The sequence below is a fragment of the Callorhinus ursinus genome, unplaced genomic scaffold (assembly GCF_003265705.2).
Source record: "Callorhinus ursinus isolate GAN/ISIS: 27379988/994484 unplaced genomic scaffold, GSC_fseal_2.0 scaffold1, whole genome shotgun sequence".
Lineage (NCBI taxonomy): Eukaryota > Metazoa > Chordata > Mammalia > Carnivora > Otariidae > Callorhinus > Callorhinus ursinus.
In genome coordinates this window covers 3,348,939-3,420,429 of record NW_027397063.1, presented here as the reverse complement: position 1 = coordinate 3,420,429, position 71,491 = coordinate 3,348,939, and the positions used below count along the sequence as shown (strand labels likewise).

The window sequence follows — 71,491 nt, the reverse complement described above, 5'->3', positions numbered from 1 at the left end:
TAAGTTCAGAAACTTTTATGTCTCCCTTTTAATTGGCAGCAGTTCCTCATTTTTCTTTGTCTTCCATGGTATTGACGTTGAAGTTTAGAAGCCATTTTGTGAACGCCCCTACCCAGTCCGGGTTTGTTTCCTTATGATTAGATTCACACTATGTGTTTTTGGTGGGTATACGGCAGAAGCAGTAATATGTCCTCAGAGCTTCACACTGGGAGGTGTGTGATGTTGTGTTGTCCCATTATTGTTGACACTAACTTTGATACTTGATTAAGATAGTGTCTGCCAGGTTTCTCCCCTGTCAAGTTACTGATTTTCCTTTTGCTAATAAGTAATTTGTGGGGAAATAATTGGAGATTATGTAAATAACTTAACTCCTCATTGAGCTTGAACTCCTGATTTCAGTGTACATAGGTAGTCCTTGCCTGAGCAGTTATTACTATGATGATTCAGAACAGTGATTTTGTTTTTGTTTTTGTTTTGTTTTGCTATACTAAAATGAAGAGTTTCCCTCTTTCCCCATTTTTCAGTATGAACTCATTTACTGGGTTATAATCCATTAATGTCATTATTTTGCTCAAATGTTTCCAGATTTAGCCAGTGACACTCTGCAGGCCAGTTTCTGTGTCCTTCATGACACATTTCCATCACACACACTTCCTTATTTCCCAGAACAGTGAGGTGTTTTCATGGTTACCTTGTGCTTTCCCTGCCCCCATCAGGATCAGGCACTTAGTAGGGAATGGGATTTAGAAACCAGGGTCTGGGTGTGCTCATTCTCACAGGGGTAAACATGCCTTTTCCTGGCTCTTTTCAGTATACCGAGGTAGGAAATTCATACATACCTACTGATGCCTCCCAGTTCTAAACGAGCACTAGAGGGTTCTTTTTAGCTTTCCCCCATTCTATGTATCTCCCTTCTCCAAGTGCAAGAAATCGGATAATATTGACACATTAACTCATTTTTTTCCAGTTCTACAAATCCTTAGAATTAAAGTTTTTGCATGTCAGTAAGTATCTTTAAAAAGTGTTGCCGAATCTGGAGTTGTAGATTGGGAACTGTTTTTCTTCAGAGATTTGTAAGCATAAGACCATTTTTTTCCTAGCTTCTAGGCTCAGTGTTCTGAAATTTCATTATTAATATGCCTTGAAAGTTTTCATTCATTGTCCTGGCCCTCAATGGGCTCTTTCAATTTGACAGTCCCATGTCTTTCATTTCTAGGATTATGATTCTCCCTGTTTTCTCCTTTCTGGAACCCCTTTTGTTCAACTCTTGGACTACATGTAATGGTCTGGTTAATTTCATACAGTCTTTTGTTTTTTAATTATCTTAATTGTCTTTGTCTTTTTGCTCTTTCTAAGGGTGTTTCTAAACTTTATTTTCCAACCCTTCTGTTGAAAAAGAATTTCTCAGATATTTAATTTTTCAGGGCTCCTTTGTTCCCTGAATCTTTCTTTTTTTTATCATCTCGTTGAGGGGATGCTGTCTCTCCCCATCTCTGAAGATACTGTTTTCTCCTCCTGCAGTGTTTGTTTACTCCAGTTATTCCCGTGTTGGGCTCTCATGTCAAAGGCTTTTCTCAAATGTATGCTGATCTTTGGCTGTGGGCTTACATCGAACAGGATGGACTACCGAACGTGTGGGTGGAGCTCGTCAGCTTCATTGTTTGGCCTTGGTGGCCTGGCTGTTGGATTACTCCTGAGGTATCTTTTGAACAGGTCAGATTCCCCAAAGAGTATTCTTTGAGTCCTTGACTGAAGGATAAAAGGCCTTGGGCCATTATTCTGGGAGCTAAGTGGGGAAAGAGCACAGGGGTCTCTTTCTGTATGCATTTTTTTCTCAATCTCTTTTTGGTATGACACCCCCACTTACAGCTGTGTGTTTCTTCCAATCCAGAGGTTTCTCTGTGTTTTGTCCACTCCAGAGAATAAACTTCCAAACATGCATCTAAGGATCCAATTATCCTTACACTTTGGACAAGCCTTATTTTAATCTCTCACTTGACCTCCACTTTCAGAGGTGTACCCAGTGTAGCCAGTTCTCGGATCTTTTGAGGAGTTCAGCAGTGTTAAGTTAGTGTGGTTGATTCTCGGTTTTCCACATTGCTGCTTTCTTCCATCCACTTGCCTTCTTCTAAAATTGAATTGCTGTTTTCCCATCTTCCTCATTCTTGCAGAATTGTACCTTTAAAAAAAAAATCCCTTTACTATAGTTCTAGTAGGTTTTCAGGAGGGAGCATAATTAGATGCTTGTGTTGAATCTTCCAACATCCTGGGAAGTCTTGGTATCCCCTCTTCACTTAGCATTTGAAAGTTGAAATTTCAGAGCCTATCGCCCATTTCTGCCCTTCCTAAAAAGAACATGTTGCCAACCAGAAGCACAGTTGGAGTTTTAAAATTCTGCTTATCTCTGTAAGTGCAAAGCTAATGATTGTTTACATTTTGAAGGGGCCTGAGAAATGCATATTTCATTCTTCTGTATAATGCATAAAGCCCACCTATCAAAACATTCTTTTTGCTTGTGAAATTGAACATACACGGTGCATGGGACATGAACAGGTGTACAGCTTAGTGAATATGGTTAGTTACTGTTATTTGCAGTAGTTACGTTCTGTAAAGTTGCCTCTAACACTGGATCAGTGAATATTGAGTCATTGCCCTTTGAGGAAGTACATGGGTAGGTTCCTGTGAGCCTCTGGCTGGTCACCACATTTTAATGAACTAATCGATACATAACCTCATTTTTTTCCTCATAAAGACATATTAAATATGTATTTTTGATTTGAAATCATTGAGCTCAAAGCCTATAATAGCATCCTAACTCATGCCCTCTAATACATTTTTTTCCCATAAGGCATAGCACATCCTTCTTGCACTTAGGGACACTAAGACAGCACTTCACCTCACTCAGGGGCATTTTATTTTTTTATTTTTTTTAAAGATTTTTATTAGAGAGAGAATGAGAGAGAGCACGAGAGGGAAGAGGATCAGAGGGAGAAGCAGACTCCCTGCTGAGCAGGGAGCCCGATGTGTGGGACTCGATCCCGGGACTCCAGGATCATGACCTGAGCCGAAGGCAGTCGCCCAACCAACTGAGCCACCCAGGGGCCCTCTCAGGGGCATTTTAAACAGCACCAACAAAAAGCACAAAAATGTGGAAAAACATGGCACTATGTAGGCTGCAAAAAAGGCACCTGCTTTACCATGGGAGATCTGAAACAAGGCAGAGCCTTGGTTGTTGGACCTCAGCTGGGAATGTGTGTATTGCGTGGCAGATTTTCCATGAGTCTCCACACATGCATGTCCTCAAATGACTGTGAAAGTGGTGGGAGTGTTGATTTGGGGGTGACAAACAAAATTGAGCTAGTAGGTGAACTGGCATGTATGCGTTCCCCAAATGATGGGGGTCAGCTGTATGTGTGAAGCAAACACCCATGTAACTACCACCCACAGGAGCTAGAACTTTTATCAGTCCCCTCTCCTAGAATGTGCATTTTGCTTTCAGAAAGTTCTGCTTTTAAAGGGGTTTCTTACCTCCAGTCTGCTGTTTTAATTTGATAGTTCGGGTTCTGCCTCTGCAGTGTTCACCTTTTCTTCTCTTTGAGTATTTGAAGATAAATATACTCTTAAGTCTCAAAATCAGGCTTCATCTTCTCCATTCATTGGGTATGCAGTGCAGGACTTGGGTTTCAGACCCTTTTCCTGTCAGTCTTATTTTTTTCTGGACAACTTTGAGGCAGCTGATACCTCTTTTTATATGTGGCCTCCGAGTTGAATACAGTACTCCAGGGTACACACTGAGGTTAGACTGTAGGGATGGGAAGTAAACACAGCAAAAGAGGACTGCCATTTCCTTACCTTCACTCTCCAGCCGTAACGTGAAATTTCATTGTCATACCCTCTCGCAGACTCTCTGTATAATCCTGTTGACTCTACATAGTGCATAGAGACAGCATGACTTGCTGACTCAGTTTCTGGAAATTTTCAAAGCTTTTCAAAGTGTGAGTTTGGATGTGTAATATTCCCTCTATACTCTAGGAGTAGAATGTCCAGTGATTCTTGATTATGTTCCAAGAATCTTGAGAAGTTTGGAGGCACCTTTATGAGCCTGGCTGTATCTTTTACCTGTTTATTCCTCGTTCCTTGACTGTGCATCTGTTCTTAACCAACAGGATGTGCTTTAGCTTTATTAATGCATCTCTGTCTTTTGAAAACAAAATGGTGCTGTTTTCCTCTTGCAGTTGAAGATCTGATTTCTCCTTGAATTTTATGACTTGGCTTAACCTCTTCCTTTTCAGTGAATTAAGTGCAGTTAGCAACTTTCATCTCTCATCTTTCCATTTATTCTTTGACTTACGTATTCATTTATTGAACACGTTCTGTGTGCCAAGTTCTTTGCGTCTCCAGCACCTACTAAAGATGAGTAAGATGCAACCTTGAAGAAGCTTATTAAGGAAGGGTAGGCACTCCTACATAATTACACTTGGAAGATGTGTGTGGAGTGAGAGGGATAACACATGGGATCACAGACGAAAGGCACAGTTCTCCTCGGAAGCAGCTGAATCTTGAAGGATGTTTTTATTCCTCTAATTCCACTGTGCTTTTAAACCCTGTTCCTCCCTGCTCTTCGGAGGAGTGTGATCCCTCAAGTGCCTTCTCTCGTCACTTGAATTAAGCACCACTGCAGCGGCCTGGTCGGTGGACACACTGTTGGTCTTTTGTTCAGTAGGATGTGCAAATCTGACTCTTGCCAAAGCCCAGGTTTCTGCGTCTATCGATGCGTACTTTAAAAATAATTTCTTTGAACCCAGTCAACGAGCACATTTTTGCTAAAACCATACACTGATGTTTAGAAGATTCACAGGATATAAACATGATTTTTTTATAACCCTTTTATCTCCACTCACTCAATCTTTTGCCAGTTCTTAGCTCCCCTAGTCTCCATGTCATTGTGGTGCTGCCCTCCTACTCTCTAAAGAAGCTGAACTGTAAGCCGAAGGCAGGGAACTGAAATGTGCATGAAGGAGAGCAATCAACAAGACAGGTAGCTTGATGATGTATACCTGATTCCTGCTCTCACTATGAGTTTCATGAGCTTTGGCATTTCATTTACTTGCTGCCATAGTAACCAGGACTCCTGCCAGTCTTCCTGTCTCCCATCTTTTATTCATCTGTACGTGCATCTGGAGGGGGGATGGGGAAGATAGAAGTGGAAATCTCCCAGTAAAAGGGTGTGGATTTTGGAATGTCTAAAGAATAGCAAGCATGGATATCTTAATTTTGGCATTGTTTCCAGCTGTTGAAGTAGTATTAACCACAAGTAGTCACCTGTTGGGGTTGTCATTTCTCCATTTCACATTCAGGGAGACATTATTACTGTGAAAGAAGCGGAGCTTTTATGTTTATTAGAGTTGTAGGAGATCACTGCTGAAAATTCTGTATAAACTACAGTTCAGGGCGCCTGGGTGGCTCAGTCGTTAAGCGTCTGCCTTCGGCTCAGGTCATGATCCCAGGGTCCTGGGATTGAGTCCCGTATCGGGCTCCCTGCTCAGCGGGAAGCCTGCTTCTCCTCCCACTCCTCCTGCTTGTGTTTCTGCTCTCGCTATCTCTCTCTCTGTCAAATAAATAAATAAAAAATCTTAAAAAAAAAAAACTATACAGTTCAGCCTGAATCACTCATTTTTGAGATGATGAGAAGCCAGCCAACTTCATACTAGAATGTGGTTCTTACCTCTGTCTGCACCTGGAGCGCTAGTGCCCAGGATTCTTAAATTCCCAAGCCACTTGAATCAAAGTATCTGAGGTGAGACATAGACCTCTCGTTTTTAAAGTTCCTCAGATGATTCCAGTGTACTCTAGAGGAATGCCTTGGTGATGCTGCCCTTTTCCTTTGATTTACCCAAATCGTGAAAGGGATAGTTGATTGTATGCAATTAGGCCTCCAGATTTGGCCTTAAATAACATCTGATTGATAGTCCATGACTTGAGACCTGGGAAACAAGTGGATTATTTAAGGAACAAAACTGCATTATAGTTGAACTACACAGAATTGCTCTTAACCTAGGCCCATAAGTAACTGGCAACTAGTAAATTCATGTAAAGTTGGATCTCACATAATCATGACTTTGTTTTTGCTCTGTGAGTTAGTTCTTTAAATTTATTCATTTCTAACCTTTTGATACCAAGGCTCGTATCGATGTCTTCCTGTGGGCTAGCTGCAGGGGTCCCTTGGATGCCTACTGCATTTTGCAGCTGAAGTTACTTCACTGGTCATCCTGCTGCCTTTACACTGGCAAATTCAGCCATGCTATGAAGTGTAACTCCCTTCTCTGCCTTATTATTTGCCCTTTGTTACTGGCTCACGTTAATCTGTGTGGAACTCAGGAGTCATTGGACTCTTGCTCCTGGTTTTTTTTTCTTCCATTCTTCTCTGGGTTCTTTTTATTTTCATCACATGCCTCAAAGAATACATTTTTATGTCTGATTTCCCAGTTTTCAAGAATTCCAGTTCTGGCTACATGGCTCTAGAATATTGTCAAATTCCTTAGATGCTTCTCATCCCCTTGATTTCATTGACCACTGTGTTCTCGGGGCCAGCCGCAGCCTTGTCCTGTCCCATCTCCTCGGTTAGCTCTGATTCTAGAACCAGTGATCTTGAGGCCCCTGACGTACAGATTTCCAGTTTTTCTCTGATTTCCAAGACATGGAGCAGCCAGCGTAACAGCTCATGATGTTGGAAATACAGCTTGCAAGACTCTCAGTAACCACTGAGCTATTCATCGGTACCTCTGATTATTACTAAAAATCTATATGGATGTGGAGTCAGCAAATGAATTCTGAATGTTTGAGGCATAGGTTTAAGACTTCGACACAGTATTCGCAAATTATGGCATCCATTGTAAGATAGCAAACAGTTGGCATAGATTCAGGGGAAAAAATCCATTTATGTATTATTTTAAATTTAAATTCAGTTAATTAACATATAATGTATTATTGGTTTCAGAGGTAGAGGTCAGTGATTACTCAGTCTTAGTGCTAATTATATGACATGCCCTCCTTAATGTCCATCACCCAGTTTCCCCATCCACCAACCCCCCTCCCCTCCAGCAGCCCTCAGTTTGTTTCCTATGATCAAGAGTCTCTTATGGTTTGTCTCCCTCTCTGATTTCGTCTTGTTTTATTTTTTCCTCAGAAGAAATCCTTTTAAAAATAAAAAAAAAAACTGAATTTTTCTCAATGGAAGTTTGCTTCTAGAACACCTTTTATTGCTCATTGTGAAAAATCAGATGATAAAGCAAAGTGTAAAAAAAAAGAAACAAACCAGGATAGTCCTCTCATCTTAATGCTAGGGCAAAATAGTAACATTTTGCTGTATATTCATCCAGACCTTTTCTCCATGTATGTATACATAAGTACTTTTTTTTCTTTTAAAAAAATATGGATTGACCTTACATGCCTATTTTTAATTTGTGAAAATATTTTTGTGTCTTATATAAGGATCACCATCCCTTTTCTAAATGGTGATATCATACTGGTTCATTCAGTAAAAATAATTTAGTGAACCAGTCTTCTGTTAATGGACAACTGCCTTTCTATTCACTGTGCTAATAACTTTATGGTGAGACTTTTCAAAACTAAGTTCTTGTGCATGGGTATGGCAGTTTTCTCAGAGTAAATTCTTAGAAGTGGCTATGGGATTGAAGGTATATTTGAAACTCCCATATCCTGCCATTTGCCCTCAAGAAAGTTTACATTTTTACCAGTAGTGTAGGTGAGGGTTTGAGGAAACTGAACTCAACGTGCTAAGCAAAAAAATTGCCTTGAGTGGACAAAAGCGATGGCTTCCGTGTGTACCAAACACAGTGCCCGTGTTGATTCTGCCCCGAATACAAATTCCGTCCGAATCTTCCTGTTCTTCTGTCTTGCTGTTAGTCCAGAGCTGCCCTGAGAGAGCGCCCTAACCGACCCTCTTCCCGCCGCCAAAGGAGGTATTCCGCTGTTGGGGTCCGCCTGCAGTCTGCCCTCCCTAGCCCACCAGTCACAAATAGCTGCTCCGTTGGAGTTCTTTTTGCTTCGGTCTCGTCTGTGTTTAACTTCCTTTTTAATTCATTTACCTACATGTGTCTGTCTTCATGTCTATATCACAGACTTTTAAAGGGCTGGGACTTTGTGTTTCAATCCCTGTGGCTATCCTTTCGGAGGTGGATCTCACCGTAAGCAACCCAGAAATACTTGGCTTGAAGAGGCCTTGAGGAGAATGTTTCCAGATAAAATTAGGTGGAGCCTTAAAGAAATGGTCAGTGTCTATACTTAATCCCCCCAAATGGCAGTTTCATCAGGTTCAGCCTGTATTTCTGGTACCCACAGAATGTGGTATGCACATTCAGTGTTTTCTTCCTCCTTTTCCGGACATCAGGAGCGAGCTTCCTCTTTACAACCGATTTGTCTCGTTAACATTATTTTAAAATTGTTCCCCAGTAAAGATTTCTAGGTGGCCTCATAAAGATGATCATATAAATTAAATACCATATTCATGGGTGCTTTTCACTTGCTCTATATTTTAGCCACTTTTGGGGCTCTGTAACTTTGTTAAATGGTCACATGATATGTCTGAACTGTGAATGTACAGTTTTAAAATCATTTTGAAAATTTGAGGTACTTTTTGCAGAGCACATGACAGTTGCTTATAAAAACGTTTTTCAGTGCATTCTCGTATTTGTTACTTTCCTGGTACACTGTAGGGATGTTGGTTCCCTTTTCTTTTCCCATCCTTCCCCACTTTTGACAGCCTGTTAAGTCTTTATTCAGTAGTTAGTCCATATTTGTTATAAGTGGTCTTGTAAATATGATTCATGGGCAAAGTGGTAGAGCAGTGCAGTTCTACTTCTAGAAGCATTTTCTATCTTTAACCTTTGAAAAAGCCTATAAAATTTACTATTCTGGTCACTTAACCGATCAGTTATACAGTGTATAATAGTACGTATTATGTAGTCATGTTTGAACATGCATTTATGTAGCTTTACTTTTTTTTTTAGTGTTCTAGGTTTGTCTGTACTGAATCTTAAACTAATTTTTAGAATAGCTTCTGTGCTTACTAGTTTTTAATCCTTAATTACCTAGAGGACTGCAACTCTTGATTCAAATTGTGGGGCAAAAGAGGGGGGGTTCTCCGAACATAAAAATATTTTATAAAACCATTCCCGTGGAACCATTTTCAGGGTTGGCCTTTGCAGATGTCGTGAGGCAGGGCTTGCACTTGACACATTTTTGAGGTAGATGGTGGTCCCGTGTGTTCTTCCAAGGTCTGTTAGTGACAGAACTGCCCTTAAAGCCTGTTCTGCTGTTGAAAGGTGCTCACAGATTTTCTTTTTCAATTGCTGTCAGAATCTCAGTGCAGAATTTCAAGGACATTTTTTTAAGGAGATAAATCCCCGAATTAAGATGCAGCAGAGAATGAGAAAGGCTCTCACATTTACATTTTCCCAGGTTTGGGGAGTTTTCTGACCTGGCTCCGCCTTTCATAAATCCTCCCTGCTCCCGGGAATTGCACACCTCTTTGTTAAGTGAGAAAGGCGAGGTGTAGGTAGGTGCTGCGTGCTGTTCAATGTGCATTCCACGTGCCTTTTATTTCCTGCTGGGCTGTGAGGGTGTGGTAGTGAAAACCGAGTGCATCTGAGGGCCACCGGCTTTAAAATCTTAATCATTGCCGGAGAATCTAATTTACAAGATAATTTTGTTGACAAGCTTCTCATTAGATAAAACATTGCTTATTGACCAGTGGTATTTATAGTACTACCGTGACTTGTTAGCCTAAGTAACCTTACTGAAGGGGGATTTTATTTTGCCGGCAAGCAGAGATATCCTTCCTTTTATTTTTCCTATCAGTTTACTCTCATCTTTATTGTAGAAACTTTGTCCATGAGAATCTCTAGAACTGCAGTTTTCAAAATGTAGCCTGAGCAGCCTGGGCTTCCTAGGGCCGCTCTCAGGAAACTGTTACAAAAGCAGTAGTGGGTAAAAGAGCCGGTGCCTTAATACAAATCCAGGCAACAGAACCAAACCTTACTGGGCGTCAGTGTGTTCTTCACCACTGTGCAATTGTAGTTTTTTTTTAAAAAACCCAGTTTCACTTCAGAATGTCCTTCAGAATGATGGGTGGTGCCAGAATAGTATTGGAATTTAATCTTGGCAAGGGCCTTAGAATTAGCCAGTCCAGCTTCCCACCCAATGCAAAAGACTGATTCAGTGGTCATCCTGTATCTTTGCACTTCTGGTGATGGGAGGGAGGCTCACTGCTTCACATGGTGGGAGCCCATCTCGTTGATATAGCTGGAATTTTCAGAAATGTGTGGTTTACCTATTGAGGCCCTGTTTCTCTATAATTTTTACCCTTTGATTCCTGTCTAAACCTCAGGGTCTGATCAAAATATGACATCTGTTTTTTTCAGAGTAGCCCTGCAAATATATGAAGTTTTGGGTTTTCCCTGAGTCTTCTTTTGCAGCCTGAATACCAGTAGTTTTAGTAATTAATAATAATATGACCAAAATTGGTTATTTTGTCCAGTGTGAATTTTTTTAAAGTATTGTTTAATATAAGCTTTTTGGATAGTACTTTATCTTATTAGGAAATAATTAAAAGAGTCTTAAGTTTAATATTCATATTTGTATATATACTTGGACTTGCTATCTGAAATACATGGATGTTTAGTTTCACTTCTATTAGGTGAATTCTGGATTCTTTTAAACTACAGTATTAGTATTCACAGCATTTTGGCACTACATGAAATAAATAGAAAAACACTAGTATTGTCATTTTGCTTGCTTCACTATTGCGGTTACTAAGTGACAGTGAGCTATGTTGTTTTTGGAAAGAGGCTTCAAATTGTAGTCGAGATGGGAGGAGACTTAGGGTTCCTCAAGAAAAAGGGAGTGAGTAAGCAAGCAAAGGAGGTGGAATTGATACATTAATTTACTTATTTAACCACTGTTTCTAGTGCCTGCCCCCTTGTATGTGGGGTGTTTTAGACTTTGGGAGTACAGATGAGTCCATGACGGACAAAAGTCCTTGCTCTCTTGCAACTTATATTCTAGTGATGAAAGAACATTTACACATTGCCACAAGTGCGGTGTAGAAATAACAGGAATGGTGAGTCCCTGGGGTGGGCGGGGCACTTGTGGGTGATGAGGAGCACAGAAGAAAAGAGAGGGAGACCACTTGCAAACTTTGTATGTCCCTAGGATATTTTGAGAATTACAATATAAATGTTTGTGGGAAGCTTGTAGAGGCAGGAAATTTGTTGGGAACTGCTGATTCCGCACATGAGAATACTGAGGCACAGGTTTAAAAATGGATAAATTTTAACAATTCACCCAGGGCTGTAACTCATTTGTGAATGAGCTGGGACTGGAATCCAGTTTTCCTAGTTCCCGTTCACATTCATTCATTGTTTCTTTTCCATGGTTTTTTTCAAGTGAACGTTTTTAGCCCCTCAGTCTGTGCCTTGCCAAAATAGTGTTTCATTGCCATATGGTGGATTGGAGGAAAGTCTTAAGGAGCTGCTTTCAGATGGGATGGGAGAAGCCTATGAGAAGCACACACAACCTTTCTTAGAATAGTTGGAATTAAATGGTTCAGAGACCTTGTGAATGAGCAAGATCATTTACTTCCTATAAACCATATGTTCTTAAAAATTGAACATTGTACTGGGTTGGATTGAGGAGAACATTTTGCTTTGAAGCCTAAGAATTTTATTTTAATAGAGCTATAGGTTTCACCAGATGAGGAAAATTGAAGTTGGCACCCTGGGTTGATTAGGAGATGAGGAACTTGGTGGTTGGAAGGGTGAATCTGTACTCACTTCTGTGAATCCTATGGTGATGTGAACAGCCAGGCTGATGTTGTTCAGTTAGGTTGGTGCCATGTGTGTCTACCTGATAACCCATCCCAGGGGACATTCTCTAACTGCATACCTCAGTGGCCCAGGCTCATGGTTTTTATTTGTGGTTCATTTTAGGGTTAGTGGATTGAGGCCTCGGCAGCATTCCTCAGTACATTGCAATGTAGAGCAGAGGTTGGCCGGACAGTAAATAACTTAGGCTTTGCAGGATATACAGTTTCTGATATCATTACAGATCTACCTTTAGCACGAAAGCAGCCATGGGCACTATGTAAATGCATGAGCTAGCTGTGTTCCAATAAAACTTTATTTGCACAAACAGGTATTGAGGCAGATGGCTCACGAGCCCTTGTTTGCTAGACTCCTGCTGTAGAATGGTGAGGTAAGGTAATGGGACAAGTTGAGCTCTCCTAATAAACAAGAAATTTTTTTTTTTGGTTGTTAAAGATTTTATTTATCTGAGAGAGAGAGAGAGAGTGCACACAAGCAAAGGGAGGGGCAGAGAGAGAGAGGGAGAAGCAGACTCCCCCACTGGGCAGGGAGCTCGACATGGGGGGGGGGGCTCTATCCCAGGACCCTGAGATGATGACCTGAGTCGAAGGCAGACACTTAACCAACTGAGCCCCAACGTGGCAGCCCCAGATGCCCCAACAAGAAATATTTTTGCTCCTCCACATCTTTATTTTAAAACTTTTGGGTTCTGTGAAATTACCATGAAATGAATGTGGCCATTGCAGCAGTCTACAATTTGACCTTGACATACTAAAGTCAAACAAAATGTATTGATATTTTCCTAGAGTTACATTCTTGTTAGGTAGCTTTATCCTTTTTTTGGACAGAAGAAAATTTTTTATTTCAGAAGCTCTTCAGAGGGAGTTGCTCCATGTTTCATACTGTAAGCACTTCATTTGGAATTTAAACAAGACAGGGAGTTACTGAGATGCTCCTTTTTAATCAGGCAAAACTGAAATTAGGGGCGCCTGGATGGCTCAGTCGTTGGGTGTCTGCCTTCGGCTCAGGTCATGATCCTAGGGGCCTGGGATCGAGCCCTGCATCGGGCTCCCTGCTCTGCAGGGAGCCTGCTTCTCCCTCTCCCACTCCCCCTGCTTGTGTTCCCTCTCTTGCTGTGTCTCTCTCTGTCAAATAAATAAAATCTTTTAAGAACAAAAAACAAAAAAAACTGAAATTAAAATTTATGATTTGGGTAGCTAATCAGAAGACTGTAATCCATCAAAGTTTGGGTTTTTAAAAAACCTTACCCTCATCTTTATTTGGAAAAACTATTTGTCTGCCTTATCATAAGTTAATTGGTACAACACCAGGTCAAAAAATGACATTGTTAATGAAATGAAATATTACCCTGCTGTTACTAATGAGGCTTCTGCAGAAATATGGAAGTGTCTGTGAATTAATGAAATGTGAGAAGAATTTAGTTCCATGTTGATTAGAACTCTACAAAAATACGTTTGTATAAAATTGTAAGGAGAAATTGCCATAGACTTTTTACCTGGTTAGTGTTAATGTGAAGTGATTTGGGCCCCTGTTTTTATTGTAGGTAGGAAATGTCTGTTTTCTCATAAAGCTGGTTAAATACATAAGTACAATTTTCAGTAGGAATTTAAAAAATTCCTAATGAGCTGCAGTGTGAGATGAAAGTAAAAATTTTATTTCTCAACCTTAAACTAATACTTAGTGCATTCACAGCATTTTAACAGAATTTGGGTCAGAAAGAAAATTTATAGGAATGGTGGATTTTCTTTGGTTACTGGAGTGCACGCTTAAAATGAATCTCCATTATTCTTTTCACTTGATCGGAAATGAGCCACCGGAAGGTAGCCTTAAGTTCACTCCTGCACTTGGTCATCTCTTTGCCTGCATCCCTTCAATTATGTCTTTGAGGAGAACTGTCCCTTTTGCTTGCCGAGGTGTCCTGTGGCATCCTCTGCCTGTCCCCCGATTTTTTCCGCCAGTGTTACTTCCCTTGCACCAGGCTCTTCCATTTACTAGCTGCCATGTCCTCTCAGAGTCCTGGCATCTCTCAGAGGCCCCAATTTCCAAATCGGTAAACCTTCTTTGCTCTTTTTTTTTTTTTTCCCCCAGTGAAGATTAAATATATAACAATAAAACACTAGACCAGTAGTGGGCTCACAGCAGTTACACGATAAATCAGACTTGCCATTGTTGTTATTTAAAACATCTTACATTTTGTCCTCTTGACTGATTCATTCCCCTTTAACTACTAACCTGTTCGCGTTCTCTGCCTCCTAAGACATTCTGCTCAAACTTGTTTGCCCCTCAGGCTCTCGTGCTTTTTCTTTCCCTCCATTGCTGTCACGCCTCTACCACGGAAAGTGGCCATCTAGCTTCTAGCCCCATCCTGCTGTGTGACCCATACAGCCCCCATACTGTGGCATTTGCTTTTTCATCCTCTACCCTGTCATTCTGGAGTCTGCGTCTTCCCCGGGTTTCTGTGACAAGGTGGGCCTGATTTTCCTTGTACTGCTTGACTACCTTTTCTGTTTGCTTCTCTGACTTCAGGTTCCCTTGTCAGCCCCCACATGGTTGTGTTCCCTAAGGTTCTGTTGCTTTCTTCTCCCCCTGCACCCTCCCTCCACAGTTGTCCCTGTTCCTGGGCTTCAGACAGCCCTCCTGTGCAGGTGATTCTTAAATGGGTAATTCTAACCCGCCCTGTTATTTTGAGCTTAAGCTTTACATCCTGAGAGGTCAGCCTTGAGGAGCTGTGGGCAACTCCAACTCAGCATGGCAAATTCATCTTTTTATTGTTCCCGACCAGCTTCTGCAGATTTCCCTGTAGCTGTTAGTAACAATACCATTTTCCCAGCCTCCATATTTTGGGGCCCCTCCTTTGCCACATCTCTGCCTCGTTCTCATTCTCCACGTTACCTTAGCTGCATCTTCTCAGGTTTACCCTGTAAAATATCTTCGCTTCCAGAGTTCTTTTGTATGTACGTATGTAAAGAGAGAGATCTGGAAAGAAGTTCACCAGAGTGTTTAAAGTCTGATCTCTGGGTGGTGGGATTTTATACTGTTTGAATTTTGTTTTCTTAACAGGTACTTAGTATTTATGTGCTTGCACCCCGCCTTTTACCTCTCAGCCCTCCTGTGTCCGGATCATGACCCAGTGGAACTCCTCCTCGTCGTTTCCTCGGTGCACTCATACTTTCTTGCCTTTGTTCCTTTACTCAGAGCTTGTTTCATCGGTTCTTTGCATCTCCCTTTGTCACTCTTCAGGGCTCCTCTCAGATAAACTTTTCTTTAATGCATTCATTTTCCCAACTGAATGTGCCTTCCTTCACAAGCTCTCCGGTCTCTGTGTCACTTCCTTTGTTCTGCCCTCTGGTCTTCTGAGGTGGCTTTTTATGTTAACTCCTTTATTAGATTGTAAGCTCCAAGAGAGCAGAGCTTGGGTCTTTACTCATCCTTTCCCCCTTTTGGTTATAATTTCCCTATTTTTCTTTGGGCACAACCCCTTTTCCCACTGGCCATGGTTCTGGTGGGATGGTCAGTCCAAGTGTCCTGCCAAGAGGATGGGATGCTCTTCCCCTGGAATTTGGATTTTGAGTCATGGGATACAAGGACTGACAGTGATTGGCGTGGATTCATCCTGGCCAAGGTGCTCTGAAGAAGCCATTTCTTAGTTCCTGCTTCCCAGATCCCTGCAGCTGCTCTGGTTCCTGAACGCTCCGCGGCCTGGTTCTTCAGATTGTCCTTCGTATCTGTGAGCTATCTCGTATCCTTACACTAAATGTCTCTCTCTTTAAATTTTAAGTTAGCTAGACAGTTTCTGTTGCTTTTTTCCCCTGCCAATAGAGCTGTTATGATTGGAACTGACCAGACTTAATTGTTCTAGTTCTTATATTGATTCTGATATGTTTTTTTCTTCTCTTTAAAAATGAAAACAAAAAAACAGCCAGAGACTGCTGCTGCCTTGAAACGTACGGTAGAAGCCCTGATGGACAGAGGGGCGATAGTGAGGAACTTGGAGAATCTGGGTGACCGAACACTGCCTTATAAGATTTCCGCCCACAGTCAGCGGCACAGTAGAGGAGGGTAAGTTTCTTCATGAACCTCGAGAAATGTCTTTGATAGGCTGTAAAGAATACTGTTTAGTTCATCTTAGAAACGATTTTAATTTCTCAGTAGATCTCTGTTGCGCCAGGTGGTGTGTGGGTACATACTCTAGCGGTGGTGTGATTTAAATGGGCTCCAGTAAAGCTGGCCCATAATAAACCATAATCAGAGTACAAAAACAAGTCATGTGAGGAGCAACAGGTGTGTAAGCTTTTGATTGCAGGAAACTTCTTTTTTTTTTTTTAAAGATTTTATTTATTTATTTGAGAGAGCACGAGAGGGGGGAGGTCAGAGGGTGAGGCAGGCTCCCTGCTGAGCGGGGAACCTAATGCAGGACTCGATCCTGGGACTCCAGGATCATGACCTGAGCTGAAGGCAGTCGCTCAACCAACTGAGCCACCCAGGTGTCCTGCGGGAAACTTTTCTTGTCAACCTAAGCACAGTTTTCCCCTGACATTTCTTCAGCTTTGCCTTTAAAATGCCTCAGTGAGCAATGTGCTGTTCACATACTCAGTGCATCCTTTGTAAATAATGTGGGTTGCAGGTAACAAGCAAAAGGTACTTTGAGTAATGTTGTGTAACCAGCACCTGACCCACAATAGAGAAATGGTTTTATGTACTCCAGACAATAATCACAATCCTCTGTTACGAAATTTTTTCTCACAAAAGTATATAGCACTTTCCTCAAACATATTGAAGATTTGACTCTGTGGTAATAACTATCCCTGTAGAAATTCTTTGATACCAGTTTGCTTGTTGAGTTGATCTGAAGCTTCTCTGCCCCCCGGTGATATTATTTTTACCCTCATGATTTCTGGTTTGGAGGAGAAATCTTCTGATACTGTTGAGTTTCCTAGAAGTAGTAGTGATAGAGAAGATGGAAATGAGTTTTTAGTAGTGGGAAAGTCCGGGTGTTGAAGACTCCATTCTCCTTCCGGTACTTGCCAGCAGCGTGGCCTTCACCCAGTCTTTAGCTGCTCCGATTCCTGCTTCTTTGGATACTGAACTTAGGTGGCCATCCTCCCACCCACGTTGTCGTGGGGATCAGATGAGGTCATCTCTCGGTGTGCTCTCCGGACAGTGCGGAGCGTGGATGGTGCCGCTTTCACCCACGCGGAGCTGGGGTCTTGCGCCAGTGCTGCCCGCGGGAGAGGTCTGCGTGCGGTCACGCCTCACACTGAGGCGTTCTTCCTGCATTTAAGCCTCTGCCGAGGTGCGGCACATACTGCACATTTCATCTTTTGATTGCTTCACCTTGTTTTGTGCTGGTGTTCAGCTTCTTGAGAACACCTCTGAAGAGAGTGCCCGCGGCGTTGCTAGGCAACATGAAATGCATAGTGGCGATTCCTCTGCCACAGTCGTAACAGAGAGGGATGGAGATTGTGTGTGTAACATTTTTTTTTTAACTTAACCACAAAGGGGTTTCATTTTAACAGCAAGGCTATGAGTCCTTTTGCCTTTTTGTTTAGAGAGGAGCGTATAAAATTCAGCTAAGGGTTGTTAGCCAGGTTCTCGGTTGGAAAGCACTGAACAGGGAGGGAAGCCTGTTCCCTCATTCATGTGCTTTCAGGGATGTGCACTAGGAGTGCTTTCTTCTGTCCCCTTTCCAAGTAGAATTTGTTGAGGGTTGGTGTGACCAGCATTCTAGAATTTGCACTTCTCACAAGTGCTTGGGTATTGCTGATCCTGCTGTCCGAGGACCACACTTTGAGAACCGCTGTATTAACTCCTTAGTTGTCAGGCCTCTGTGTGCAGTGCTGGGGTTGGGTGGTGCTGTTTTTCTTTTGTGGATGGAGTAAATTCAGATCCTGGAAGAACTCCCCTGGAACTAAGCCTGAACTGCTGACTTAGCCCCACGTTCCGGATTCCTGACAAGGTGCATGTGCCCCACCAAGGACTCTTGCTGTCACTTCGTTCATTTACACTTAATGATTTTATCTCTGGTTCTGTTACTCTCAGACTCCTCAGCAAAGGAGGAGCAACATTTGTAGAGTGTAATATATGTGTGTATTGTATATAGACACAGAACCTCCCTCCCAGTTGGGGAGGTTCATGGTTTAAGCTTGTTTTTCTGGTACTAATCAGTGTCTTGTATTTATTTGTTTAAGGTAGTGTTTTCCAAAGCGTGGTCTCTGAAATACTAGTTATACAGTTATGCTCCACCAAAAAATGGTGTGTGTGTGTGTGAGAGAGAGAGAGAGAGAGAGAGGGAGAGTGCAAGCATTTAGGTGTGGGATCCCTTCTAGAGATGCGCAGCATACGTGAGTGTAATAATGGTGAGAAGCCATGCAGTAAGTTGCCTTCATTTATCAACTTTATTTGACTGTTACCTTTTATTTTTGTAACACTCATTAATACTCTTCACAGTGACTTTTGGTAAAAGTGGAGATGAGGGGCTAATGTATTTTGGAGTTACCGGGGTAAAGATTTAAACTTGAGTGGTGTGTCATATGTCTGTAGTGTGGAACTTAAGGATAGTCTGATACTCTCTTGACTTCCACCAGTCCTCCCCTCGGGTCACTACCCCCAGTGATGTTTGTACCAGGCTTTTTGTTCATTTGGTAAGGTCCATGTGTGCGTTGCACATAGCCACATAGGGTGTTACAAACATGTATTAAGTAGATTATGTGCCAGGATTATGTGCTGGGTGCTGGAAAGGCTCAATTTTTCCAAGTGATTAAGAAGAAATAGTGGACTTGTTTGTTACGAACTTAGCATTTGAAAGTTTTTAACTCTTGGAACATCCCTGGAGGCATGGCATGTATCTCTAATTTTGGTGAGGCGCTGGTTTGAATCCTGAGGTTGGTATGTGAGAGCGAGTTCTTTTAGCTGGCTAACGAGTGAGCCTAGATGCCCTCCGAGAATCCACATCACATTGTGGTACTGTTGGTATTATGTGTTTGTTTCTCTTACATTTTATGGGAGGAAATGTATATCCTGGTGGTATTCCTAGGTCTCGGGATGGTTCTTGTGATTGTTGTGGTTCCTGGTCACAGGGAGTTTTCAGCTGAATCAGGGACTTGCCTGCACATTGCTAACCGAGGCACCAGCCAAAGAGATACAAGGGTGGGGGCCTAGCACAGCAGTGTTCACCTGGCCTGGCTGGCAACCAGTCTCTGCTACAGTTACTTCCCATCTTTTGGGTGATTGTCTCTGTCATTCTCCATCCTCGCCTCCTTCCCCCAAATCCCTACCGCTGGTGCACACGTGCCAGATGGGCCCAAAAGAAAGATGTGTGGGTAGCAAAGCTCATAGGTAAGAGACATACTGCTGCCCTAGGTTACCTGGGGGTCTCCCCAGGGGAGGAGGCAGCACCTGGTATTTATTATTATATCAAGTCTATGACCAAGATATGCCAAAAAATCAAGTACGCTTGTTGTATTCCAAATATTAGTCAAGTTGTCCCCCAGGTGATGTGAATTAGACCAGGAAGGAGTTAACCAGATGCCCCTGTTGCTCTTTGGGCCATGTTGGGGTGGTTGGGAAGTTTGGGTCTTCTGGACCAGATTTCTAGATGGAGGCTCTGGCCTTAATCATCACCTGTTGTCTCCAGCAGTGTCTGGAAACGATTGGAGCCTGACTCAGAGTTGAGGAGGCAGCTGGGGGTAGGTCTTACAAGTTCTGAGATGCATTCTCAGCTCTGGATTTGCTTTGGTCTCCTGGGGGCCCATAGAATTTCTCTACTTAGTACCTTCAGATGCTCACCTTTATCAACTCTGAGCAAGGGAAGGTTGGTGTAGAAGATTCTTACTGTATTCCTCAGAGTCTAAAAGGTGGTGATGTGACATATGCAGAGGGGAGCAGTGGTGGGGTTGCTAAAAAGGGTCAGGCATTTTCTGAGTTGTGGTATCAGGCACCGGCTGCTAGAAGCATTCCGGTGTCAGACGCCAGGGCTGCACACACCAGTGTAAGGCTGTCTTTCCACTAGATGGGGCTGGACTGAGACTGAGCAGGCTTTTGGTGGAGGAGAGAGGACTGTAGAACAGACTGTGGTCCATATTTCAGTGTTGGGCTGGTGCTTGTTTGGAAAAGGATGCCCCCGATGGGCTTTGACCGTTCTTACCAGGTCTGATTTTACTGCAGTGAGATAGGACTTACTCCAGAAGGCGTGTGTAAAGGAACTCTGACGTGGTGAGGGAGGTTTTTCTTGCCTGTTTTGTCCCTTCTTTCTTCGTTCTCATCTGTATTAAAATGTGAATAGGTGCTTATAAGATCTGCTGGCCTACATATAAGATGCCCTTCTATTTACGGGTAAGCAGAATGATAAAAATAACCGGCTCTGTGGTGAATCAGTGGAATTTTACTGACTCGCTCCCCAAATGTGTCTGCAGCTTACTCCAAGAGAGCTGGCACCCTCTCTAGAGGAGATTGATTCTTCTCTGTAGTTTTCCTGTTAGCTAACATTTCCATGTTCTTGTGCTTTCCTGCCAGCATTAAGTCCAGGCCAGCATCCTGGCCCCATTTTTGTGTGAAGGTGCTCCACAACTGGGTTTCAAGGCAGAACTGCTGTGGCCTTGGAGGTTTCTTTTTTAGGGGCAGCATCTCAAGATTTGTAAGGATTCTTCACTAGGTTTAGTGGTTTTAAAAATGTATGAGACACAACAGATATAAAAAGAATAGGGCTTTTCCATGCAGAGGGTTCCTTGGTTTTAAGGTGAAGAATTCACTGTCTCAGTGAAGCCTGAATCCAGCAAGGTTTAACTGAAACAGTCTAGAAACTGGCATTCAGATGGATCTGTTTCCGAGCCTCCGAAAGGCTTGAAGATGCTCCATGGTTTCAAATCCCTCCCATCCCCCTCCTCCACCCCCCACCCTCCGGGAGCCACCGAGTGCTTCAGTGGAAATTTCCACTTGTCTGCTAGGGGGAAGGGGAGGCTGTGAGTGTGCCACTGTGTCTGAGAGAAACAGAAACAAAGAATATAACTCAAATTCAGGCAAGCGCTTTTACAGGAAACTTATAAAGAACAGGGTTAAGACAAAAGTGAAATAAACAACAAATAACGACCTTGAAGTGTAGGAGCACCGCAGGAAGACACACATCTTCCCTCCACAACCTGGGGGCAGGCCGGGGGGTGGTGACAGCTTAGGCAGAAGGCGACTGGGTGAGCCTAGGGGTAGGACCGCAGAGAGGAGGAGCGAAAGGTTAGTGGGAGCTGCTGGTTCCCTTGGCAGGCCAGTGCTGTGGGGGCAGCGTGGCTGGTGGCCTCGTTTTCCAGGGCTGGGCTGTCTGTCCTGGGGAAGCCATTCTCTGGGGCTTCTCAGATCCCCGGGGTTTCAGTCATGGTAGTGGAGAGATTTGGAGTGTTGAGTGTCCTAAGTCGTCAGCTTGAATACCACATGGGCAGGTTCTACCTGTGAAATAGTTCCCTCCGCCTTTTGAGCACTGGACTCTGCAGTAAGAGCTGCATTTGTGTATCGAAGCACTGTTTGTACTTTCTGTCCTTGCCTAGTATCCGCCATCTCTCTGCTTCCGCCTCAGCAGAGTTGGTGCTGCATAAATGTTAGGTGCTCTTCCGTAGGAGAGAGAGAGGCTTGGGTAAAGCTGATTTCTGCCTTGTAGATGCAGTATGATTCTATAATTAGAACCACAGGTGGGTAACCACATCTTTAAATGTAAACACTGCTGGGCTTTGTGTTTAAGGCAGGGGTGACACTGACATCAGCCCTGGCCACCTGACATACACGACCACTTCACAGTGCCACTGAGCGGCACAGGGTTGAGGGGGCTGGGAATGTATGATCTAATTAGACTGTAGCTGGCTAAACTGGGTTTTCCAAAATGGTTTGTCCATTTACTGATTTAATGGTTGATTGGGGAATGGAAAACTAGAGAACTTTTTTTTTTCCTTTTTGAAAAGCCAGCTTTGAAATACGTCAAGGCACACGCAATTGTAGTCATAATTCTCAACTATTCCAGCTTAAATTGTGAGGAAGCAGATAAGAAAGAGTCCACATGTGTTATGACTTTGGTCTTGTTTTTGGTTCTGCCTAGCTTGGTTAGGGTGGACGTGAAGATTGATATTTAATTGTGGTTATTGAATCCTCTCGCTCCTCCCCTCTTAGGGCCAGGCTGATGGTGGGGCAGAAGGCTCTCGGATTCCTCTGGAGACACTGGGACATTCCTCTTTTGCCCCCTTCCCTTGAACAGCCGCTCCTCTGGACTTCAGAATGGCTTCTCCTTCAGGATATAAGGCAGCCTTCAGGATGTAAGGAGTCGAGATCAGGGGAGTTCAAGGTCATTTTTTTCAACCTGACTCCCATTTGTATAGATCTGTTATGGACCTGTGTGGTCACAGGAAAGGGATCCTTACAGGCGTCAGGAGCTGCCCAACCCACTACTCGAAGTAGACTGTTTGTAGGCCTCACTTTCTTCAGGTGCGAAAATGGAAGGGCAGGACTGCACTCTGTACGCTCTCACGTCAGTGTCATTCCTCAGGTCATCCTTCTGCAGTTAGAAAAGCCCAGCAGCTGGGAGTCGGATGTCCATTACTGTCATTTCCACAGTCTCCTGCAGGACTGGGGGACTTGTCTAAATAGTGGGAGCCTGGGTTTCTGCCAGCACAGTAGCCCTGTGACCACTCTCTCCAGCTGGACTAAATGTTCTGGGAGGTCGAGGCCATATGTACCTCCTTTTTAGCCTCTCTTTGAGGTCTGCCCATAATAGATGTTCACTGACCAGTTAAGTTTGTCCACTTATCTGGGGAAGAAAAAAAAAAAAAAAAATATATATATATATACACACACTGGTGGCACCCAGGAATTGATCATGGTCTTTTCTGTACGGGAAAGCCGTAATGGACTATTGACCTGTGTGCTTGGGCCACTAAGGTGGACGGAGATTGAGTTTGTCCTCAATTTCTGCTTGGTTCCCTCATGGTGGGCAGAGACCACTTAATGCCCTAGGAGGAAAGTGGGAGGGTTAAGAGCTTCAGCTTTCAACCAGGAGTGGTGAATACAGTAAGATCTACCCATCTCTGAAGCTACTTGCCCTCTTCTCTATTTTGTTAGTGTTTCATTTTTGTGGAAATTTCCATGGTATGATAAGGAGCATGGGAGTAGAAGCAGCCTTTGCCCACATGAGCCCTAGGCACAGATCGGCAGGGTGATAAGTGTGAAATGACTGTCACAGCTGTAATTGTGGGCACAAACCTATTTGCATTTTGGCCATGCTCTTGTTTAGGTTTGGTTGCTAAAGGGAGTGTCATGAATGGTGGAGGGAAGGCACACTGGGTAAAAGGTAAAGGCTAGAAGCGTTTTTATAGTAACAGGGATCTTCCAGAAGCCAAGTTACAGCCTAATCTTAGGACATCCAGGCCTTTTTCTAGGTAGGACTTCTTCTTATCCTTGAGAAACCTCTAGAATGCTGGCTGCAGATACCAAGAGATGTGGTTGACACAGTGGGGAACTGTGGGGTCTGCAGCCTGGAACCTGCCTTTTACTCTGTGATCTGTAGCAGTTCCCCGGTTCCCTCATAAGCAACACGAAGGGCTTGGACTGCACTGTCTTCACGGCCCTCTCCACCACTTACATTCTGTGATTCTGTAACCCATTGGTCCCAAAGCTATGTGTGGCTTCTATCCCGGAGTCAAAAGACCTGCTTTGTTAGAATCCTGGCCGTGGTCACTTAGTAACTGAGTGACCTTGAGCTAATGACTTAATGGTTATAAAACTTTAAAGGAGGCAATGTGTAGGAGGAGCACTTCACAAACTCCTAGAGCAGCAGTGTTGCTAGGAGAGGGCTCCTGGACCGAAACAACACGCAGCACCATTTCTCTTCTTCCACTTTTCTGAATTGCCACATGGAGTGGCGCGTCCACTTCCCGTTCAGCTTCTTCCTCAGAAGCTGTTTAAAAGATGTGAAAGCGCTTTGAAAACTAGAAAGTTCTATCTATATAAGACACTTTACTTTTAATTCCTGAAATAAGAGGTTTCTGATAGTATCTGGCATCTAGCTTCCATCCTTGGGTATTCTTTTTACCCTTATCACAAAATGGTACCCAAAAACTTTGAGTGTCTTTCTTCGGATGATTTGGTGAGTGCCAGTGTGTAGACAGTGTTGTTTAGGAAGACTGCATGCGAGTTGATTTGTGGGCAGTTGGCAACTGCACACCCACTTTCTCTTAAAAACATATTTAGACACCCAGGCTAGCCCACAAAAATGCCTCTGGTACAGTTGAATGGAAAACGGAACAATGGTTGCCGAACCCCAGATAGGCTATTGAATAACTTGAGTACTTGACTGCTAGGGCAGGCTTAACTGGAGAGCAGGAGACCCCTGTGGACTTTCTGGAGGGAGGGGCGTACTTGGAATACTTCCAGGACTGGCATTGGTGATTGCCTGGGTTATCGAGCACCCAGAGCATGTCAGGCCCATGCTAAGCACGTTCCTGCATGTTACCCTATGTGTAATACATGGCATTTCACCAGCACACTGCCTCAGGCTTTAAGTGTAATAGAAGAGGAAGACTATTTTAGGGAAACTAGACAAAGGGCAAGCTAAGAGGAAGGAGCTATAGAATCAAGTATGGTGGGAATGTTGGTAAACAGAGGGTGGAGGTCATAACTTGTCACTGGTAGTTTGGAAGGACACTTTGATGAATACGGAATGAAAGAACAAATGAATAGAATGGGAAGAAAGCGACGCTGGGGCTATGCTGGGTGAGAGAGTTCCCTGCCCTGGCCACCAGGCGGCCATAGTTATTGCAGGCTGGGGGGAGTTAGATAAAGGGCTGGGGATTGGCAAAGAGAAGGTAATTTAAGATTGATCACACTGACTTTTTAGGCTCTATTGTAGAGCCTTACTCAGGGTAAGTAATCAATAATTAAATTTGAACAAATGGGCAGTTCTTAAGTTGGGTGATTGCAAACCTAGTCCCTTTTATATGAAGTATAAATAAACAAATGGAATTGTGCCTTGGAAAATTTGGCCATTTGGTGTGTAATTTTCAGAGTAAGCCCAAATGGTAATCTCATCAGTGAGCAAACATACAGGTTACTTCCTCAAGAAGTTTGCCTGATGATGGGAGTTTACACCATTTTTTAAAAAAGATTTTATTTATATATTAGAGAGAGAAGGAGCAGGGGGAGGGGCAGAGGGAGAAGCAGACTCCCCGAAGAGCAGGGAGCCCGACGTGGGGCTTGATTCCGGGATCCTGGGACCATGACCTGAGCCTAAGGCAGATGCTTAACCAACTGAGACATCCAGGCGCCCCTACGCCATTTTTTTTTAAAAGATTAATTAATTTATCTTAGAGAGAGTATGAATGGGGAAGGGGCAGAAGGATGAGGGAGAGAGAGAGAATCCCCAAGTATCCTCTTCTGAGTGCCGAGCCTGACACGGAGCTCGATCCCACGACCCTGAGATCATGACCTGAGCCAAAATCAAAGATTTGGACACTTAACTGACCAAGCCACCCAGGCGCCCCAGTTGGCACCATTTTTATTTTATTTCTTGAGAAACTCTGGGAGTCTTCATTATCTGTAATTGCTCCCTCATCACCATCATCCATATCAAATCATTCACCAAGTCCTGCCCATTCAGCTCTTTATGCACCATTATTAAATCAACAGCTTTATAGAGATACAGTTAACAACACAATAAACTGCACATGAAGCATACACTTTAATAAGGTTTGACACATGTATATATACCTGTGAAATCACTACACTCAAGATAATAAATAAATTGGTCACCCCCCAATTTCCCTCCTGTGTCCTGTGATCATTCCCTCCACTTGTTCCTGTCTCTAACAACCAGTGGTCTGCTTTCTTTCCCTGTACATTAGTCTATATTTTATAGAATCTTACTTAAGTAAAATCAGACAGCATCTGCCCTTTTTTATACTAGTTTCTTTCAGTCAGCAAAAGTATTATAAGATTCATATATATCAGTAGCTTATTCCTTTTTATGGCTGAGTAGTATGCTGTTGTATGGACATACCACAGTTTATCAGTTTGCATGTTGATGGATATTTGTGTCGTTTGCAGTTTTGGATTATAAGTAGAGCTGCTGTGAACATTCATAAACAAGTTGTTGTGAGGACTAATGCTTTAATTTTCTTGGATAAATACCTAGGAGTGGCATGGCTTGATCATAATGGCAAGTGTATGTTTAACTTTTAAGAAAATGCCAAAACAGTTGTATCATTTTGCATTTCCACCTCATTAACACTTGGAATGCTCAGTCTTTTTAATTTTAGCCTTCCTAGTAGGTATCTCCGTGTGGTTTCAATTTGCATTTCTCTAATGACTAATGGTATTAAGCATCTTTCTCAGGTGCTTCTTTGCCATAGTATATCGTTGGTGAAATCCCTATTCAAATTTTATGCCCACTTTTAAAAAATTGGGTGTTTTTTTTTTAAATAAATTTTGAGAGTTTTATATATTCTAGAAAGAAGTCCTTTATTAGACATGTGATTTGCAAATCCCAGCCTGTGGTTTGTCTTTTTATTATCTTAACAGTATCTTTCAGAGAACAGTGTTTAATTTTGATGAAGTCTAGTTTATCAAATTTTTGTTTGTGGATTTTACTTTTAGTGCTGTCTAAAGTTTCTTTGCTTAACCCAAGGTCACAAAAGTTTTCTAGCTTTATGTTTTATTATTTAGATCTGTGTTCTGTTTTGAGTTAATTTTTGTATATGATACAAGTATGGACCACAGTTCATTTTTTGCATACAAATAAGGAATTGCTCAGCACCATTTGTTGAAAGACTGTCCTTTCTCTTTTGAATTGCCTTTGCACCTTTGTCAAAAATCAGTTGTGCATATATGTATGGATCTATTTCTGGACTCTATTGATCTGTTTGTGTATCTTTATACAAATACCGTACTGCCTTGATTACCATAACTTTTTAAAAAATTTTTATTGTTATGTTAATCACCATACATTACATCATTAGTTTTTGATGTGGTGTTCCATGATTCATTGTTTGTGCATAACACCCAGTGCTCCACGCAGAATGTGCCCTCTTTAATACCCATCACCAATTACCATAACTTTTTAATGAGTCTTGAAATCAGGTAGTATTAATCCTTCAACTTTATTCTTGATATCAAAGTTGTTTTGGCTGTTGTAGGTCCTTTGAATTTTCCTCTGTAGCTTAGAATCAGTTCATCAATTTCTAACAAAAATGTCTTTTAGGGTTTTGATTAGGATCCTTAGGAATTTATAGATCAATTTTGGAGAATTCATATCTAAACAAATTTGAATCTTCCTACCCATGAACAAGTTATGGGTAGGAAGTTATATCTCCATTTATGCCAGTTTTCTTTAATTTCTTTTAGTAATGTTTTAGGGTTTTTAGTGTACAGGTCTTGCACACCTTTTGTCAGATTTATCCTTAAGTATTTCATATTTAATTTCAAGGTGTGATTATTTGTTGCTAGTATATAGAAATATAGTTGATTTTTGTAGACTGCAACCTTGCTAAACTCACATATTATTTCTAGTATCCTCTTTGTAAATTTCTTAGATTCTCCTATATATACAATCATTTCATCTGTAAATACAGACAGTTCTACTACTTCCTTATCAATCTGGATGCCTTTTCTTTTTTTTCTTGCCTTATTGCGCTGGCAAGAACCTCCAGTAAAATGTTGAATAGAAATGGTGAGAACAGACACCCTTCTTTATGCTCAGTTTCAGGGAAAAGCATTAAGACTTTGACCAGTTGGTATGATGTTAGTTACAGGTTTTGCAGAGATATCCTTTGTACAGTTGAAGTAGTTCCCTTGTAGCTGTACTTTGCTGAGAGTTTGTCAGGAACTGGATATGGAATTTTTTTTAAATGCTTTTTTTTTCCTATTGGAATGATCATATGGTTTTTCTTTTCTTTTTTTCTTTTCATTATGTTCAGTTAGCCAGTATATAGTACATCATTAGTTTTTGATGTAGTGTTCAGTGATTCATTAGTTGTGTATAACACCCAGTGCTCATCACAACATGCGCCCTCCTTAATACCCATATTAGGGTTTTTCTTTTTAGTTTGGTAATATGGTGATTTACATTGATTGATTTCAGATGGTAAACCAGTCTTGTTTTCTTTGATAAACTCTACTTGACCATGATGTATTATTCTTTGCATATATTTTAGTAGTCAATTTGCTAAAACTTTTAGAATTTTTTTTTCATTTATGTTTGTGAGAGATATCAGTTTTTTCTTTTCTTTTAATGTCTGATTTTGGCATCAGGGTAATGCTGGCCTCATAGAACAAATTGGGAAGTGTTGTCCTATTTTCAGTACCAGTTTGTGTCAGAATTGGTGTTTTTCCTCAAATGTTTGGTAGAATTCACTGGTAAAGCCATTTGAGTCTTTGGTTTTCTTTTGGAAAGGTTTTTCACTACACATTTGATTTCTTTAATAGGTATAGGGTTAGCTATTTTTTGAAGGAAGTTTTGGTAGTTTATATTTTTCAAGGAATTTCATCTGAGTTGTCAAATTTATTGTAAAATTTGTTTATAATAGTCTTTTTCCATCCTTTTATTATCTTTAAAATTGTAGCCATTTCACCTCTCTCATTCCTGAATTTGTCTCTTACCCTTTTATACTGATCAGTCTGACTAGAGGTGGATCAATTTTATTGGTCTCAGTGAACTGGTATTTGGTTTCATTGATGGTCTCTCTTATTTTACAGTTTTCTGCCTCAGAGATTTCTGCTCTGATATTTATTCTTTTCTTCCCCCCCCCGCCCCGACCCTGGTCTTACTTTGCGTTTATAATTTGTTCTTTTTTTTTTTTTTTAAAGATTTTATTTATTTATTTGACAGAGACAGCGAGAGAGGGAACATGAACAGGGGGAGTGGGAGAGGGAGAAGCAGGCTTCCCGCTGAGCAGGGAGCCCAATGCGGGGCTCGATCCCAGGACCCTGGGACCATGACCTGAGCCGAAGGCAGATGGTCGAGTCACCCAGGCGCCCTGTTCTTTTTTTTTCTAGGTTCTTAAGGTGGAAGTTTTGAGGCTTTTCTGCTTTTCTTACATAGGTGTTTAGTGCTACAAATTCCCTGCTTTAGTGGCATTCCCCAAACTTTGATTGGTGGTTTTCATTTTCATTCAATTCACATTCCCTTTTGATTTGTTCTTTAACCCATAGACTGTTTAGATGTATGTGTAGTTTCCGCGTATTGGGGGATTTCCCCAAGTGTCTTCGGTGAGATTCGAATCCCTTTAGATTTATTGAGTCTCATTTTATGGCCCAGAATATGGTTGACTTTGGTAAATGTTTTGTTTGCAACTGTGAACAGTGTGTGTCCTGCTCGTTTTGTTTGGAGGGTTCTGTAAATGTTGGTCGGTGGTGGTGCTCACTTTTTCTATATCCTTGCTGATTTTCTGTATACTAGTTTTATCGATTACTGAGAGGAATATTAAAAGTCTCCAACCATAATTGTGGATTTGTTTATTTCTCTTTTCAGTTCTGTTCGTTTTTACTTCCTGTATGATGAAGTTCTGTTGTCAGGTACATGCACATTTAGGATTGTTGTGTCTTCTTGGTGAACTGATCATTATATATTATCTTTTTTTATCCCTGGTAATTTCCTTTGATCTGCAATCCACTTTGATACTACTGTAGCCACTTGAGCTTTCTTTTGATTAGTGTTTTTGCGTGGTGTATGTTTTTCTGTCCTTTCACTTTTAATAATTATTTACTTGAATAACTTTCCCACGAGGCTCAGCTAAGGGTGAATGTTCACCTGGGAAGTTGTTTTATATGTTTTGAACTCTCTTTGTATGGAATTATAAAAAATGTCAGCCCTTTTCTCCTAACTCCCGTGTCAAATCTGTCCATTTTCAGTCTGGTCTCTTCTGCTTTCTGTGAGAATTTCACGTCTCATGCTAACAGTCCTGCAGCCAGATATTTACTGTGGGCCTGGTGCATGTTAGCCTCTGTTCAGGGTGCTGGGGATAGAGCAGCAGAGTCCTGCTGAGAGCGGTTATGTTGTAGTGGCGTGAGGTAGATGATAAGCAAATATGTACTCTGTCTGTGGTGATGAGAGCTCTGGGAAGCAATAAAGCACTGAGTAAGGCCGATGGAGTAACGAGGTTGGGTGGGCAGGCAAGGAGGATGTTGTTTTAGTGTTGCTTTAGGAGATGTGATCAAAGAGGACCTCTGACAAAGTGACATTTGGACCCAGACAGGATGGAAGTGAGGGGTGAGCTCTGTGGAACTCGGGCGAAGAACATTTCTGGCAGAAGGAACAGTGAGCGCAAAGACCTAGGATGGGAATATGCGTGGGGAGGAGAATGTGGCTAGAACAAAGTAAGCGATGTCAGAGGTCATCTCAGCCAGCTGGAACATTGCAGAATTCTGAACTACTGCACTGAAAACTGGCCTTTCACAGCACTGTCGTTCAAACCCAACAGTACAAGGGAGGCTTACGCTTTTAGAATTGAGAGGAGGGGCACGGGCAGGGAGGAGGGCTGCTTCTTCCTTTGTAACGTCATCCAGCTGAGCTGACGAAGTTGTTGATGTGGTAAGAAGAGTGGGCTGGCTGCAGTGCCCTTCTGGGGTAGTCTGCTGTGGGTGGAGGAATGTTCACTTCTTTCCCATACCCCAGATTCCCATGATTTTCCTTCTGTTGTCAGTTTTCGAACATGCAGGATAGTCTTAGACAAGTCCCAGGCCTTTCAGAATCTTTTCCCTTGTTTGTGAAGTGTGGCCGTTGGTATGTACTGTGCCCCTCGGGTGCATTAAGTTACTTGTAAAATCCTTTAGAAAACTAGAAGACTTACCCAATAGATGTTTTCTCAAAAAATAGTTTGAGAAATTTAGCCTTAATAGTACATTCTGTTCCTTAGACCCATGGTCTTACTATACTTTATATACTTCGCACTGTATGTAATGTCACAGTGCTTTTTGCTACCACAAAGTTTGTTAGGATTCAGATTTTCACAAGAGTGTAAGGGGACCGGCCATAGGGAAGAAGGAGGTTGGGCAAACACTTCTGTTTAGCTGGTCAGTTGGTAGTTCCTATGTTGACAAAGTGTGTGTGTGTTTTTTTGTGTGGCCGATCTTACCTGGAGAGGAGTAAAGTGAAAACATTGACCAAAATAGTGGAAGTGTTGTATTTCAGAATGCAGAAATTCACAAATTTTTATTTTATTGCAGGTATTTCTTGGTGGATTTTTATGCACCAGCCACAGCTGTTGAGAGCATAATGGAACATTTGTCTCGAGACATTGATGTGATTAGACCGAATGTTGTAAAACACCCTCTGACCCAGGAAGTAAAAGAGTGTGAGGGGATTGTCCCTGTCCCACTTGAAGAAAAACTATATTCCACGAAGAAGAGGAAGTGAGAAGATTTACCCAATTGTAGCTTTGTATTTAATTCTCTTTCTTTTGAGTACCATGGATTAAAAATTTACAAACTTGACCCTTATATGAGTGTTATAGGTGCCGTTTAATTTTTCTAAGGAATTTCTAGCTCTTGAACTCCCTTGCTGTGAGAAGTTGGGGACTGGCTTGCTTAGAGCCACTTTGTAATCTGACGTGCCAGCACATCATTCTTGATTTCCCTTCATTAATGTAATTTCTTTATCGATGAGGACTTTGCCCTACAACAACACTAACACCATTTTGCAGAGCAAAGCTTATAGAAACTGCCTCGGATTGCAAGCTAGTCATTCAGACTGTATAACCATGCAAAATAAAAATTTAAGAACACTGCATTAACTGAGTAACTTTTGACCAGAATGATAAATGTAATTTCAAAAAAAAAAAAAAACTCGGGGAGGTGTTTTGTCTCTTCACCTACCCCAGCAGCGCGAAGGGCCCGAGGCCCTGCAGCTCTTGGCCGCCCAGAATGCTAGCCGTGGGTGCCCCGACCAAGTGCCGAGACGGGGGAATAGCCGGGGGTGACGGTGGGGCAGGGACGTGTCTCTCCCTCAACTACTGGGCCTTCTGTAAGAGCAATAACTTTTTCTTGTATCTCACAGTTAGCCTGTCAGTGGGTGGGGGGTGTTCTGTGTAGAAGGACACATATGTCCTGTGGCTTGAGCTGTGGCGCCCTGCTTCGTCTCATTCTCCTGCCCTCAGCACCTGCCTCCTCCCCTGTCCCTCTGCCCCAGTGGGCCTCTTTGAGAAAGTAGCCGTCTTTAAATTCTGTTCTTCCTGCCTTCTCCCCCTACCCCGATGAATTGGAAGCCAGTTGCTTTTGAAGTCGGGGTTGCCCGAAGAGCCACCTGGCCCCAGAGCCTGTGGCCAGTGGCATGCTGAGCTCTTAAATCAAAGACTTACAAGAAGGCACATCGCTTTTTTCAGTTTTTTATTAGATACTTACGGACCTACTTTTAAAAAACATGTCCTAGAAATAAAAAGACAAGTTTTGTTTTGAGGCACAAACAAGACAAGTTTTTGTTTTGGCTGGGGAGTGGTTGGTTTGGGGATGTTGTTATACTTTGGAGACTAAGAACCAACTCGTCTTTGCTTGAAATGGGTGTAATTAAGGTTACCATATTTAGCAAATAGAAATGCAGGGTGCCCGGTTAAATTGGAATTTCAGATAAACAATGAAGCATTTTTTTTCCCCATAAGTATCCTCCAAATACTACATGGAACGCACTTAGATCAAAAAATGATGTGGTGTTTATTTGAAATTCAGATGTACCTGGGTGTTCTGGATTTTATGTGGTAACCTTGGTATAATACCTAGCCAGAGACAGGGTTGGCTCTGCTCCCCAAAGCTTCAGGGAAGGGAAGCCAGCATCCTCCGGCATCCTGACTTTTCAACTGACTGCATCGCATTAGGCGAGTTCGAAGAGCATCGGGAGTTAATAGGAGAGAATGCAGCCAGCGTGCTCCAGTTTGCCTCAAACTCTTATTCCCTCGGCCTGCCAGAGAAGTGATCTAGAAACTGACTGTAATTTCATTCCTGGTCAGTTCCAGATAATCTGTTCTATGAGCCTTGATGTACACTGCAGTCTTAGGATCAGTAAGTGCTACCAGCCTTTAAGAAAAGAAAAGTCCATGTGTGGCCTCTGCCCTGGGCTGAGGACCCAGCGTCTCTGGCAGCCGGATGGCTTCTGAGGCACGTAAGGAGGAGACTTTCTCCTGGAACAGTCACTGCATCTCCTCTTCAGTCTCCTCAGAGCTGCTGCATCGGAAGAAATTGACAGGGATCCACCTTCCTGGAGGGGTGCCCTGCACCGGCGTCCAGCAGCAGCCCAGAGACAGAGCTGCTATGCACACGTGGTTGGGGCAGGTACCAACTACTAAGTAGAACCTCTTACGTTATTTTTATAAATTTATAAATTTATACAGTCAGATCATGTTAAAGCAGGAAGGGGCCCAGAGATTTGGCCTCTGCCTCTTATAAATCGTGACAAGCCTGAGACACACATGTACAAGACAGGTGCCCCAGGAACCAGCAGGTGCCCAGCTTCTACCCAACCCAGGGCTTCCTCCCTCTGTCATGCTGCCCATCTCTGAATTCTTGTTGTTTGTTTTTAATTGACGTATAACTGACCTATAATGTTATGTTAGTTTCCGGTGTACAGCGTAGTGTTTTGATACTTTTATACATTACAAATGTACAAAATGATCACTCTGATGGGTCTAGTTACTCACTGGTCACCACCCACGGTTATTACAGTGTTAGTGACTATGTTCCCTCTGCTGTACATTACATTCCAGTGACCGACTGACTTCATAACTGGAAGGTTGTACTTCTTAATCCCCTTCAGCTGCCCGTCCCACGCCCATCCTTCTCTCCAACAACCACCAGTTTGGTCTCTGTGTTGATGAGTCTGTTACTGTTTTGTTTTTTAGATTCCACATAGACGTGAAATCGCGCAATAACTGTCTTTGTCTGAGTTACTTCACTTAGTCCAATACCTTCTAGGTCCATCCATGTTGTTGCAGATGGCAGGATTTCATTCTTTTTCTTGAGAGCCCAGAGAGCACCGAGCTTCAACCTCCTCCAGAGGCAAAATACTATAAAATAAAGTCTCTTTGAAGAGCAGTCGTTCAGTAAAGAGGGTCATTAAAAACTGTAGGCTGGAAATAAAAGGGATAAAGTGGAGGTTATCTGGGAAAATATGCTACTTCCTGCTTCATTAGGAATTTCCTGAAAGCACGGGCTTGTGGCCAGGGCCTGGGAGAGCTCAAACTTCTCCCGGACAGTCGCGTGCACTTGCACTCAGGCGCTGCCCGAAGTAGGTTTTCCCTTAAGGTTGCGGATGTGCAGTCTGCGTGCTGCACACGTTTTCTCGGGGACCTCGTTTCGTCCTTCCAGCAGCCTTGTGAGGAAGCATTGTGTCATCCCTGGTGTTCGGATGAGGAAACAGAGTGATTTGACCTTGACCCCACAACTACAAAATGACAGCTGGGATCTTGAACTGGGGACCCGGATGCCACATGGTCTTTTCCCTTCAGTAAGTGCGCGCTTTCCTTGTCCTGTCAGGTTAAACAAGGCCCCTGGACGTCCGGGGTGAATTCTTACCGTGCAGCTAGTAGCAGTGGTCCTCATGGCCTGAGTGTGGTGCTGGTACGTTCTTTTCCTGCAGTTGCTGGTCCCTGGGAAGTCGACAGCTGTTCTTGAGCCTTCGAGGTCATGCTAGTGTTGAGAATCCTGTGGCACAGTTTCGAGAGTGCTAGGAAGGAGGCTGGCTAAGTAGGGCAGCCACGCAGTGTGCCACTTGCCCTCCTCGGAAGCTCCAAAATGAAGCCACGGTCTCTTCTCTCTGAGCTGCTGCTGCCTAGCTGGACCCTCAGCCACTTCGGGGCCCTTGCCCCCCCCCCCCCCCCCCCGACTACCTGGTGTTGGAGCAGGGCATGTGTGGAGGTCATTTCCAGACTGTGTATTTGCTGTCAGAGCCACGAGTGTCGGCTCCTGCCCCGGCTGGTGGTGGCCTAAGGCGCTGTTTGGTGGTCTGCTCCTGCAGTGGGTGTCTCAGAGCAAGGTGCTGGAAGCAGAGCAGTCAACAAAGGCAGCCCAGGGAGGGGAGTCCTGCAGAGGAGGCGCGGGATGATGCCAGTGGACGATGCCCCTGTCTCGTGGGCTAGTAGGGGAGAAGGCGGGAAAGTGTGTGTGGTGCCCAGGGAGGGGAGTCCTGCAGAGGAGGTGCGGGTGAGCTGAAGCCTGGAGGGTGCGCCCGCCCTGCACACGCAGCTGCCCTGACACCCTGAGCGGGAGAGCAGAGAGTGCAGGTGCTGAGGGGGCCCTGGCAAAGAATCCAGTGCGAACTGGGAGACAAGACCCGCCAGGGATAAACGTGGAGGGTCGGAGTCTGCGAAGCGCCCTGAGCTGCAGAAGCACGGGAGGCCAGGTCCCAAGGGGAAGCAAGGATTCCAGAGCATTCCTTTTGGGCTCCCTTCCTCGAAAAGACGCATCTTCCTTGGGTTTGTTACCTTGACTACTTGTGGCTCACTTTGGACAGGAGCGAGCTTCTGGAAGTACTTTGTTTCTCACATGGGGTGGGCTCAGGAGGGAGGTGGGGAGTGAGATGGAGTTTGTGGGCCCAAGGAGCCGGGCTCAGGTGTGTTTCAGAAGCCGCTTCCGGAGACGTTGACAAGTCATGGAAGCATCCAGCAGGTGTCTGAATCAGGAGGTGACTTAAGTCCCGTGCCATGGAATGTCAGTAAGGTAGGACTGTGAGGCCCAGGTGAGCCTCTTAGGCTTTTGCTGGAAGACCACATTTGTGTTGATTGAGGTGAAATATTTGATTGAAAGATTAGGAGGATTGAAAGTGTGAGCTGGGCTTCCCTACTTCTAGTCGAGTCCAGAAGAGTCTTTCTACCCCAACGCAGCTGGGGGATACTTTCAGCAAGAGCTCAATATGAACGGTATTCCTTTGCTCTCCTTACAACTCCGTGAGTATTATACCCATTCTGCAGATGGGGGTACCCAAGGCTTAGAGAAAATAAGCGACTCGTCCAAGGCTGCAACGGGAGGAGTTGGATTGGCTCTTTGAAAGCCCACTTTTGGCTCACAGCATCCTTCCACAGGTCGGTGCCTACCATCCCTGCAGAGTAGGCCATTCTCCGAGGGGCTGCTTCCAAGCAACGTCCTGCCCTGGGCCCCCTTCCTACCCCACACCTGGGCCAAAGGATCCAGGCTTTATCATTGTAAGAGGGGAGAGCGCAGATCTGGGACTTGGAAGTGTTTTTAATCTCCGGTCTTCAAAGAGAAGTCATGAGAACGACAGAATAAAAACGTTCGTGTACTCTGGAGACCAGGCCTCCTTTCTGCACATTTTTTCCTCTGCCCTGTAATTTCCCACAGAGCTTTTTTTTTTTGTCCATACTCCAGGGGTATGTTTATAAAGCGCACACATGGCAGGTGAGGCCCTGGGCAGGATACAAAGATGAGTGGGCAGTGACCCTGACCTCAGGGCCCTCTTAGATAGGTGGAAATAATAATTCGGATTTAGACTAAATGCTGTGGAAACAGAGACCTGGATTCATTAGCACCTGGGACTGGGTGGGGGGGAGTTTTCCAGCAGAGAGAGTGTTTAAACAGGCATGGGAACCAGTGTGGGGCATGGGTGGTAGGTGATGGGAGGTGGCAAAACCACACGGTGTGTTTTTGGAGCACCTGGGGGCCAGGCAGGTATGGTCGGGTGGTGGGCCCAGGCTTGGCGTGTAGAGAGATTGGGAATTCGGGGCGGGTCCAAGTCACTGTGCGGGTGAGGAGACATTCCATGGCTAAGGGTCTCTTGAACCGAAAGGATCATTTTGAAGACCCAAGAATGAGTACTGTGCACATTAGTTCATTGTAAAATGTGCATCTGAACTGACCAGCTCTCTACCCTGCCCGCATATTTGTCAGAAAGAAATGATACACATTCACTATGGAGAAGTACAAGGGGGGTTGAGGTGAGGTTTTCAGATGCCCACCAGCCGGTAGACAGTGTGCTGGCCCAGTGACCCCCTGCTGAACTGGGTGCGCTCCGAAATGCTGTGTGTGGGAGCACCTTGAAAGTAGAAATCCTGCTCCCCTTTTGTGGTCTGGGCTGTTGCCACTTTCCGTTGGGAGGGCTCAGGGAGAGAGAGAGATGGTTGCACCTGAGATTATCTGGAATGCCATCTGCTAGTAGTACCTGCCCTGTCTTCTGTCCCTGGGAACAGGCCAGGATCGTGTCGGTGGTGGGAAGTTTCCAGGGCAATTTGTGGGATCCCTGGTCACCTAGAAGGAAATGTAGTGTTATGAGCATAGAACTTTGGGTAAGAGACCTACCCGGTGGCCCTGCGTTTCCACCCTCCAGCCACAGGATCTTGCACGCTTTTTTTTTCCTTTAGCCTCAGGCTTCAGTCCTCGAAGGGAAAATGTGGCCAGTGAACCAGCTGGTCTTAAAGAGCCTTCCAAGTCTACAAGGCCCCGGTTCAGGTCCCTCTGCCTGGTTTGCTGAAGGGTTATTCCATCAGTGATTTGGGAACCTAGCAGGGATGTGCTAGGAAGGGTTAAAATACTTTCTCAGAGGCTTATTCTTTGCACACTTCTTTTCATCTTCTGATAAGCCTCTCTGTTGTTTCCATGGCCTGCCAGTGGGTTCCGTGGGGCTGTTACCCTAATCAGAACAGGTGCTATACCTGATCACGAGAAAACAGCAAAGCGAGCCCCGGAGGCCAGCGCAAGCATTTGCTGGGCTCGAACTGCCAACATACTTTTTATTCTTAGAACACATCTTTAAGGCAACGTGGACTTAAAACCAAGCACAGGCCCAGGGCACTCTATTATTCCACAGGAGGAAGACGCAGTGTGGTGGCCAAGAAGTCCCTGGGTGGTGGCAAAGTCTTGTTTTTGGAGGGGCGCACCACGATCCCCAAAATCAACCCCTAAGTATAGTGACAAAGCAGTACCGAAATAACCCAGATCCCCCAAGCCCAGCGGGGCAATTAGCAAAAGATGCCTGAAACCAGACTGAGTCTCCACAGTGCTGGAGACCTTTGGGTTATTGCAAGTGACGTCTGGTGCTGCTGAATTGGCGTCTGTGTGTTGCATCTGCACCTTTTTCCCCCAGAACAAGCTAAGCTGTACCTCCTCTGGGGAGACGATTTGCCTGAGATGACTCCGTTGTGAGTGGAAAAGACAAGGACGCATTGTTCAGTGGACGATGCCAGAAGGAATATGCAAAATGGGCTCAACCTCTTCATTCCGAGTAAGTGGGAGACCATTGTTTCCATAAAGCTCCTATTGAGCTAAATGACTGGAATGTAACATTCTTTGTCCAAATGAATCCCAAAATTTAAGTACCTCTTTCTGGAGGACTAGATACTGCTTTTTTTTTTTTTTTTTTTTTTAGGATTTTATTTATTTATTAGAGAGAGCATAGGAGCAGGGGGAGGGGCAGAGGGAGAGGAAGAAGCATGCTCCCCGCTGAGCAGGGAGCCTTATGTGGGCTCCATCCCAGGACCCCGAGATTGTGACACAAGCTGAAGGCAGATGCTTAACTGACTGAGCCCCAGGTGCCCCTGTTTTCTGTTTTGTTTTGTTTTTAATATGTCAGACTAAATTCTCATTATTCAAAGATTCTGTATTTGCCTACTCGCAAAAATTTATTTGTAAGCCCCCCGAATCGGTACGGTATTTTCACAGTCATTCACGGGTGGGGAGGCGAACATTTGAGTCTCCTGTCAAGTCCTTTCCCAGCTGGGGTTGTCCAAGGTGACACTCTGCCTTGTTTCAGCTCTCCTACCTTGAACAAGTGTTTTTTTTTTACTATTTAGTGTCATGTTGTTTGCATCTGTGTGCTCTTTGTTGGAGATCTCCATGTTTAAAATGGCCCAAGCATAGTGCTGAAGGGCTGTCTGGTATTCTTAAGCACGAGAAGGCTGTGATGTGCCTTACGGTGAAAATAGGTGTGTTAGATTAGCTTTGTTGAGGCACGAGTTACAGTATTGTTGGCCTTGTTCAGTGTTAATGAATCAGTATAGATTAAATAAGGTGTCTTTAAAAAGAAGCACACATAAAGCAAGACTGTGTGTTGATGGGTCGGCATAGAGGTGATCAGAGGCTCCCAGGAACCTAACTGACACCGTGTTTCTCCTAGGAGCAATGGGTTAGTCTTCTCTGAGTGTTCGCAGCCCCACCTTTATAGAACATACTCTCTCGAATAACAAGAATCAACTCTCACTTGACTCTGGGGTTCATGCTTTGTTTTTCTGCTGAGGACTCCTTTGGCATATTTCTATAATTCTCCAACTTTTATCTGCAAAAAAAGATGATTTTTATTCCCACCATCATTCCTAACTTTGCTTGTCTCGTTGTCTTCCGCCCGCCTGCCTCCCCTTCTCATCCACACATACTTTCATTTTCCACAGTCCTGTGCACTATATGTCTACACGAACCCTTCTCTTAGAAAGTACCTCAGCAGGGACACCTGGGTGGCGCAGTTGGTTAAGCGACTGCCTTCGACTCAGGTCATGATCCTGGAGTCCCGGGATCGAGTCCCGCATCGGGCTCCCTGCTCACCAGGGAGTCTGCTTCTCCCTCTGACCCTCCCCCCTCTCGTGTTCTCTCTCTCTCTCTCTCAAATAAATAAATAAAAATCTTTAAAAAAAAAAAAAAAAGAAAGTACCTCAGCAGAGGGGTTTTGGTGATGTGGCCAGAAAGAGCCAAGACTATAAGAGAAGAGCCTGGACACAGGGCTCCAATTAAATCCCAGCTTTAGGAGCGGGCAGATTCCTGTGGGGTTAAGCTAAGGCCATGGAAAGGGTTAGATAAGTAGTCTAACAATCCCCCACCGTCCCCCCCTCTGGCAGGGCTCCATGCTAGCTCAGTGATTTTCACAGCATTCTCCAACTCAAATACATTTTAATTACCTTTAAAACAAGGGCAAAAGTTTGGTCACAAGGCAAAATCGCAAGGAATTTTAAAGGCACTGATTTTATAGTTAATAGTTATAACCAGTGCTTTGGGAAAGCTTATTCTTCTTCCACATACCTCTTACCTGATCTAAATATAATATGGCATAAGATATTTAATGTGGTTCAGCCAAATATTAAGGAAATTAATCCCTCCTCCCTCCTAATCATAATGAAATGGTTTTGGGTTCAGTCTCTATTCTGGTTGAATGTGGTGCCCTAACAATGATTGTTCTCATCTGACAGCACTATTCGTACTTTGCTTTCTTTCTTAAAACTTGTACCTGGGTTGATAAACTAGAAACATTCTCCTTTTTAAAAAATCCAAACATACATAAAAGTACAGAAGGTACTAGAGCAGACTTGAGGTACTTATCACTGAGATTGATTCTTCCAAGAGGTGACCATCATTCTGAAGTCAGTGTGCATCATTTATCTCATTTATATATATGTTCTGCTACATATATAGAGAGTTATAATACTGCTTTGCGGACCTTAACGAACTAAATGGATTCATGGTATGGAAGCTTCAGCTCTTCAGCACCATTTTTTTTTCATTAAACACTATCATTTTGATAGTGTTTAATCTGTTGTGTAGGTCTAGTTCATGGATCCCCATTGGCCCACAGGATGCCACGTGTGACTCCATCACACTCTGGCCCCTGGCCTCTTAACGGGCAAGCCCAAGTGTGATGTGCAGTGTTGCAAGCAATGCCGTAGGGCACTTCCTGGCAGGTAACTCCCGGGGCATATGTGTATTTCACTAGACATTGAATTGCTGCCTCATTGGATATTCTCATTTTCGCTTTTACTAGTTATTGCCAGATTTCTCTCAAAGTCATCATACCAACTTACACACCCAACAGCAAGATTTGAGTGTTCCTGTTTCAAACACCTTCCGGGACATGGTATTATATTTAAAAAAAGGGAAAAAAAAAAAAGCAAACTTTGCCAGTCTAAGCGTCAAGAGCTACCTCTTTTTTAAACTTATATTTTCTCTATTATTAATAGGCACGAGCTTATCTTTTTTTTAAAAGATTTTATTTATTTGAGAGAGAGAACACAAGCGGGGAGGAAGGGTAGAGGGAGAGGGGGAAGCCGACTCCCCACTTAGCAGGAAGCCAAATGCTGGGCTCAATCCCAGGACCCTGGGATCCTGACCTGAGCCAAAGGCAGATGCCCAACCGACTGAGCCACCCAGGTGCCCCAGGCATGAGCTTATTTTTGTGGTAATGATCATTTGGGCTTTTTCTCCATTAATTGTCTTTATATATACTTCGCTAATTTCCTTCCTGGATTGTCATTTTTTCTAACCTGAGAAAACAGAAAGGCAATGCTTTCTATACAAGCGCAGTTCATGAGGGTCTAAGACTACCACCCTGGTCTCGACCTGCCACTGGCAGGAGTGAAGATGGGGACCCAGATTCTATGTGCTTCTGGAAACACCCCCTCTCATTTAGGCTTTCCCCCACACATGCACACCTGTGCACGTACACAGAGTCTGGCTCTGCTGTCTCCCTTAAGAACTTCGGGACTAATATGGTGATGCCCTTTATTCTTGTCTATGAGAGTCACCACGAGAAGGCCAAGATTTCCAGGTCATCCCTCACCCTTGGCAATCCAATCTCCATTTTGCTCAGTCTATTCCATCTTTTGACCCATCCCGTGAAACTGGGATCACCCTTGGAATGGCAGGATCATATAGTAGATCTATTTTTATTTTTTTGAGGAACCTCCATGTTGGTTTCCTTAGTGATTGGACCAGTTCCCATCAACAGTGTATAAAGATTCCCTTTTCACCATATCCTCACCAGCACCTATTGGTCTCTTGTCTTCTTGATGATATCCACTCTGAGAGGTGTGAGGTGATATCTCATTGTGGTTTTGATTTGTAGTTCTGTGCTGATAAGCGATGTTGAGCAACTTTTCAGGTACCAGTTGGCCATTTTGATGTCCTCTTTGGAAAAAAGTCTATTTAGTTATTCTGCCCATTTTTTAATCAAATTGTTTTGTTGAGTTGACTGAGTTCTTTATAGATACTGGATATTAACCTCTTATCTGATATATGGGTTTACAAAAATTTTGTCCCATTCCATAGGTTGTCTTTTTTAATTGTTTCTTTTACTATGCAGAAGCTTTTGAGTTTGATGTTCCATTTGTTGATTTTTTTCTTTTGTTGTTTGTGCTTTTGGCATCATGACCCCAAAATTGATTGCCACGACCGAGATTGATGTTAATTCCCTATATTTTTTTCAAGGAGTTTTATGGTATCAGGTCTTACGTTTAAGGCTTTGATGCATTTCAAGTTAATTTTTGTGAACGCTGTGAAGTAGGGGTGCATTTTCATTGTTCTGCATGTGTTCCGCCAGGAGAGGAACACGTTTCTGCTGACTGGTCTCTTCAAGAGACCACACGCGGGCCTTTGGTGCTTGTTGGCACAGCAAGGCTTCTCCAGTCCATTGACTCCCATCTTTCCCAGGTAAATATTTCCTTCCTTCCCTTTTCCTCAGTCTTCTAGTACATCTTTGCCCCCATTTCACGCTCAGCTGATGGATGATCTTGCTCCCTATTTTACTGAAAAAATTAAGGCAATCAGAAAAAAGTTCCACAAATGCTCAAACCATACTTACTGTCCCTCCTTTGTGTAACTGCATCCCACCTTCCCTCCTAGATGCACTGCCCATGATGCTAGAGGGGTCAGGTCTACCCTGGGCCTGGGCCCCTGTCCCCTTACACCTGCTGGGGGCACCACTCCAGCAATCCACCCCTTTCGTCTGGCCTCACCAGATTGCCCTGTCTTCTGGTCATTCCCATCAGCAAAAAACAGGCTGTGAGTTCTTTCGGAGAAAAACTTTTTAAGAGTTATCTGTAGTCATCACTTCCTCTCTTCTGAGTCTCTTTAATGAACATAGTGGTGAAAGAAATGAAAGAACTTCTTGTATTGAGGTGCATTCCCCACACACCTCCTTGGGCTCACTCATATCAGGCTCACATCACTCGGGTCAAGGTCTCCAAGCCCACTGCCCACTTGGCTCTCATTTCACTTTCCTGCTAGCCCAGCCACAGTTGCTGGAAATAGCATTTTCACTCAATTTCTAGGCATCATGGCTCTGCTCTTCCTGCCAGTGTCTTCCATGGGCTCCCGGGCTGGTTCCTTCTCATTTCCCTGACTCTTAGTGTTGGGGTGCTCCAGGCTCCACCTCCTCTGTGTCTACTCTCTCATCCACTGTTCTGGTTTTGCATATATATATACCCCTAGTTTGTGTCTCCAGCATGGATTTCTGTCCTGGGTGCCACGCTAGTATCTCCAATGGCCTACACCCCATCTTCCCTGAAAGCCTGACAGGCACCTCAGGCTTCACACATCAACACTGAGCTCCTGCTTCCCTCCCCACCCCCCCAAGCCCAATCTTCTGAGTCTTTCTCACCTTTTGCTGGCTCAACCCCCAAACCCTAGAATCATCCTGGACTCCACTTCCCTTCACATCCCTGTCTTGTCCCCTCAGCAGATCCTGTTTTCTCACCTTCAGAACGTACCTGAAATCTACCTGATTCTCATCTCCTGCACTGTTACCACTGGGGCTCAAACCACATCATCTCCTAGAGCACAACAAGAACCCCCTGGGTTAGTTTCCTGGGGGCTATCATCATAAAGAACGTCGAACTAGGGGACTTAAAACAACAAATTTACTCTCTCCCAGTTTTGGAGGCCAGAAGTATGAAATCAAGGTGTCCACGGGGCTGCATTCCTTCTCAAGGCTCTCGAGCAGGATCCTTCCTTGTTTCTTCGAGCTTCAAGTGGCTTCTGACATTTCCTATGCTTGTGGCCACCTCATTCCGGTCTCTGCATCTGTCTTCATGTGGCTTCTCCCTGTGTCTCTCTGTGTCTCCTCACCTCTTCTTGGGCTATCAGATTTTGATCTAGAGCCCACCACAAGTCCAGGATGATTTCAACTCAAGATCCTTAACTGATTACATCTGCAAAGACTCTATTTCCAAAGAAGGTCACATTCTGAGGTTCTAGGGAGGATGTGCATTTGGGGGGACACTATTCCACCCCCATCTCCTCACAGGGCTCCCTGATTTGCTTCTGGCACCCCCTGGTCTGACTTCAACCCAGCAGCCTGAGCACATCAATTCTCTATGGAAACCCTGTGAAGGCTTCTGTTTCACCCAGCGTAAAGGTCAAAGTCCTAATAGCCTATGAAGCCTTACTCAATCTGGTCCCCTCATCACCCCCATCTTCTCTCCCATGCCAGCCCCTCCCCAACTCTGGCTCCTACCCTTTTGGTTCTGGCAGTGCCCTCTACCTGAACACTTCCTTGAATCTTCATGTTTGCCAGACACACATAGAACATTTATTATCTACCTTTGCCACTTGCTTCCCTTGCTGGATTGTTCACCACTGCAGTTATTTTGCCTAGAACATTGCAGCTGGATGAACGAAGAGGAATCTTCCAAGCTGAAATGGTGTATCTCAAATTAAAGTGTCCTGGGCTGTGAACACTCTCGTTACAAGAGAGCCAGTTCCAACAGCCCTTCCATGCATTCTAGGTAGAGAATGGATGGGCCAAAAACTGGATAAAGATGAGTAAGGAAAAGGACAGCAATATACCTGTAGACGTAAAACATGAATTACCAAGGCCGAGTTGGCTGTAAGTAGCAAAAGCCATAGAAAAATGCACGCATGCCCTGTGACCCAAGTTCTGTTTCTGGGCCTTCACCTTGAGTCATGATGGCACACAGAGTTAAGGTACCAGGATGTTCACCAGATTATTCTTTAATAAAACCAAAAAGTTGAAAACCACCTAAATGTTCCATAGTAGGAGATCGTTGAAATAAATTGTGTATGGATTTACCATGCCACCAGTAAAAATCCCTATATAATAGCATGAGAAAATAATTAGAACATATCGATGGGAGTAAAATGAAATTTAAACAATGCCTGATGGTATTTTAGTTACATAAACTTAATATGAAAATAAAACAATGTGCATCAAAAAAAGAGAACTGGCTTTACAAAAGAGTAAAAAAAACCAGACAGGTCCGATTAGTAGTATCAGTGGGAGTTCATAGAATATACTAGAAAATCAGCGATTGGATGTTGGCATAATCTTGAACACAGAAATATCATTAGATTGGCACCAGTTTGGAAGAAAACCACCTAACCCGAGGGTCATCACAAGGGACTGGGTTAGACACTAAGCAAACTCACTTGGGACGACAACCCCTGCTTTAGCTGCAGTGATGTGCCTGTGCTCACGTTAGGGCCCTTATGGAGGCAGCCTGGTAAGCCCACTCTGGGGCCCCAGAGCACCCTGGAGAAGGTCCCTGGTGGAAACTTGGGTAGACTCAGAAGACGGAACAAAGGAGAGATTTTGGTTTGAATGAATATCTCTGCTTTGCCTTCCTTCTGAGCTCCTCCCAAGGGCTTTCCAGCGCGTTCACCTACTGCTTTCTCTCTGGTTAAATGCATCAGTGTTGGTGGTTCATTTTATTTTGCCCCCTAAACTGATCTGAGCTGCTGCTAGGACTGCTTCCAAGACCAGGACCTGCTTTTGCATTGAATCAAGTTGTAGCAATGGTGACGGTCTAATGCCGTCACCCAGCAGGCTGAGGGGGAGGTGGCCCTGAGCAGGAGGCCGTGTGGGACCTGGGCCTCGAGCTGAAGAGCAGTGCGATTCAGTCTGGTTGCTTCTTAAAAATACATACATCAGAAGAAAAAAAAAAATACATACATCAGGAAAAAGCCCTGAAATGCAAAGCACAAACCTATGAGCAGACATTGTCTCTGAGGAGTGTGATGATGAAGCTTTTATTTTCTTCTTTTTGCTAACTGTAATGGCTATTTAAAAAAAAAACAAAAAACAAAAAACAATGACCATGTGCTGAAGAACGTGGCAGAAATATTTCCAAGAACAATGGCGAGAGACTGAGCAGCACCTGAAACTAATGTAACACTGTATGTTAATGGTACTTGAATTAAAAAAAAAAAAAAAAGCCTGAAAGCTGAAGCATTATAGGGGAAAAAAGAAGGAAAGAGGGAGAGAGTGAGGGAGAGAGTAAGGGAGGAAGGGAAGAGGGAAAGAAGGAAAGAGAAAGAAGAAAAGGAGTGAGAGGGAGGGAGGGAGGGAGGGCGGGGGAAGGAAAACAACAGGAGAAACAACCTAATGGGTAATCCCAGCAAACGTGTGAGTGAGGCCAGGCTTTTGTTTAGAGAAAGCGCATATGGTGTGGAAGACAGCAGACCTGGTTTGTGAAATCATCCCCGGGGGCTTTGTCGTGCTCTTCCTGGTCTTAGGAGAGACCCAAGAGGGCTCAGTGAAGCACAACTAATAATAAAATTAAGAAGATGATAGCAATTTGGATTATTTGGCCTAAAAGAAATTAGGGTTTAAAAACTGTCTTAAGTAAAGAGGTTCTAGATGAAAACACCGATCAATTGCGAACCATTTTCACAGAGGATAGAAGAAGAAGAAATGGCCTTAAATTGATTAAGAGAGCTTGAAGAAGAGATCCTTGCCAGGGAGGCTGGTGATAGCTTGGCATGGGCTGATAGTGGGCTAGCTCAGTGCTGGGAGGACTGAATATAAGAAACACCATCTGTCCTAGAAGATCCAGGGAGACTTTCCAGAAGGTTCCTTGAAGTTCCAATCCTGTGATGTCTCGATGAAGGTATAAACTCACCTAATCTGTTCCTGAATGAGCTATCCTGGAACTCGAAGTGTCTGTATTCTTGGCCAGGACTGGTCTTGGGAGAGCTGGTAGCCATCTGTGTGATGGGAGGGCTGGCTGCCAAAATACCATTCCTACCGCTGAGTCATGCTGTCTGAAATCCTACCAGGTGACAATCATCTTTGGTCATCAAGAGCCCAATGGAGTGTGAGTGATGCCCTTATGGTTTTCTTTTTTTCTTTCTTTTCTTAAGTTCCGGAGGGAATAAGTGTGGAGGTTTTGAGATAACCAGCTTAGAATTTTCTCTCTTTAGGGATTGTTAAGAAAAATTATCCAAAACTTAGAAATAAGGCAAAGGGGCATGTCCTCTCAATGTCATACTGAGGCACTGTTTGACATGCTCGCCCAAGGATTATTTAATTCTTGAAGAGAATATACTTGTGTTTGATTAAGCGCAAACACAGTAGAGTTACATGTTAACTTGTTGATTTCTGTCCCTTAGAAAAAATAACCACAAAGGTTATGGTTTTATTCCCATGTAGGCGTTAACCAGTTTTGTACCTAATTGAGCAGTGATTCTAACATACTGTTTTGGGTTTAAAGGTCGTCGATTCTGCAAATGCTCTTGGACCATCTTTCCTATCGTACTGGTTTGCTCATTAATAAGTTAAATACATTTTGGACACATGTATATATTTGTATGAGAGTCATGAGTTTAACTTCTTGAAAACTGTGCTTTGACAGGAAGGAGATGAGGTAACAGTAGCACAGTAGCTTTAAAGAGCACGACATTGATTCTCATCTGGATAGAGGTTTGTATGGTCATTCTTTGAAAGAGAGGGATTCATTAATTCTCAGGTAATCCATGATTAGCCAGCCCTTGGTGAGCACGAGGTAATTGGATTTTTTCTAACCTTAACAGAGGTGTTGGGCTTTTTTTGGTTTTGATTTTTGATTTTTTGATTTTTTTGTTTATTGTTTTTGTTTGGTTTTTGTTTTTGCTTTTGTTTTTGCAGAGAGCTATGGGTGAAGCCAGCACCGCCAGAGTGAAAAGGGATTCTGAGTGATAGAATGCTTAGGATTCTGATGGGTGCACCTGTCACATTGGAGAGCAAGATTTCAGAGGCAGAGGGATTCAGGGGAAGTCCAGGCCCTGGCACCGTCATGGGAGAAGGTGACTGAACCTCACTGGAATACAGGAGTTAAGGCAGAGAGTGGCTGGGAGACAAAGGAGGCACCTGTGGGAATGTGGAACCCCTCCCTCATGGTGACAGACTCTGGTGGTGGCAGCAGTGCCACCTGCCCAGTGATGCCTGGTGACCCAAGGAGCCAGTGGTTTAGACCATCCTGGAGATAAGAGGCGCAAATGGAGAAGTAGGCCATGAGAGACCCAATCATCATGAAAATTATTTGGGTGACACATGGGCAGAGTGTCTACCTGCGGTTGCTGCCTTTCCTGTCCCAAGACGCAGAGACACAGGTAAACCTCAGATGCCAACCTCTCTGGTGTTGACAGCGCATTCCAGGTCTTTCTCGGAAAACAGCCCCTTCTGTCTCAAAAGGGTCCACAGATGGGGCAAGCTGAGGACATCTTCCCAAGCCATAGAAAGCAACACCCAGCCCCGGGAGCCGTTGGACCTGCAGGGCTGTATTTCACTCTTGGACGGCAGTCAGCAGATTCTTAAACTCACTCCCTAGCTCCTACCCTGGGGCTGCTATTCTGCTCCTATTCAAGGCTCAAATGCCACCTCATGCTGCTGGTCCCAACTGGGGACTCTGAGCCCCTCAGAGGCATCTCCCAAATAAAACCCAACACCACACTTCCGCACACTCATTGTGTGGAGTGGTCTCACTCCACTGGGCTCTATCGAAGCTGCAAATTCCAGATTTCTCTCTCTTGTGTTTTTGAACCTGTTTGCTTTTGATTATGGTTTGGTTTTGAAAGGGAAGAGTCACACACGATCCAGCTCCCTGTTTCCTTTCTCAGATGGAGTAATAAAGCTTATTTATAGTGGAACTGTTTTTTTTTCCATTATGGCATATTTAATTTTATTACTCTACTGCCTTGTGCTTTGAATTACATAGGGGAAGCAACGCATAACAGAATATTCCGTTGGTTTTCTTTTTTTCCCCTGGGGTAGTTGATTGTGGAAAAAAAGGATGTAGCATCCTATTAGTCATTCTGTACCATGATGATTTTTTTGCCTGTGACCAACAAAATTACATTTTACACTCGAATGAACTCTCCAAATGGACCCTTCTCTTCAACATATGTGGACATAAGATTCAAAGTATGGCCAACCCCATGCATCACATCCAAAGTCCATTTCAGCTGTGGTTGATGGTTCTCTCCAGGAATGCAATATGCTGCAAAGCACCATGGTTTGGGCTTCTGATGAGAAGTTTGAGCATGCTATTTATTTTGTTCTTCTGTCTTTCTATTCAAACCATTTGAAAAGATCACTGAACTCTAGGTAATTTGGGACAGCCTTTGGTTAGTCACCTTGGCTCCTTAGCTTATTTCTCCATCACTCTGGTGGTCTTTGCTTTCTTAGGCTTGGAAAAAGGACAAGGAAAATCTCTCTCTTTGGAACCAAGGAGGTTCCTTAATTGCTCAAATGGGCTTGCAACAGATATGGTTGTATTTCACGTGAAGCTTTTTCACGTGTTCTAAAGTCTTAGGTTTGAATCCATGTTTCTTACCATTTTTGACCATGTTTTCTGACTATGTTTTCTATCATGTCGGACCAACTAGGTACTTCAGTGAGATGCTTCTACCTTTCGTTCGTTTCTAGGAGAGAACATGGAATCAGAGGGGAAGGTGTTTGCCATACTCGAAATCCCCACAAATTAGGAGAAAGACTGATCGAACCCTGTTGTTCTGTCTCAACTTCTACAAATGAAAGGAAAGTGGATTTTTAGCAACTTGTGATGCTCTCCAATAAAGAGTTGGCAATGCTGAATATCCCAGTTTTCTGTGCTCAGTGGTCCCTCAGTTGCTTTGGAAAGCATCCTACTAATATGGAGAAATCAGAACCTTGGTATACTGCTGATAGGAATGTAAAACGGTGCATCTGTTTTGGAAAACAGTCTGTTAGTTCCTCAAAAAGTTAGACATAGAGTTACCATGTGACCCAGCAATCCTACCCCTATATAGGTATATAAATCCAAGAAAACTGAAAAACGTTTGTCCACACAAAACTTATACATGAAAGGTCCATAGTAACATTATTCATAATAGTCAAAATGTAGAAACAACCAAAACGTCTATCAACCAATGACTGGATAAATAACATGATTATATCCATACAGTGGAATATTATTTGGTGGTATAGAGGAATTCTAGCAAGATATTTAAACCAAAAATAAAAATAAATCATTAGGGCAATTTTTACTTCGAATCAAGGAAGGATTTATAGCTAAACATAATAATAATAATAATAATGCTTATTTGTTTATTATAGTTACTAATCTGCATATCTCATTTGATTCTCATGATAACCTCCAAAAATAGTTTTTATCATTCCCATTTTCAGACAAGGAAACTGAGGCTCAAAGAAATGTGATACTTTCTGAAGTCTCCCAGTCGTTCTGTGTGCCAAGCCTGGCCTTCTTACAGGTTCTGAAATGTGTGATGCCCTTGACCTCAGGCTGGCAGAGTAAGTTGGGGTTAGGGGTGGAAAGAACCCACTGCAGTGTGGTTTTCATGTGTTCCAACACATATTTCTTCAGGTGAAGAAGCAGACTGCGTAGACACATGCAGTTCTCCATAGTTCTTCATAGTACACTTCTAGTCGGCAATCGGAGAAAAGATTCAATAGTTTTGCACCTGCACCCCAGTAATAAATGGGGGGACAACCCTGAATTCATGGATAAGAGGAAACTTTGTAATACATTAGTTCAGTCATTCCAGTTACGCATGGGTAATTCTTCTCCCATCCGTGGCTTGGTCTGGGTCAGAAGCTAGCTTCTTGGGTCCACGGATGGAGTTCTTCTAGTCCGGTTTCAGGAGCCCAGTGGCTCCTGGTAGGGCCTGGGTTCATGCCAGTGGCTCCTTCCAGCCACCAGCCTCCCCCGGCACAGCAGCCTGAGTTCCTCTGCCTGTACGGACCCCAGTCCTGGCCCCGATGTCTCTGGCCTGTTTGAAGGGTTTGTTCCTGTTGGACTCTGCCCGGCTTTGTACCGTTCCTGACACTTTAGCAGTAGCTTGAGTGTTTTGTGTCACCTCTTTTTCTTCGGGCCTGTTTGCTTTTGAGCTCAGCTGTGTAACAAAATTCTGTTGTTGTATTTTATTCAGTATTTCCGTTCGTTCGGAGCAGGACATCTTTCCTCATCAGCTCAGTCTTCCACGTTGACCAGAATGTCTACATTTTTACTGTTTCTTTTGTGGCCTAATTGTTATGGACTGAATGTTTGCATCCCCCCAGATGCAGATGTTGAAGCCTCATCCCCAAGGTGGGGGTGTGAGGAGGCAGGGCTTTGGTGGGGGGGTCAGGGTGGAGCCCTCTCCTAATCTCCTTCACCCTATTGAAAGCTATATACACAATGGAATATGACTCAGCCATCGGGAAGGATGAACACCCAACTTTCGCATCCACATGGATGGGACTGGCGGAGATGATGCCAAGTGAAAGAAGTCAAGCAGAGAAAGTCAATTATCATATGGTTTCACTTATTTGTGGCACATAAGGAATAGTATGGAGGACATTAGGAGAAGGAAGGGAAAAATGAAGGGAGGGAATCGGAGGGAGAGAGGAACCATGAGAGACTATGAACTCCGAGAAACAAACTGAGGGTGTTAGAGGGGAGGGGAGTGGGGGGGGGGAATGGGTGACTACCTGGTGATGGGTATTAAGGAGGGCACGTACTGCACGGAGCACTGGGTGTTATACGAAAACAATGGATCGTGGATCACCACATCAAAAACTAATGATGTATTGTATGGTGACTAGCAGAACATAATAAAATTAAAAAAAAATAATAAAGCTATTGGTCTTAAATTCCAGTTTGTCTGATCTTCACATTGCCCCCACTCTCATTTTGTTTATTCTTGCCTGATATAGTTTCCCATCTCTTTCTTTCCAAGCTTTCTTTGTCATTTCATTTGGCTGTTTTTCATAAATAGCATGTAACAAATAGTTCTTTAAAATTCTATTTCAGCTTGTGTCATTCAGTGGAGGAATTTAATTGAGTCCTATTTATTGAGATGTCTGATGTCCTTGGTCTTCTTTTTTCTTAATGCATGATATTGGCCAGGCAGGGGGATCTTGGATCACAGCCTTACCTCTCAAAAGCCTTAAGCCTGGCTCTACTGCCTCAGTGTTCCAGGTGTTTCCAGTGAGGAATCTGGTGTCATTCGAATTCTCTTCCCTATGTAAATAATTTGTTTTCATTCTCAGGTAGCTGGCATTTGGGAATTTACCAGATTACATCCAGGTGTGATTCTTTTTTTGCTTTTCAAATTGTCGTTATTAATCTTGCTTGGTACTTGAGTTTACTTCTGGTCCAGAAATTGTTCTTTATTCAGGTAAGGAGTATTCTTCTTGTTTTTCAAGTTTGCCTCTCCATGTCATTTTTCTCGAACTCCTAATATTCAATAGCCAATATTCACCCAGTATGCAGTATTCTTGAATCTGCTCCCTACTCCCTACCTCTTCTGTTTCATTTGTGATTTTCATTTCATTGAGTTTTCAAGCTCTGAGATCAGTCAGGTCATTGGTCATTCAGATGAACTTGTGCACCATTATGAGAAAGTTCAGGATGGAAGGATGACTGTTAGCATGCTGCACTTTTTATGCTAGTTTGCTTGGGAATGGTTTACACCTGGAAAGCAGCAGGATCCCAAGCCTCTTGATGGGGAGACTACCTCAGTCGGGGGGGCAGTTTCAGACTCCCAGGCTGACCCCAGATGACATTTCAGCCTGCCAGATCCCAGGATGATTCCAGCTTCTAAAGGAAGTAGCAGTGCTGATGGTTTTTGAAGTTAAGTTTATTCTTTGGCCCAGTTGGGTATTTCCTGGAATCACTTCTTTTTTCCCTTTGTACCCTGTTTATGGGCCCACCCACTTGCTCTCATCACCCTGACGTGGGTCCTGGGTATTGTTATCATTTGTCCCTGGGTCAGCTTCCTCATGAGCCTGTGAGTTCCATTTACCTTCCCCCCTCAGTCAGCTCAGGCTGCTGTAACAGAGGACTACAGGCTGGGGAGCTTAAACAACAGAAATTTATGTCTTAGTTCTAGAAGCTGGAAGTCCAAGATCAAGGTGTCATCAGGTTTGGTTTCTTTTGAGGCCTCTCCTTGGCTTGCAGGTAGCCATCTCTTTGCTGTGTCCCCACGTGGTCTTTCCTTTGTGTGTGTACATTCCTGGTGTCTCTTTGTATGTCCAAATTTTCTCTTCTAAGGACACCCATCAGATTGGATCAGGGCCCACCCTAATGACCTCATTTAAACTCAGTTAACTTTTTAAAGGTTATGTCTTCAAATATAGTCAAATTCTGAGGTACTGAAGATTAAAGGTTCAACAGGTGAATTTGGGGGACACAGTTTAGTCCATAACACACTAGCTTGGCGTAGGCTTTGCTGATAGATGTTCAACTAACCAAATAAAGGTTAGTTGAGAGCCTGAATGAAAGTCCCCCAATTTGTCCTTTAATCATTTTGACTTTCAAGCATGTTGTGTTGCATGGAATGGCACCATATGCTCTTTTAAGATAAATTAAGTGAACTATCTCCTTACTGTCTTTTTTTTATCTTTAGCTAGTAATATTTTGTGTAAGTAACTCTATAGTGGCGCGAATACATGGTCCTTCCTCCGCCCCCTCCACCCCCCTCGCCAAAATATCCTTCTATTGCATGGTAAAGAAACAAGTTCAGTGCCTTAGGGCAGATTCAATTCACAGTCTCTGCACTGTATTTCTCGCAACAGGCCTATGTGTGGTTTGTCTGTGGGGATTTGAATCTGTGTTATTGCATACTGGATTTACCTGCCTTGGGAATTCAGTTCTTTTTTCTTTCTTAGCACTTTCTCTGTCTCATCATATTTATTTCCATGCTCTGCCCCACGCTCTGACAAATTTGAATTTTTCAAAAAGCACAGAGATATGCATTATACTGATTATGTCAGTTATTTGTGTTCTTTCTAGTTTATAATAATGAAAAGCTGAAATTAAAATTTTTTCCCTTGGCTATTTTATTCTTTTGCAGTCTTCATTTTTGTATTTTGTTTTCAGTCTTCTCATTGAGTTTTTGATCTCTGAAATAGCAATTTAAAATAGCTATCCAATGGTATATGTATCCACAACAGAGTTTGTTGCCAAGCATACAAAATGAATGGGTTCCTTATTCAAATGTTAAATGCCTACATACAGAGTCTATGTATAGAACTGAGATTGAGATCTGGAATTGGATTCTACAATGGATATCATCAGGATGACAGCTTCCAGTGGACTTAGGATTTCATTGAATTTAATAGTCCATCAATGCTATCTAATAAACCAATGTGATTCTCTTCTGTGAATGGTCTCAAGAGCCAAGGGAAGTTCATGTCTTGGCCACTCTGAACTACTTGCTGTGACCCACACTTTCCACACTGGTTCTCTTCTGGCTCATGAGCATGACTTTCCATCTGCTAAGAACACTCTTCCTCTCTTGACCACTGGGAAGCTGTCCCTGATCCCAAACTAGCCTAGATGCTCTCTGAGGGCTTCCAAAGATCCTAGCTTCCAAAGATCCTGAGCATGTACATGCTGATTTGGAAGTGACTGTTATGTCTGTCCCTCCTTTTTGGCTAAAGGCCCTTTCTGTGCCATGGATGTCTTTGGAAGCTAATGAGGCCTATGAATCGTATCTTAGAATCATATTTTAAATGTATAAATTAAAACACATTGAGTTCTGCTTTGGGGCAAGATGGAATAAGCACATTCCACTCTGTCTCCAAGCAGATGCTGCTCTAGGAGTTGGTAGAATGGTGAAGACAGAATCTGAAGTACCCCTGAACTGGTGGTGAGAGATCATTTTCCCTTTCCAAAACCATCCAGACTGTATTCAGCACAGCCCAAAACCCAGAGGTAGGCACTGGTGCCAATAGAGCTCCAAGAGAAGCACTACAGGGAGCAGAAAGGAGGTCTTCTAATATTTAGAAGGAGTGAAGAAATCCCCTATATAGTTGTTGTTTTTTTTTTCTCCTCCTCTCCATTCTCTTGCAACTCAGCCCCCCAAGCAATCCTGTGGAGTCAGGGGCATGAGAGCTCGCAGAAGCCTAAAACTGAGGGAGGAAAGTCTTACCTCTGGTCAGAGGAACTGTGGCCCCAAGAGCATAGGGAAGCAAACCCCCCGAGTTTTTTGTTTTTTCTCTGTGTCCTCCCACCATTCGCCCCTGGGTGCGGATACAGTTATGGGACATGCATAGAAGAGCAGGCTAAGTAAAAACCCCAGATTTCTGGCCAGAGGACCAAAAAGTTAAGCCCCTGGGAACTGGAAAGTACCAGAGAGAGGGAAGAGTTAGAGAAAGCAACCTCATGAAGTTGTTAATGAACTTATGGGCTCACCCCTGAGATTCACAAGAATAGACCTGACCCTAAAGAGCATACCACTGCTTTTGAGAACTGAACTACAAGTAAGATCATTGCCCAGGTTATGGACTGGCCACCTAATAATGTGCACAGAGACAGATCTGAAGTCATGGAAAACAGAACTTCTATTAGAACTACAACCCAGAGAACACTGGTTGGAACTTGTGACCTGAATTGAACCTGGAGGATTCTCTGTTTAAAAAAAAAAAAAAAAAAATGTTCTCCATAGGATTTGGTCTAGAGTCCTAGAGTCTTGTAAAATAATCATCAAATATCCAGGATACAGTTAAAAATTACTGAGCACATATGAAGAATTGGGAGGAATCTCAGTTTGTATGGGAAAAGACAGTCAACAGAAGCCAATGCTTAGGTGACACAGAATTTAAAACAGCTGTTATAAAATACCCCAGCATGTAAGGGCAAGTATTCTTAAAATGAATTAAAAGATAAAAAGTCTCAGAAAAGAGATGTGAGATATAAAGAAGGGCTGAAAGGAGACTTTAGAATGGAAAAATACTATAACTGAAATAAAAATCTCACTATATAGGTTCATTAGCAGAATGGGGATGACAGAGGAAAGGGAAAATGATATCTCACCACCAGTTCAGCGGTACTTCAGATTCTGTCGTCACCATTCTACCAACTCCTAGAGCAGCGAATTTCAATATAGACCAATGGGAATTATAAAATCTGAATCATACAGAGAAAAAATATTAAAAGTAAAAAAGAACAGAGCTTTCTCAACCTGTGGGGAAACACCAAAATGTCTATCTTTTCATAGGAGTCCTAGAAAGAAAAGATGTGGTGTACAGAAAATGTTTGAAGAAACAACGGCTGAAAACATGCCAAATTTGGAGAAAGACATAAGCCTACAGACTCAAGAAGTCTAGGAAACTCCAAATGAGATAAACCAAAGAAATCCACGCCCAGACACATCATTATCAAACTGCTGAAAACTGAAGGAAAAATATATTTAAAGATTTTTATTTATTTATTTTTGTGAGTGAGAGAGTAAGCATGAGTGGGGGTGCGGGGGGGCAGAGGGAAAAGCAGACTCACCACCGAGCTGGGAGCCCAATGTGGGACTCAATCCCAGGACCCTGGGATCATGACTTGAGACAAAGGCAGATGCTTAACCAACTGAGCCACCAAGGCGCCCTATTTAAAGCAGCCAGAGAAAAACTACACATTAACTTTTAGGGGAGTGTGATTTAAGTAGCCACAGATTTCTCCACAAAGAAATGGAACATGTTTAAAGTTAAAAGAACTGTCAACCCATAATTCTATATCCCATAAAAATTCTCTTCAGAAATGAAGATGAAATAAAGACATTCTCAGGTGAAGGGAAACTAAGAGACTTTGGTATCACCAGCTCTATTACTAAAGAAATTTCTTCAGACAGATGGTAAATGACACCAGAAGGCAAGCTGAAACAACAAGAATTAAGAAAAAACAACAAAAATGGTGAATACCTGGGTAAATATAGTACTCTTCATCTTTTGAGTTTTTTAAGATATATGTTGGCTAAAAACAAAAATTATAACATTGTTTAGTGGGATTTTGAGCGTATGCTGATGTAACAAATACAACAACCCAACATGAGGGAGGGAGGGTAAGGGAGTGTATGTGGTGTTAATAGATCACTTGAAGGGGTAGATACTAACTCTATATAGACTATGAAAAGTTAAATATGTATATTTTAATCCCTAGAACAAACACTTAAACATTACACAAAGAGATACATAGTAAAAATGCAATAGATAAATTAAAATAGAAAGCTAAAAAATGTTTAAAAGAGAAAAGAAACTAAAAGAAAAGGGAAAAGCTAGAAACTAAAAATAGACAAGCTGAAAACAAATAATAAAATGGTAGTTATATTCAAAGATATAAGTAATTACATTAAATGTAAATGGACTAAAGACACTAATTAAAGCACAGGTTGTCAGAACATTTTTAAAAATGACTCAATTATATATTGTCTATAAGAAAAACTCACTTCAAATATAATGACCTAGGTAGTGTAAAAACAAAAGATGGAAAATATATATCACTAATCAGAAGAAAGCTGTAGTGGCTGCAGTAATATCCGACAAGGCAGACGTCAGAGCAAAGAATACAAAGGGGCAATACATAATGATAAAAAGAGTAATTTATCAAGAAGATGCATAATCCTAAATTTGTTTACCAAATAAAAGAGCTTGAAAATACATGAAGCAAAAACTAACAACTGAAAGAAGAGATAGACAAATCCACAATAATAGCTAGGACTTCAACATTCCTCTCTTGGTCATCAGTAGAACTAGCAGACAGAAAGCTAACAAGGACATATACGATAAATTACTGGTTTGAATTGACATTTATAGAATACTACACCCCAAAACAGCACAGTACATATTCTTCTCAAGTATACATGGAACTGTCACCAATATAAATTATATCCTGTGTCATAATAAAATTTTTTTTAACAAATTTAGGGAATTGAAATCATGCCAAGTATGTTCTCTGACTATAATGGAATTAGACTGGAAGTCAATAACAGGATGATAACAGGAAAAATTCCAGATCCTTGGAAATTAAACAGTACACTTCTAAATAATCCGTGAGTCAAAAAGGAAGTCTCGGGGCAATTAGAAAATATTTTGAATTGAATGAATATGAAAATATGTATCAAAACTTGTGAGATGCAGGTAAAGCAGTGCTTAGGGGGAAATTTACACAATTAAAATGCTCCTACTTGAAATGAGAAAGCTATCAAACCAATAATCTAGCTTAAGAAATTAGAAAAAGAGCAAAATAAACCAAAACAAGCAGAAGAAAAGGAATAAGAGAAATAAGAACACAAGTTAATCAAATTGAAAACAATTTCAAAACCAAAACTTGGTTCTTTGTGAAGATTAGTAAAATTGATAAATCTCAAATGAGAATTCTAGAAAGAGAGAGAACACAAATGACCAATATCAAGGATGAAAAATGAGTTATCACTACAAACTCTGTTCATAAATTCAACAATTGAGATAAAATGGACAAATTCTGCAAAAAACACAAACTACCAAAAGTCCCCTGAGATGAAATATAGAGGAGTAGCCCTAAAACTGTTTTTAAAAATGCGTTTGTAGTTAGAAACCTTCTGTTTTCTGAAATCTCCATGCTCAGATCATTCTAGCAAATTCTACAAAATACTGCTACTGATGGTTCACACTAGCAAATTCTAGCAAATATTTAAAGAAAAAATACAACAAATTCTACACAGTCTCTTCCAGAACATAGAAGGGGAGGTAACACTTCTCAAATCCTAAGGCCAGCATTAGCTTGACACTGAAGCCAAACAAAGATGGTACAACAAAAGCAGAGTACAGAACAATACCCTCATGAACACAGATGAAAAAATTCTCAACAAAATACTGGCAAATGTCTAGCATACATAAGCACATGAAGGGCTGTTCAACATCATTGACCATTAAAAGCAATGCAAGTTAAACCCTGATGAGATATAACTACATGCCCAGAATGGCAAAATAGGATGCTGAAAAAAAAAAAAAAAATACTGACAATACCAAGTGCTCATGACAATGCAGAGCAATTGAAACTTTCATACATTCTCAGTGGGAATGCCAAATGGCACAGCCCCTCTGGAAAACCACTTGGTGGTTTCTTATAAAGCCAAACAAAGACTTAACCTATGATTCCAGCAGTCCTACTCCTGGGCCTTTTCCCAAGTAAACTGAAAATTTAGGTTCCACAAAAATCTACCTGAATGTTTATAGCAGCTCTGTTCATATTCATCAATATCTGGAAACAATCCAAATGTCTTTCAATGGGTGACTGTGTAAGTAAACTGGGGTATATCCCTACAGTGGAATACAACTCAGTTTAGCAATAAAAAGGATAAACTATTGACACACATAAAAACTTGGATGAATCTCAAAGATGTTATGCTGAAAGAAGCCAATCTCGAAAGTTCTATGTACTGTATAATTCCATTTATATGAAATTTTTGAGAAAATAAAACTATAATGACAGAGACAAATCAGTCTTTTCCAGGGTGAGAGGTTAGTGAAGACAGTGTTTTGTTATTTTTTCCCCACCCAAGTTCACATACCACTTGGGGAGAGGGTCTGTGGGCCCCAAGTTAAAAAACCCATCCTATGCCATATATTATATAGAAATTGTCTTTTTTGTTTGTTCTTCTATGTCCTGTGCCTAGTAGAGTGGACCAACTTATGGTAGGCACTCAATTATCTGGTTAATAGAATAAATGAGGCACCTGAGTGGCTCAGTTGGCTAAGCATCTGCCTTTGGCTCAGGTTATGATCTCAGGGTCCTGGGATGGAGCCCCATGTTGGGTTCTCTGCTGAGCAGGGAGTCCGCTTCTCCCTCTATGCTCTCCTTCTCTCTCAAATAAATAAAGTCTTTTAAAAAAAGAGAATAAATGAATGAACAAGCTATGAAAGGACAAACATATAACAATATATTGAGAGACTCTAGAGACTTGAAGAAAAATGGACCCATTTTGTTTAAGCCAATGTATGATCCCTGTTCATAATTATGAATTGGACTGTCTCTAATAACTCCTCTAAACTGTACTTTTCTGGTTGGGCCACTGACCAAGTTTTGTCTGGTGGTGTGGTACCTGCACTGTTCCTGAGCATCTCTTGTTTCCATCCTGTAGAGGGAACACAAATCCTTTGTCAGAATTATACAGCTTGTTGTCACCAAAGATGATAGATAACTGTCCTAAAGGTACACATCACAATTAGTGTTTGAGATTTCTCAGGCCCTGTAGGAACAGGATTTGGTAGGTGCAGAGCTGAGGCCATAACGAGAGTCTGTCAATGGGCGTCATTCAGGCTTAGCAAGGAGTCTGGGGTGAAGGAGCAGAAGTGGGCAAGCGCAGCAGGGCACTTTGCATGAGAGGGCATCAATGGGAAATTGATGGGGCCCCGTAAACTAAAGTTGGTGTTAGAACCAGAGAAGCCCTTCACACCCCCAGGAGTAGTAAGAGCCGGTGAGAACAATCACCAGAAGGTTCTGGAAGAGTTGTACAAACCTAATGAGTTGCTACACTTTATTGACCCTGGCATGTACCAGCAGTCTCCTTGGTGATCCCTGGCAGGGCTGTTCCAGACCTGAATAAAAGATTGGAAAAGGCTAATATCTTATTTCATTAAGTCAAATCTGAGATGCCCTTGGAGGTAAGATCCACCATTATTTTATATAAGAAAGGAAAAACACTCAGTAGACTAACGGGTGCCTTTAACAACAGTCCTGACTGACCTATGAATCAATCACAGCAGAGTTTTTTGAAATTAATCTTCATCTCTTCTGAGAAATTTAGCAAGAAACAGATATCTCAGTGACAGAAAGTAACACAGCTTGCCTGTCTTTGTTGGTATCTTCCTTCCTGAGGTTTCTAAGGCAGTTGGTTGTTCCTTTACAAGAAAACATGGACTTAATGATCATTCCTCTGTGACAAATATTCGTTACTAATACCACATTTACATCCTACTGTTTGGCTTCTGTGCCTTTCTGAGTACAAAATAGCTTGTCATTTCAATGCTGAATCACAGTGAAATTTTCTTTTGGAGAACATTTCTAAATAGCAGTTAAGCTCTCGGGTTAAACTAACAGATGCACATGCCTCACAATCGAAGTGAGGACAGTGTGAGAAGCTACGACCAAGTGGACACACAAACAGAGGCAAAGGCAGCGATATCATGACCACTACCACTTAGACCAACGGCTAAGGCACTGTTGACTGAGATGCATCTGGATTCCAGAGATGTTACATTGTGAAAAACTGTGCATCTTAGAATCAGTAGAATACAACGATTCTGTCAGATTCCATGATCTGGGAGAGAGTTCTGCATCCAAGATGTGTTTCTTCAACGTCCTCTGTTTGCCGGGGAACGTTCTGGGCCTACAGTGGGAAGCCAGCTAGACAATTTCCTTGACTGCATGGAGCTCACACTGAGTAGGGAGAACATGTGATAAATGAATAACCAGAATAATAATCCATTGTTTTCAGTGCAGTGAAAGAAACCAATGGGGCCGGGATAGAGCCTCAGGGAGAGGAGGTCCAGAGTATGTCGCGCATTTGTGATAAGTCCTCTCCAATCCTGCTGATTTCCAACTGAGTGGACATTTGGATTTTGGTCTCTGAGAGTCACTGAGAGCCTGCAGGGTGATCGCCTGTCAAGGTTTACCCAGGACAGAGGGGTTTCCTGGGATGTGGGAATGGTAGTCCGGACACGGGCAGTCCCAGCCACACCGGCACGGTTGGTCTCCCTACAGGGTTCTAACTCAGTTTCTTTTTGGTTTAATATTTGCATTACTATCTCCATATCTAGTGAAATTTGATACTAAATGTACAACTGTGACTTATTTTCTTCAACTTCCGTCTCTTCTATTTTCATAAAAAGAGGTTAATTTGATAGATAGGACTAAAATCTTATAATCCCCAAATGCATTCAGTCAGTCAACAGCAATGACTTAAGCTCCTACCTCAGGTCCTGTGGGTGCTGCAGTGATGGGGTGAGGTGGCCGCGAGGGGGAAGAGCGCCTGTCTACAGACGGCTGGAGGAAGGTAGGGAGCGTCCACCAAGGACTCCAGGAGTTGAGAGGAGTTGGGTGTCTGATGATGCACAGGTGAGGAGGACAGGGGAAGCTGCCCTCTGTTCGTAATTTTCTTTTACTTTAGATGAACAATACGCACCAAAGGCTTCAAAGAACAGCAATTTCCTTTGCCTTTGAAATGAGTTAAGGGCAAAAACAACACCATGCTTTCATGTTAAGAATCATTTTGGTAACATAGTGTGGCTTTCTGTTTTGTAACTAAAAGACTGGCTGAACTCTGGACTGCAAATGCTTTCATGACTATATGAAATATATACTTTTTTCTCTTTAAACCAATGGAACGCATATTCATGGCTTTCCCTTCAAGCACGTGGAAAAGCCATTTTCACTTCTGTGAGCAAATGTGGTGGTTGGTGCTCAGTGACATTGCCATCCTTATTAGGGTTCTCAAGCCCTCAGGGAACTTCGTGTCTGATTTCTGCCTTTAGCTGTGTGATTCCTTTTCTTGCCCCTTGCCCCTCTCCATTTCATATCTGCCTCATATCTCTTAAACACATAGTTCCTTCTTTAATGGCTCATTGCACTGAACGCCGTGGTCAGTCTCAGAAGCGCTATCATCTGAACAAAGCCCCCAACTCTCCACCTGATCACTGTTGTTTAGTATTATTATTTTTTTTAAAGATGATAAAGTTGTCATATGGAAATGGGGGCCTTGATTCCTTAACCTATTTGCCAAAACTATTTAGCTCACATGTGGCCAGGAAATAGAAGGTAGGTATGAGAATGTGTGTGTGTACATGCTCAAGTGCGCGTGTATGCATGCACTTGAAGTAGTACGAAACCAAAAAGACTTAAAGTTAAGTAAAATTGGTAATCAATTTTTAAATGAGGTATGTTTTATGGGTTGATGTTATTTGAAAGCTGAACAGCTGATGTCAAAAATAGACTTCCCATTCTTTCCAAAGTGTGGCAAAAATAACCACATGCCTTTCTTGGCCTCCCGACTCTCACCCCAGAGGGTTTTCTTGTATAGGAACCAACAATGCCTTGGATGGAAACTCTGGATAGGCTAGTCATTATTTTAAGATTTAGGAGATTGCAGATTCTTGGCAGACCTTGGTTGTTTTTCTAGAGTAGTAGGCAAGTAGTTGGACAAAAAAGCAAGGAGCCGATCCATGTCGCTGGCTTTGGGCTCTTCGTGAACAAATGAGACAAGGTGAATAGCTGCCCTGATCTTCCTGCCCTTGTTCCGTGAGGAAGGGTTCTGGTGGCTGCAGCCCTGGTGTGTGGATCTTGGTCTCTTGGAAAACAACGGGACCTTTCCCCTTTGCCTTTAGGCTTGCCTGCCACTGGAAGAAGACCTAGACGATGTTTCTCTGGTGCCAGCAAAGCCCATTGAGGGGTTAGAAATAGTAGCATTGCTTGTGGAGGGAGAACAATCACTCCATTGTCAGATTTTTTTTTTCACTTTTCATCCGAACGCTGGGCTGCTTTGTAGCACAGTTGGAGATACTGTGTTGAGGAGCCTTTGCTCATGGCAACGTTTCCTCTGTTCACTTTCTGCTGCTTCTTACATTGGAAAATTCCATCCTTTAACACTGGGATTATATGTCACCATTGCTGAAATGATAGACAGAGTTCACTTAGTTTGCTGCAAGCATGAGAGACAGCCAGAGAGAATGAGAGAAGCATAGCATTCCCTTGTATAAAGAGAGGATTGAACAAGGTCAGTGAACCAAAGAACCGGCAGGTCACAAACCCTCAGGGGGTCATGAAAATCTTCCTGGGTTTCTTGTCTTTAAGAGCAAAAATTATGCCTGTTTAGATTAAAAAAAATTTTTTTTTAACGTATTTAAGATTGGCCATGATAATTGAGCTGGAGAAGTATTTGAGGGCTCATTCTTGTTTCCGTACTTTGGCATGTTTTTGAACATTTTAATGATAGGAAGTTTTTTAGAAAGTATTTAAATACTTCTATCTCTCATTCCAGAATGATTCCAGAAGCCCTGAGTGGGTATCATGTATCCATGCGTGGCAGGGACAGTGGTGTAACTGAACATGCTCGTGAATTGGCCTCAGTCAATTTAACTGAGCTGAACCCCCAAAGCTTCTAACCTGTTTACAGTTTCAAATAGCCTTTAGTCTTAGCCATATGTTCTTTGGTCCATATCTTGAATGGATCATTTGTTAGACACTAGAAGCGTTAGCAACACAGATGCTGAAATTCGTGTTATTAATTCAGTAAATTGCCTGATGATAATCTTCTCTTTATCTGAAGATGATCTTTTCCTCATCAAAATCTATCCCTCTGAAGATGCCTCTGGACTTCAGAAACTAAGTGTTACAGAAAGAAAAGACAGTGACAATTATGTCTAATTTTGGTTTTCATTGATAAAGAACCAATGATTGTATACAAGTGATTATAAATAGCAGAAAGTCGATTTTCTAAGCACAAAATATAGGAATTTCAGACAGGAGGTGATGAAAGTGATTTTTGATGCCCCAATTCCTAATTAATTTCAACCGGTACTTTAATGTGAGCACCAAACAGCTAACACAAAATACTTCTTTTATTGACTTCCTCCCTGTATCTAGTGGCCTTGGAATTGTTATCATGATATTTATTGTCTCGTACTATTTCCTAGTGACTTTTGGGCACAGAAATGGTAGAATTTTCTAGAAATAGGGCATGTGGGCCCCTTGTAAAGCTTATGGGTTTTAGACACACACCCCTGAAATTCTATATTAATCCTCACATTCAATTAAATGTTTAAATATATTGAATATTGGAGTTTATACTAATATGAGATTTATGATATACATGGATGAAATAGAAAATATTTTTTACTCCAGGTCTCTTCTTTTTATAATACCCTGTATTGGACATCTTCCGTGCATGCCTCTCACCTCCTGGCCCACCTTTGATGCCAGCGATTGCTGACAGGTGGACCCAGTCAGTGCCTTGTTTCAGCTGCACAGTGTGTCTCTCTTTTGGCCATGGGCTTCTCAGAGACTGTCTCCTGGTCTCCTGAACATGCCTGTACAATCTAGAAGTTGAATGGGAGTTGATACCCCATGAGACAACCTTCCAAAAGGCAATGGAAGTCCATGGGATAATGCTTTCCTTTTTCTTCCCTCAGGCTGAAAATTCCGATGTGCCTTTTACACAGCTTCTTAGAAGGATCCTCACAGGAGATGAGATGGATCACGTGGCCACCTTCTCTCCTTCCTTCTTTGCTTCACTCGCTCCTGTCCTTAACTCCTGTTTACTGGGATCATGCTCCAAAATAGCCTTCCTGTACCAAAGCCCTTGTCCCAAGCTCTGCTTTCTGTGAGGAACCCAGGCTGGACACTAGAATAATGTGCTAGAATTAAGACATGAATGTGGATGGCTAAGGGATTGGTTGGGTTGTATATATCTCTATGGGTGGCATTCAAAGAGAAGTTTGGGAAACACTGGACCAGATGTCTGTTGGAATCAGAGCATGTAAAATGAGAATTGTTAGGTCCCCATTCCGCTCTAACAGGTTTGTGGGTGTCTGAGTCTACCATGAAGAATAGAAGATCCCCAAGCCTTGTCAAGCCTGTTCAACACCTGTGAGTAAGTATGACATCCAGGGGAAGCAGAGAGCAAAACAAAACCAAACGTTTCACAAACATTCAGATATCCTACAATCTTGGGAGTCTTCTGCATTATTTCTGGATCATCCTAAAACTGCAAGTGATGCTGGCTTCTTCCAAGGAAATTGTGACTCTAGGGCATGGTCTCTGCCTACAGGTACAGGTGGAGGAGACCCACGAAGGGCCTCTTTGCTTTGCTCAGCCAGGTTATTGGCGGGACGCTCAGGATTCTGAAATCTATTTACCTCTCTGTAGCCTTTTTGTACTGTAGCATCTAGGCCAGTGATTCTCAAATGGGATCCCTAGGCAAGACCATCTTTTTCTGAAGGCAAATTTTCCATTAAGGGCAGGGTGGGGGGGTGGGAGGAAGCTAGAAATGCCATTTCTTGGGTCCCTCCCCAGATCTCCAGCAGTCTGTTCTGACAACCTTCCAGGTGATTCTTATGCTGGCTTAAGTTTGAGAACCACTTCCCTGGGCTTTTTCCTTCTCACCCGGGTTTGTGTGCTTTGGGGCCTTCAATGTTGATTTCACACTCCTTCCCAGAGAATGAGCTCAGGAAACAAAAGACGCCTTGATTAGTCAGGAGGAGAAAAGAGGCTAGAACTGTGTAGGCAGCTACCCAGCTTATAAGCAGATCATATTCTGGACTTTGGAAGTCAGCTGTTTGGAATGTGAGCTGTTTTCCTAGGAATGGTAGAAAGGTTCCCACGCCAGCACACAAGGCATATTTAATCCTGAATCTAGCTGAAATACTGCTTTGTCACAATGAAAAAGAGCAGATCACAATGCTCCCGTAGTATTAGCAACCACTCAAAGCAGAAGAAAGTGATAAATGAAACACAGAGATAGTGTTTTATTTTTGCTCATATTGGTGGGTTAAGGAAAGGTGGATTTGGAGGCAGACGACGAGGTATAAATGGGGATTTGTCAAGACTGAAGGAGTTGCTGGCCTTTCTCTTTAGAACGTCATGATACTAATTCCTTTAGTTCGAGTTACTTAAATGTGTTCTGGACTGTTCCCCCACCCCCCCCTTTTTTTTGAAGGCAAGTTTCGCACTAGGAGGGTGTAAAGAATTCTGAGAAAGTTGGCAAGAGTTGAAAAGGAGAGCGGAAAGAGTAAGGGGATTAAAGAGAATGCGGGTGTGTTTTCTGTTAACGCCATCATCAACAGAGACAGAATTAACGACGGGGTCAGGATTCTCCCCCCTGACGAAAGAGGAGAGAAAGCAGACAAAAACTGACTTCACGGTTGGTAAACCAATTTTCATTTTGATAAATATTTACGAATAAATAGTTTTGATTTATTGAATCAAAATCAAACCTGACCGCATGGTTTGAGAACCTTCTCTCTCATTGTATGGCCTTGAGACAATCACATTTCCTGTCCCTTGTGCCCTCTCTGACCGCAGATGGGCAACTGACCAGAGGCCTTGACAGTGTCCGCTGATGTGGCGTAAGAAGGTGATCTGGACCACGCTGATGTCCCCCTTCCTCCTCCTAGGCGTTCGAAGTAAGGAATGCCCAGAGCATTTGTTCAGTCTGCGATGGGAAGAGGTACATGGCTAGCCATGATCACTTTACATGTTTTCAAATCAAATGCTTCTAGCTAGGCTTTCTGTGGTGGCTAAAATCCTTTCTTCCTGGATTCATGATGCATTTATTAACCATTCTATTTTTGTATCATATGAATTATCATCACTGATGCTTGAATGGCTGGATTTAGAGAAATGTGGTAGCCCTAATGGAATTAATTAATTGAATAATATTGCCTGACAAATGGCTCTGTACACCAAAGAGGGCTTGAGACTTAATTACCGATGTCATTTATCTCTCTATTTGCACCCCAACAATAAGCGACTCGTTTCTCATTAACATTGGGTCATTTTCCAAAAGGAAGAAAAGAGGCCAAAATATCAGGAAGGGGAAAAAAAAATTGATGTCTTTGTTCCCCACCTCATTATCCTGATAAATCATAACAGACTCTGTTAATTAGATGGGCAGCCTTAACTGGCTGACTCCTGTCCAACAATTACCTCAGAAAGAAGCACCACTGGGAACATTGCCTTCCCTTGGGAGGAGATGAAAGGAAGTCTGTAACAAAAAAAGGGATCGTTTCTCCAGCCATGCTGGGGGTAATCACAGTTGTCAAGGCAAATTTCGAGACCGAAGGGTGGAACCCATTTCAGGGACAGTGCCTGTGCATTATGGCGCCGCGGGGTATCTGACACTGCCTTCCTAATCTAAGGCTTAGGTGATGGTGCTTGGTGCCTCCAACTCCCCTGGGGAGATTAGAGCCTAATTAAAACAGGGGAACAGGTGTAAGAGGGCCTGATTTGATCTGGCCAAATTAATTGCTGAGATTGGGCTTGCATTTGGTAACTAGAAACAGTGAATTAACTATCACCGGAATACAGCTAATCCCTCGGTCTCACCGCGACTGTGTATACAACAGACTGAACTTGCTGGGAACACAAACACAGAGGGATTTGAAGTGAAGGTACGACGCATCCCTGTATAGGAAAGGCTGGGCGGTGAGCCTAGCCACAGAGGGTGGCCATACATCCCAGACTGCCTGCCTGGGATAGTGCTGGTTTATGCCTCTTGTCCCTGCAAAATTATTAATAGTGCCCCCTTTCATTCTCAAAAAAAAAAAAAAAAAAAAAAAGTCCCTGCTTGGACAATAACTTAAATGGTTACTATATTTCAATGTCAATTTTAAGCTACTTATTTTTTCTTTACCAGAAGAGGGGTGTTATAGGTTATATATATATTGCATTCCCCCCAAAGGTATCAAAGTCCTAACCCTCAATACCTATGAAAGTGAACTTATTTGGAAATTAGGGTCTTTGCAGATGATTAAGTTAAGATGAGGTTATTAGGGTGACCTCTGATCCAATATGACTGGTGTCATTGGTAAAAGGGATATTGGAATATCTGGACACAGAGGCACACAATACACATAGGGAGAACACCATGTGACGATGGGGCAGAGATGGACAGGGTGCTTCCACAAGCCCAGGGGTGCCAAGGATTGCCAGCAAACCAGGAAAAGCTGAAAGAGAGGCCCGGAATAGATCCTTCCTCACAGCCCTCAGAAGGAACCAACCCTGTGGACACCTTGATCTCAAGACTCCCACCTCTAGAACTATGACCCAGAACTTTTCTGTTGTTTTAAGCCTCCCATTTGTGGTGTTTGTTATGGCTGCCCTGGCGAACTCATTCAAGTGGGTGCTGGTTTCCAAGTGTCTGAAAACACACTCATTGCTCTTAGCTTGTACAGTTCACAGAAATGAGCTGTGTTGGTGGCAAAGACCAGTACCAGGCTGGCGTGAGAAGTCGTCAGTCAGGGAACCGACACCGATTTCTCAGTGCCAGTGCTGGGGATGGGGTGAGGGAGACAGACGTGGTTCCTGGCCTCCAGGAGCCAGAAGTTTGGTGGGAAGGGAGGCAGTGCAGATGACCTTCTATTTAATTAGTTAGATATGAATATGTTTTGACTAAGCAGAGGAGGGAGGGAAGCCCATCCCAGGGCTGGAAAGAAAACGTCTCCTCTAGAAAGGGACTTCTAAGCTGACCTGATAAGCAAGGGTTACCTGGATGAAAAGAAATGAGGGTTTAGGGGGAGCATGCGTGGAGGCTCTAGGGCAAGAGGGAGCCCGAAGTGTATGCCGCATACCCAGAGAAATCCAACTGCAGGAGCAGAGAGATAAACCGGGTGAAGTCCCGGGTCTTCATCTCAGCCATCATCACCTCATTGATGAGAGGTTTAAAGACGCATCATGTTCCAGACCCTGCACTAGGGGCTGGGGGATTTCAGTGGTGAGACTAACGAGCAGGCTGCCAGTCAAGCAGTTGATGGCCCAGGGCTGGGACAACAGGTAGGAACAGCCAGAGGGAACAAAGCCACCTCTGCTGTCCCGAGAATTCCTCTGAGGTGAGTCTTGAGGAAAAGCTATATGCAGTAGCTATGGGGGGGAGATGGGAAAAACCAAAAATGTTTATCCCTGGTTCAAGAAGAAGGGGACACATTGGTCCCTGAGTACTCTGGCCAATAGTTTTCATGTGACCAGACTTGGAGAGTTCACATGTTCTGCCCAGAAGCACTAATTCTTTCTAAGTGTCTAATGTGATTCTCTTTCCCTGAGGGCAGAATTTGGATTGCTCCTTGTCTAGGTTTCATTTAGGGACATGGCAGGACATTTCCGAACATTCTACAGAAAGCCTTTGTGATGGCCTCTTGCTCTGGAGGTGCCAGTGCCCCACATCCTTGGACCTTGGTTCTCAGGACCTACCAAGATGATGCCATCTTGGATTTAGGTTTCTATCTCCTTGGCCAGAGTCAGAGGCAATAATGAAATCAATAGACTCAATCCATACTGTGCATAGGGTTTTGAACTCTAGGTTTGGAGGTTCTCAGGTGCAACCCAACCAAAAGGGGCCGTTAACAGTGCCATTTGCGAGATGGATTTCTAGGTTGGATGTTTGTCTTCTCTAGTTGACTTCAATTATCTGTCTCTGGTGGGCCCAGGACAAAAAGTATTGGTCAGGCAAAACTGGGCTCTGGTTTTGTAGGCATGGCATTCATTATGTAAGCGTACAGGTCTGCGTTTCAGAATGAAAAATAACAATAATAATTAAAGTTTCTCTAGGCTTCTTGTGTCCAAACCACTCTTGCAAAACCACCTTTGGATGAGCTTTAAGTGTCAACAAATCAGAAACATGTGGATTTAATTTCCTTTGAAATACACCAGGGGGACGAGGGGCAACAGGGCTTGGCAACCAGCTTCTTAGGGTTTGCCAAACCCCAAATATCTCACACTTGGTAAGAACCGTCCTGCTGCCCCCCCGCCCCCCGCAGTCTTATCTGGCCAGCCCCACCACTGCATTTCTTTGTGTCCCAACTAGGTTTTCTCTAACCATTAGGCTGTTCCCTTGGTCCATTTCAGCTGCCAGAAGGACGCTGTTAACACCACCCACATGCATAACAGAACCTTGGAAGAGGGCCAGGCTGCAATGAGGTGTCAGGTTGGCTCTAGTCTTATCTGGACGAACAGGCCATCTTTGCAGCCATGACTGTGTCTTTAAAACCCCAACCCACTGTGAGAGAGCTTTTTCCAACTTGACTTCTAGATGGGAAAATATTTTGCTTTTATGGTGGATGATGGTGTCAGGCCCCAAATATATTAGGTTTCACGACCATCCAACTCTCACGCATATAATGTGAAACAGGTCCATACTCTGCAAAGACCACAGCTGCCCCACCATTAGGTTCCAAGGTAAATATGGGCCCACAAACCTCCTGGGGAAATAGAGAAGAAGTTTCCTTAAAGGAGAGGAACCACACAGTCGGGTAGTTTGTGATGGCTCTCCGAAACCCCCAGTTCCTGGTCTACTCTAATCGAAGAGTAAGGATGTGCTGATGGGTCAGTGTCGTTCTCTGGTCCATTGTTTTTCCTTCTTGATATTAATGCCTCTCTTGTCCGTCTTTTATTTTCTATGTCCAGTGTCTTTTTTGCCTTAAATAACAATGTACACTTACTGCAAAGGGCACACTGAACCTTAAAAAAAGTACTTTTCACACCTGAAACAACTAATGATTTGGTGCCTATATGTCATATATTTACATCCGCTGACTCTTTTGTTACCCTCACCTTCCCCAAGAGGCAACTGAGGCAACCCCAGAGAGACAGAGTAACCTATACATCACACAACTAGTAAGTGTCAGCTGCACCTTGACCTTGGGCTGGTGGGCCCCAGAAATGGCGTACATTCTCCAGAATTTCCAGTACATGATGCTGCCTCCTACTCCATTGTGATGGTTCATTTTAATGTGTCAACTTGACTGCCCAGATATTTGGTCAAACATTATTCTGAGTGTTTTCGTGGAGGGTGTTTTGGGAGGAGATTAACACTTCAATTGGTAGACTGGGTAAAGCAGGTTCTCTCCCACCTTGTAGTGTGTGGAGACCTCATCGAATCAGTTGAAGGCCTGACTAGAACAAAAAGACTGGCTCTTCCTTGAGTAAGAGATACTTTTCTTGCCTGTCCTATTGAGCTGGGACGTCGGCTTTCCCCTGCTTGGACTTGAACTGAAATATCAGCTCTTCTGGGCCTACTGTTGAGCCTACTGGCCTTGGGCTAGAACTTCACAACTGGCTCTCCTGGTTCTCAGGCCTTTGGAGTTGGACTGGAAATATACCATTGGCTCCCTCAAGCGTCTAGCTGGCCAACTCACCCTGCAGATCTTGGGACTTGCCAGCTTACACAAT

The 71,491-nt window shown here is 43.1% G+C and overlaps 1 protein-coding gene and 1 long non-coding RNA gene across 3 annotated transcripts; both read left to right on the top strand.

Moving 5' to 3' along the window:
- The first annotated feature begins 15,789 nt into the window (after nucleotides 1-15,789).
- On the top strand, nucleotides 15,790-31,358 carry MRPS6 (mitochondrial ribosomal protein S6). Its single transcript, XM_025871859.2, has 2 exons — nucleotides 15,790-15,962; nucleotides 31,086-31,358. Exons 1-2 carry the CDS (start codon nucleotides 15,805-15,807, stop codon nucleotides 31,273-31,275), a joined length of 348 nt encoding a protein of 115 aa, XP_025727644.2. The 5' UTR covers nucleotides 15,790-15,804; the 3' UTR covers nucleotides 31,276-31,358.
- Nucleotides 31,359-37,944: 6,586 nt separating this feature from the next.
- On the top strand, nucleotides 37,945-49,421 carry LOC112824003 (uncharacterized). Of its 2 annotated transcripts, XR_003208201.1 has the most exons (4): nucleotides 37,945-38,076; nucleotides 40,380-40,516; nucleotides 42,151-42,260; nucleotides 47,473-49,421. It is a non-coding gene; the product is annotated as an uncharacterized lncRNA (long non-coding RNA). The 2 variants fall into 2 exon arrangements; XR_012377631.1 differs by lacking the exon at nucleotides 40,380-40,516.
- The last annotated feature ends 22,070 nt before the right edge of the window (nucleotides 49,422-71,491 follow it).

Excerpts from the sequence above, each read along its gene's own strand:
- MRPS6 (XM_025871859.2), top strand. The coding sequence starts at position 15,805 with ATGAAAACAAAAAAACAGCCAGAGACTGCTGCTGCCTTGAAACGTACG. Across the intron at positions 15,963-31,085 it reads CAGCGGCACAGTAGAGGAGG|GTATTTCTTGGTGGATTTTT; the intron begins GTAAGTTTCTTC and ends ATTTTATTGCAG.